The 60,948-nt window shown below is 38.2% G+C and overlaps 6 protein-coding genes and 1 pseudogene across 8 annotated transcripts in view; 3 read left to right on the forward strand and 4 right to left on the reverse strand.

Moving 5' to 3' along the window:
* LOC121742587 (phosphoglycerate kinase, cytosolic) overlaps positions 1–1,470 on the reverse strand; it is a 2,734-nt gene extending 1,264 nt beyond the window's left edge. The window contains exons 1-4 of the mRNA XM_042135773.1: positions 1,367–1,470; positions 1,052–1,261; positions 505–582; positions 153–413 (exon numbers count right to left, since the gene is read on the reverse strand). Coding sequence (XP_041991707.1) covers positions 153–413; positions 505–582; positions 1,052–1,246 — 534 coding nt within the window. The 5' untranslated portion in view covers positions 1,247–1,261; positions 1,367–1,470. The remainder of the gene's footprint in view (positions 1–152; positions 414–504; positions 583–1,051; positions 1,262–1,366) is intronic.
* Positions 1,471–13,660: 12,190 nt separating this feature from the next.
* Positions 13,661–17,036, forward strand: LOC121811668 (probable glycosyltransferase At3g07620). Its single transcript, XM_042212563.1, has 5 exons — positions 13,661–14,010; positions 14,745–15,509; positions 15,588–15,718; positions 15,803–16,151; positions 16,252–17,036. Exons 2-5 carry the CDS (start codon positions 14,802–14,804, stop codon positions 16,909–16,911), a joined length of 1,848 nt encoding a protein of 615 aa, XP_042068497.1. The 5' UTR covers positions 13,661–14,010; positions 14,745–14,801; the 3' UTR covers positions 16,912–17,036.
* A 6,459-nt stretch (positions 17,037–23,495) lies between these two features.
* On the reverse strand, positions 23,496–30,495 carry LOC121741363. 2 transcript variants are annotated; one of them, XM_042134090.1, is made up of 9 exons: positions 30,329–30,495; positions 26,813–29,675; positions 26,653–26,724; positions 26,178–26,330; positions 25,836–25,999; positions 25,506–25,653; positions 25,193–25,315; positions 24,486–24,573; positions 23,496–23,852 (listed from the first exon to the last, which is right to left on the reverse strand). In XM_042134090.1, the coding sequence occupies exons 2-9, from the start codon at positions 29,588–29,590 to the stop codon at positions 23,671–23,673; spliced, it is 3,708 nt and encodes a 1,235-aa protein (XP_041990024.1). In that variant the 5' UTR covers positions 29,591–29,675; positions 30,329–30,495; the 3' UTR covers positions 23,496–23,670. The 2 variants fall into 2 exon arrangements, with proteins under 2 accessions (XP_041990024.1, XP_041990025.1); XM_042134091.1 differs by having other exon boundaries at positions 30,210–30,495.
* Positions 30,496–32,742: 2,247 nt separating this feature from the next.
* LOC121810673 lies at positions 32,743–33,858 on the forward strand. The gene is made up of 4 exons (XM_042211424.1): positions 32,743–32,810; positions 32,869–33,016; positions 33,085–33,310; positions 33,692–33,858. Exons 1-4 carry the CDS (start codon positions 32,743–32,745, stop codon positions 33,856–33,858), a joined length of 609 nt encoding a protein of 202 aa, XP_042067358.1.
* Positions 33,859–43,000: 9,142 nt separating this feature from the next.
* On the reverse strand, positions 43,001–43,828 carry LOC121810674 (zinc finger MYM-type protein 1-like). Its single transcript, XM_042211425.1, has one exon. It carries the CDS (start codon positions 43,826–43,828, stop codon positions 43,001–43,003), a length of 828 nt encoding a protein of 275 aa, XP_042067359.1.
* A 5,347-nt stretch (positions 43,829–49,175) lies between these two features.
* Positions 49,176–52,365, forward strand: LOC121741599 (annotated as a pseudogene).
* A 1,809-nt stretch (positions 52,366–54,174) lies between these two features.
* Positions 54,175–60,200, reverse strand: LOC121741598 (putative cyclin-B3-1). Of its 2 annotated transcripts, none has more exons than XM_042134436.1 (25): positions 60,079–60,200; positions 59,833–59,987; positions 59,631–59,688; positions 59,486–59,543; positions 59,354–59,411; positions 59,199–59,247; positions 59,030–59,123; positions 58,693–58,728; positions 58,484–58,538; positions 58,199–58,250; positions 58,024–58,111; positions 57,857–57,886; positions 57,705–57,762; positions 57,565–57,613; positions 57,380–57,473; positions 56,672–56,729; positions 56,009–56,272; positions 55,808–55,930; positions 55,630–55,719; positions 55,385–55,546; positions 55,242–55,301; positions 55,046–55,144; positions 54,789–54,967; positions 54,541–54,714; positions 54,175–54,444 (listed from the first exon to the last, which is right to left on the reverse strand). In XM_042134436.1, the coding sequence occupies exons 2-24, from the start codon at positions 59,845–59,847 to the stop codon at positions 54,576–54,578; spliced, it is 1,968 nt and encodes a 655-aa protein (XP_041990370.1). In that variant the 5' UTR covers positions 59,848–59,987; positions 60,079–60,200; the 3' UTR covers positions 54,175–54,444; positions 54,541–54,575. The 2 variants fall into 2 exon arrangements, with proteins under 2 accessions (XP_041990370.1, XP_041990369.1); XM_042134435.1 differs by having other exon boundaries at positions 59,486–59,546.
* Between the last annotated feature and the right edge of the window lie 748 nt (positions 60,201–60,948).

The raw sequence follows: 60,948 nt of genomic DNA on the forward strand, positions 1-60,948 counted from the left end.
ATTGAAAACTTGAAACCAACAGCGTTTTTATCATGCAGTAGCTTTAAAAAGTAGTACTACAACATAGACTATGCGGGATTGGTTTATTCTTTTGCGAAGCAGAAAAGGATAATATGGTGTTTAGCAGCGCAACGAAAGATTAGTCAGCTGACCTTCTGCATAAGGAATCCAGCAACAGATGGCTTCAAGTACTTGGTAACTCCCTCTGTTGAGGCATGAGCTCTGTGTGCAGTTCCAAATGCATCATTAACATACAAATCTGCAAGAGAAGCAAGCTTTTTTGCAAACTCGGGATCATTTTTCTCCTCTTCCTTGTAAAACCTAACATTCTCCAGGAGAAGAACACCACCATCCGGCAATTCAGCTACCAGCTTCTGAACTTCTTCACCAATACAGTCATTAGCCATCTTGACCTGCCAACACAAAATAACTCAGATAAGCAAAACACTTGGCCGACAAAGTAACATAGATCAACATTGAAAAGGTGATTGCTGTACTCAGAACCTGGATTCCAAGAAGCTCAGATAGTCTGGGAACGAGAGGCTTTAAACTGTATTTTGGTGTGACACCTTTTGGACGGCCCTGAAAAACCAACAGATTTTTTAATAACTAAACAAGGTAACACATCATACATGGCAGTTGATTTAATACTAAGATCACAACATCAAGCTCACATAATTAATTTAGTTCGCAGTAAAGATACCTTGGATACTAGCGCACAAAAACAAGTAGATATAAACATATATCCAAACGAATTGAAGAACAAATTTATCTAACACAGCCCTAGTATTGAGCACTCATAACTACCTAACTTATCCCTTCAACCTAGAAAGCACAATTAATTAAGCAAGCAATACGCACACTCCAAAGCATTACCAACATCAAATCATCATGTTTAGAAATTTATAGAAATGTAAACACCCGGTCATACTACAAATTAATTCAAATAAACGCAGAAAAGAAGAAACCTCTAGCAGAATATGTATAAAACAAATACGAATGCTTCCAGTTTAATCCAGGATTTAGTAATATATGAAAAATGAATACGTACAAGGTGAGAAGTGAGGATGATTTTAGCACCATATCCCGTTAAATACTTGATGGTAGGGACAGCGGCTCTGATCCTGGTATCATCGGTAATGTTGAAGTTATCATCCAACGGCACGTTCAGATCCGCTCTCACCAGAACTTTCTTGCTCTTTAGATCGGCTTCCTTCAGCGTACCCACACTCTTCTTCGTCGCCATTTTCAGATCAAAATCCTGAACAAAAACCAGCCGAACAAAGAAGAATCAGGTAACATTATAAACATATAGATCCGAAGCGAATGTGGATATATGGGCGAAGATAAGAGAGATCGAGCATACGTTGATAAAATCGATGAATGTATCGATGCAGAGAGATCAGTCACCAGTTGGATGAATCGAGTGGGGTTGGTAGTTTTATAATGTAAAGTTGAGGGAAAATCGGGTTTATGGGGGAGTTTACACTAAATATTACGTAAATGTACCCATTTTGTTATCTATTCCACAAATGGGAAAAACGCCAACCACATTGGCGTTTTTATTAGTAAATACGCCAACGTCATTGGCGTGTTTTAAGGTAAATACGCCAACGATGATGGCGTTTTATACTTGTGCCGTATTTTGGGTGTATGCTCTCGGATTGTAATTACGATTAAACACGCCAACTTGGTTGGCGTGTATAAATAAAAAAACGCATTTGTAAATGGCGTGTTTTCTTTGTTGAAACGCCGAACATATTGACGTTTTGTAAAAGACGCCAACCGGAGTGGCGTATTTACTTAATCATGAAAAACGCCATTCTGAGTGGCGTGTTTAATCAGACTGATATACCAGGCGTTCCTCCCCCAAATCGCGAAAACCTCACAACACACAGCCTTCGCGATTTCTCCAGCTGCGCGCCTTCTCTCCGTGATTTCGGCCTACATTCATCAATCGGTGCTATTCTCCCCCAAATTCATCTATTTTATTCGGTTAGTATGCTTACCTTTTACATAATTATAGTAATTGGTGGATAGCTAGGGTTTGTAATGGGTTGTGAATTGAGTAGAAATATTATGCATTTTGGATTGGTTGAATGATATTATTGTTGATTATTATGTTGGATTGTGTTGGGTTTAAGTTAATTTGTGTATAAATTTGATTATAAGCCTAAACCCTAGGGTTTTTATAGCTAAAAAATTGGGCAAATTGTTTTGATTTATGTGGGTTTTGGTTGATTAGTTTAGATTGTTAAATTTGTTTAGGTTAGGCAAAATTGAAATTGGTAGGTTGGGCGAATTGTTAATTGAAATTGTTAATTTTGTGTAGGTGAATTGGTTTATGATTTTGAATGTGCAATGTTGTGTAACTTGCTTATTTGATGTTGGTGTTCAATTTTGTGATATTGGATTAAATTGTATCTAATTATTGAAATGGTTTATGGTTGGTTATTGTTGAATTTGGTTTATGAAATTGGATTAAATGTTATGGTTGGTTATTGTTGAATTTGAATTATGTAGGTAAATTATGGCATCATCTTCAACCTCTCGTCGTCGGCTTGCATGTGGTCCTGCGGATCCATCTGTATTATATTTTCAGAGACAACACGTCTCTAACAACATATGGGCAGGAGTTCCATCCGAAGATGTACGCTGCCGACGATTTGAAGGAAAAATTTGGGATGTTCCCATCCAGCAACATGTCTTGACAATAGTGGACCAGATGGGGTTTGGGGGTATGTTAAGGTGTGGTAAACCAAAAGAAATTGACCACCATCTTATCACAGCTCTGATTGAACGTTGGAGGCCAGAGACTCACACGTTTCACTTTCCAGTCGGTGAAGCGACTGTGACACTGGAAGACGTGGAGGTCTTATGGGGCCTGAAAGTTGATGGAGAGGCTCTGACAACTTACATCCCCCCGACGGACGCGGGATATTGGACGGACAGGTGTATGGATTTTCTAGGATTCATACCGGAAGCATCCGAGTTGAAGGAAATGGCTTTTAAGCAGACGAGCTTATCGCGCCAATTGAGGATTGAGCTGTCTAATGACCACGAACACTACATATATGCTCAGCGGGCTCGTATCTATTGTCTGCTATTACTTGGTGGTCTGATGATCCCCAACGCCACCGGAAATAAAATTCCGTTCTTCTACCTACACTTTTTCATGGATATAGAACGGTGTTCTACATATAGCTGGGGTGGGGCGACGCTTGCTTGCTTGTACCACAATTTGTGTGAAGCGGCCGTTGGTCAGAGGACGGATGTAGGGGGAGCCTTAACTCTATTACAACTTTGGGCTTGGGAGAGAATCCCAAATATTAGACCGAGGATGCTAGATCCCGTGCATACAGACTATCTACCATGTGCAAGCGCGTAAGTTGTTCATTAATTGCGTTTTTAAACTTAATGTTCATCAATTTTCGTGTTCTTCGCTCATAATTTAAATTTTTTAGATGGAATGGCCCGGCGTCATATGTAAAAGCACCCGGACATTGTGTTGAAAATTTCCGAGATCAGTTCTCCATGATGCATCCTAATTAGGTACTTCATATATTTATAAAATGTTTTTGGTTTTTTGTTTTTTGTTTTTATGGAAATTATTTTGAAAAATTTGTATCACATGTAGTTTATTTGGAGGCCTTATCTCCACCGGGAGTTGCCGGAAAGTTGTGATGCCGGTCGTCCTATATGGATGTCGATCACAACGCTTATTTGTTGGAATCTGGCTGAGCCACACCTGCCACACCGAGTGTTGCGCCAATTCGGGATTGTCCAACCGTATATCCCGGATCTCCCCCGGTTCCACGGTTCTGATTTTTTGAAACAGGATCGCCGTGGAAAAGCTGGTCGGAATTGGGTTCAATGGCACGCCAATTATATACAGGAGTGGGACAACAGACACTTTACGATATGGACTGATCTGGAGGACAGTACTGAGCCTGTTGCAACGGAAGAATATATGAATTGGTTTCGCCAGATCACTGTGGTGTATTTAACCAAACCCGGCGTGCATGCTGAAGAGGGATTCCACGAAACCGCATCTTCTCATAACTTTACGGTACATTATTTATACTTAACTAAACCCTGATTACTTATTCAAATTCATATTATGATATGTACTTAACTTTGAAAAATTGTAGGTGGAGACGCTTCACAAAATACGTCACTATCTAAGTGGCCGAGCTGCGACAGGACATTTCTGTCCGGATATGGAAACCATTTCGAGGATGGTTGAAGAAGGACTGCAGATATCCGGGGAGCCTCAGCTGATGGACTACCCTCCTTCGCAGCGCTCTGCAATGGACGTGGACGTACCCATAAGGCAAAAGGCAAAACGACGAACCAAGCAGAAAACCGTCCGCGGAGAGTCGTCATCTCAGTTCGTACACGACTCCGATGACGATTTTGAGGACCCACCTCCACCGAGCTCTGCACTTCGAGGCCGTCATTCTATTAGCCATACCGGTGGTACCGGAGAAGATATTGGCCTCAGTGATGTCCCCGCTTCTCCACCGCGGTCGTCTGTGCAGGAGGATCTTGAGAACGCTGTTGTTCAAGATACTCCTCCCTCAAGGATCCCTAGATCTACATCTACTATTGGGAAGGGGATACGGCGTCTGTTTATGCGGAAACGTCGTGACGATTGAACTAATTTGAACTCTTGATATTACTGTAATTTGATATTGATGTTTTTTCATTTGATTTGAACTCATTGATTTTAAGTCTTTATGATTAAGTATTTGGATGTCTGAATTATTATTTCCTAGTAGAAATGAAAATGAAAACAGGCAAATAAAGAGATATTGGCGTTTTTGTGAATGTAAGTCTTTGTGAAAAACGCCAATGCTATTGGCGTTTTTAAGTTAGTTTATATTTTGCCCGTTTTTTCTACAACGAATGCGGACATTCTGAACAAACACGCCATTCCCGTTGGCGTTTTTAATAAGACGCCATTCCCGTTGGCGTGTTATTTAAAAACGCCAACGCTATTGGCGTTTTTAAGTTAGTTTATATTTTGCCCGTTTTGTCTACGACGAATGCGGACATTCTGAACAAACACGCCATTCCCGTTGGCGTTTTTAATAAGACGCCATTCCCGTTGGCGTGTTATTTAAAAACGCCAACGCCATTGGCGTTTTTAAGTTAGTTTTTTCGTTGCTCGTTTTTTCTACGCCGAAAGCGGACATTCTGAAAAAACACGCCAGTCCCGTTGGCGTGTTTCAGTAATAACACGCCATTCACGTTGGCGTTTTAAAGTGAAAAGACGCCAATTAAGTAGGCGTCTCTTTAAACACGCCACTCACATCGGCGTGTCCTATAAAAAAACGCTCCCACAGTTAAGAGTTTTTAATCATTTCATCATTATTCAATATATAAGTACATACAAATATTACCCTATACATTAGTCCAAATCTTGCTAAATACAGAAATCCAATATTACACAATGCATACGTTCAATTGTCTCGCCTTTTCCGCGTAAAAAAGCTACGGATCCCCTTCCCGATTCTGGCGGTTGAGAGTCTAGACGGAGGAGTCTCTCGCACAACGACATTCTCTAAATCAACCCCAAAATATTCGTCTCGCACAGAAGACCGAGGTGGAGAATGTGGGACATCACTGAGACCGATGTGTTCGCCTGTACCACCAGTGTGGCTGACAGAGTGACGACCTCGAACTGCAGATCTTGGTGGAGGTGGAGGCATAAAATCGTGATCGACATCATCAGTGTGACTGACAGAATGACGACCTCGAACTGCATATCTTGGTGGAGGTGGAGGCAAAGAATCGTCAGCGGCATCATCTATCAACTGAGTATCCATCCTTGGTGGAGGTGGATGCAAAAAATCGTCAGCGGCATCATCTACCAACTGAGTATCCATCCTTGAATGAGCATTCGGGCAGTTGCGCCTGTCGTGACCTGGTTGACGGCAATGTTTACATCGGCGTCGGGCTCGTGGCTGGTCAGCTTCACGGACATCCATCTGATTAGGAATCCTAGTAGTACGGTATCGACCGCGACTTTTAGGCATTAACTGAGCTCGTGAACATTGCAAAGTCCATTCAGGCACGGCCCAATAATCTTGGTGTCTGGGTGGATTAAACACCGTAGAATATTGGTGTACCCAAACACTTGTGCGGTATACGGGATCAACAAGCGACAGCATGTTGTCGTTTCTAAAACGCGCAACTGCCGCTGCATGTGAACATGGAAGTCTCCACATCTGCCACTTTTGACATTTGCAGTGCGAGTCCAAGTACTTTACCTTCCACTTATTAGCGCCCTTTCCACCAATTCGACGCTTTGTTCGAACCACATAATGCCCTGCAATTGTGTTGGGTGCTCTCACATTATGCAATTGACCTTTTGCATCATTTTTGCACACCTTTTCATGCGCCCACGGGGTAAGTGGTGTGGCACACTGTGTTGATGCAATTGACCGGTCATTGAACCATTCTATTGTCCTCCAGAATATCATATCAATGCAAGCTTTAATTGGGAGTTGTCTTGCGCCTCTCAACACATTGTTGTAAGATTCCACCATATTAGTGGAAACCTCACCCCATCTTTTGTGTTTGTCATACGCCAGATTCCATTTTTCTAACTCCACGGCATCAAGGTACTGCAAAGCCTCGTTGTTGACGTTTCGAAGTAAACGACGTCTGATCTTAAACTTGCGCTTCTTGGTAGCAATACCAATTTTCCAAACAAGTCTTTTGACCATGATACCTTTGTGATTCTGCAAAACATTCTTTCTAACATGTACCAAGCAAAATCTGTGATGACCCACATTGGGTTCTTCTTTCCATATGGGAGAATTCATTGCATCTATGATTCCCACATGCCTATCAGATATGACACATATTTCATGCTTTGCTACATGAAGTCTAATGCGTTCCATAAACCAATTCCAACTTTCTTTGGTTTCCTCATCAACAATGGCATATGCAACAGGCAAACATTTCTTATTAGCATCAAATCCAACGGCAATAAGAATTTTACCTCGACATCGTCCACGTAGATGAGTTCCATCGACCGTTAAAACTGGTTTGCATAGTTGAAAAGCCTCCACAGCTGGTCCAAAAGCCCAGAATACGTACTTGAATACCTTGTTCATACCATTGCTTAATATGTCATCGTGCATCCATTCCACAATTGTGCCAGGATTTTGTCTTTGCACTTCATTCAAATAAGCTGGTAAAACTTTGAACGACCACTCCCATCCACCGTATACAAGCTCAATCGCTGTCCTCCGAGCATACCATGCTTTCTTGTAACTAACTTTGACATGAAATCTATTTTCAATATCCGCCACAATTGCTTTTACCTTGTAGCAAGGATCGTTTTCTATCTGATGGCGAACACTCAACGCTATCATACCCGACGAAAGATTAGCGTGGCCATTATAGTTACGATCCCCCATGCAAGTATGAGCAGTGCTGAACACTCTAATTTGCCAGTGTTCATCATGCTTCCTCAGTGTTGCTCGGCACTCCCACAAACATGGCGGTAAGGACTTATCTTTCGGATTTCCCTGTGGCCACTTACAAACTGCATGCCATCTCTTTCCTTTACTTTCAACAACTGTATATTGTCGGATTTTTTCCAAATGCCAATGAGTCACAGCTGCCTTCAATTCCAACTTCGTTCTAAATTTAGTATGCAAACCGACATTGGTAGGATCCTTTTCACTCCAATAATGCACACTGGGATCATCACGCTCAAAGTTTTTGGGATCAAAACTATCATATGGACCTGGTAAGGTGCGAAAGTAGTTGATTCCAGGCTGTGGGAACTGTGGAACTACTCTTCCTCCAACTGCCCTTCCACCAACTGATGTTTCTCCAACTGCTGTTTCTCCAAGTGGAATGGATGGTCTTGAAGCAACAAATTGTTCATCATCCGACGGATCACCATCTGAGTCTGTACTAACCGTGTCGGAATCTTCAGAATTATAAGGTGATTGTGGATCAAGAAAGTCGGCTTTATCAGGACCTATTATGTCCTCCACCACATCACAATTGTCACGATCCCCTAAATGCACGCCTCCAGCTTCAAAATCTTGTGTTGCAGCTAAATATGGTTCTTCGGCTCTCGTAGACGTACCAACATCAAAATCTTGTGTTGCAGCAAAATATGGTTCTTGGGCTCTCGTTGACGTACCAGCATCATAACTTATGATATGATGACTATGATGTTGAGTAATTGCCGAATACTCAACATATAATTCAATTACACCTCCAATAACCATACTCTCACTAAACATTAGTTGCATGCATACTTCTTCTAGTTGAACACCTATAAACGTGACTCCGGATCCAAAGCATATAGTACGTTTCCATATTATTTGAATATTGTTTTCATATATGCTTATCCCCATCCTTTCACAAATTTTTTCCACAAGGTCATCGTACGAAATTGTTTCATCCAACATAATGAATCCTTTAGCAAAAGGAGGATCATACGAAATAACTGCTCCGGGAATTATCTTTCCACCCCAATATAAATTGACACACCACGTCATACTATCTGCAATAATGTAAAACACAAATAAATATGTATTATTTTTACATTCATCATTATGTAGAGTCAGCCAAAAAATTGACAAAATAATTCTATTAAATACACTACAATATGTATTATCATAACAATCCATAAAATATACTATAACATATAATAGCATAACAATTGGTCAAAATATTTCCATTAAAATATATACTATCATAATAATCCATCAAAATATTAGTGTACCCATAATAATTGGTCAAACTATTATATTAATTACACTACAATATATATTATCACAACAATCAATCAAATATTGGAAGACTAATGTTTAGAAGAATGAGTCTAAAATTTGATATACTAACCGATTAGAAGGACTAATGGTTGAAAGAATTAGCCAAATTCAAAATATCCACGCTTAAATCCACCACCGGGTCGACCCGAGCGAAAGGTTTTTATGCGTTTGGGAAGGGTTTTCGCGTTTTGGGGAGGGAAAGTGTTTAGGGTCGCGATGTTGGGGGAGATCTGATAAGGATATGGTTCAACAGAAACACGCCGCTCACATTGGCGTTTTTAAGCATAACACGCCAACCTCAGTGGCGTTTTTATTAATTAAACACGCCAACTACATTGGCGTTTTACCTTAAAACACGCCAACTTCATTGGCGTTTTTTCCCGCCGCTGTATTTGGCGAAAATACACCTCCAATACGACGCGAAGATAAACGCCAATGAGGTTGGCGTTTTTACTAATAGAAACGCCAATGTGGTTGGCGTTTTTCCCATTTTTGGAATAGATAACAAAATGGGTACATTTACGTAATCTTTAGTGTAAAGTGCCCCATAAACCCGATTTTCCCGTAAAGTTGAGGCGTAGGCTAAGAGCATTATGCAATACAGGGCCACAAACTCCTCCTGCCACATCATCAACACAAAAAATCATTCTGCCACATCATAAATAGCCCAGCCATAGCCTAGCCACATCATAAATAGCCCAGCCACATCAATAGCCACATCACTCAAAATTATATAAAACAAATAATTAACAATCACACAAAATACACAATTTAATTTACGAGAAAATTCAATAATATTATTAAAATTTAAAAAGTACATTATTAAAAAAAATTACATAATTAACAAAAAAACTACTGCCGTGCAGTCCTCCGCGCCCATAATTCTTCAATTAAATCATTTTGGAGTCGAATATGAGCCTCCGTTTGGCGCATGTCGGCATGTGCTTGGAGGCGGCCGTCTTCATCGTGAGGTACCCCACTCCGTACGTTGGGGGCGGCCACGCCGTGGCTTGGACCGGCTTCATTATCATCGTTGGCCCAATCAGTCAGTTGTCCACCTTCATCTTCGACAATCATGTTGTGCATGATAATACAGGCGTACATTATATCTGCAATGCAGTCGACATGCCACAAACGCGTTGGCCCCTTAACTGCCGCCCATCGAGACTGGAGCACACCAAATGCGCGCTCCACGTCCTTGCGCGCCGACTCCTGCCGTGCCGCAAAGTAGGCATTCCGCTCATCTGATGCGCATCGGATCGTCTTCACAAAGACGGACCACCTAGGGTATATCCCATCCGCCAAGTAGTAGCCCATATCATGTCGGTTGTCGTTGGCGACAAAACTGATGGCCGGACCGACACCCTGATACTGCTCGTTGAAAAGTGGCGACGAGTTGAGGACGTTGAGGTCGTTGTTCGAACCGGCTATCCCAAAATACGCATGCCAAATCCACAGCCGGTAATCAGCTACGGCCTCGAGGATCATCGTGGGATTCTTTCCCTTGTAGCCGGTAGTGTACATCCCCTTCCAGGCGGCGGGGCAGTTCTTCCACTCCCAATGCATACAATCTATGCTGCCTAACATCCCTGGGAACCCATGCTGTTCCCCGTGCATCCGCAGCATATCCCGGCAGTCATAGGGGGTAGGGCTTCGAAGGTACTGATCACCGAATATTTCAATCACGCCCTGACAGAAATACTTCATACACTCCAGGGCAGTTGTCTCACCGATGTGGAGGTACTCGTCCCACATGTCTGTAGTGCCTCCGTAGGCCAACTGCCGGATTGCCGCAATGCACTTTTGAATAGGAGTGTGGCCGGGTCTGCCAGACGCATCATGCCTAAAGCGGAAATACAGATATCGTTGCTCCAATCCGTTAACAATACGCATAAACAGGGACCTGCGCATCCTAAAACGACGCCTGAAAAGGTTGGCGTTGAACCGCGGCTCCTGTGCGAAGTAGTCTTCGTATAGGCGCTGATGTGCAGCTACGTGATCACGATCAATCACCGCTCGGCGGTGTACCACTGGTCGAGGTCGAGGTACCGCCGGCTGCAAGGCCCTTTGCATCCATTGATCAATCTCACGGTTCGTATAGGCCTCTAGCGCTTCGTTCATTATACGCTCGTACTCCTCAGCATCCCCACCACTCCCACCACTACCACCGGCGTTACTCATTTCTAGGTGTTGATCTTGTACAGAAATTAAGATAGAGAGAGTACTCGTTAATACAAGTGGTGCGAATGAAAATGACGGGCAAGTCGCGTATATATAGTGTTTCGGAAACAAAAAAAAATTAAAAATTCGCGCTAGGCGGTGCGCTAGGCGATCCGGACGCTGCAATAGCGCCTAGCGGATCGCTTAGCGCACCGCCTAGCGCCACGGAACCGCTGAGCGCTAGGCGATTTTTTTTCGTGAAAATCGCTGGACGGCTGCAATAGACCGCCTAGAGCACCGCCTAGCGCCGGCGCTCGGCTAGGCGGTGCGTTAGGCTCTATTGTGGATGCTCTAATGTAGCAGGAGGAGTTGTGGCTAGCCTTCATTGGAGATACTCTTATAAAGTAGCGTTCAATTCATTAACCCAGGTCAGCCATAAAATTTCAAACGCCGCCGCCTGAAATGAAAATATCGAGGCGCGTTGTGTCCACAAAGCCGATCTCTCTATCCCTTCGCCGCTGTGGAGAACGGCTCCTCCCCTGCTGTTTCCATCTACTTGCAGCAAACCTCCGACGCCTTCAACCGCCTCGTCCAGTACCACTCCAAGACCAAGAACACCATCACTTTCGACTCCGTCACAGAAATCGAAAACGAGATTATCAACGATGTCGAATCTGATGGACACGCTACAGCAGCCGCCAAGTCGAAGAAGACAGAAAACAGCGGCAGCAAAAAGAGCAAAATTGATTCTTAACATGTTTGTACTACACTACTACTAATTACGGAGTATGTAGCAAAGATTTGTTGTGGCTGTTGTCATTCATTCACATTATAGCATAGCATTTGAATCATCAAGATTGCTTCTTTTTTTTTTGTCTTTTCTCTTTATAGTATTCAATGGAGTGAGTTTTATGAAACAAATGGTGTTCAAACAAGTTTGTAACAGCCAGACTTGTATCAACAAGTTAGATATGGAAATACTTATATTTTCAATCTGAACAAGAGCTGCTGCTACCAAATTTGGTGTTTTACTTTTAAGTAAGTAATAATGGGTAATAATAAGGCTCAATTTGATGGAGTTGCCACTAAATTCTCTATGCAAAATAAGAGTTTGCAAGATGATGTATCTAATGACTCTCTAGTCTCTACATTGCCTCTCCATCTGTGCTTTCACCTTCGTCATGTTCCAATCTTATACTAATGCTTCTTGGATTATGATATAGCGTAATACTAGTTTCTTTATTTGTTACTATAACACACTAAAAAAAGGATGTAGTTTTATAGAAATGGAATGTGACTCGCATCAATTTGATTTTATGATGCTCTAATGATAATGGTATGAAAATGTTGATGTATTACTGTGTAGCTAATTTCGTTTTTGTTGCACATAAATAAGGTTTTTACCATCTTTTGGGACATTGCGAGATCTGTCTAGTTTTCTTTACATGATCATGTTTAGGAATTGATACAAACAGTGTGTGTTGGGGGGAAATTGGATCTCTATCTCCTAGTAGGAGTCACTCAGAAGAGCATTGTCTCTCGTTCGAGGTTTGGGCGATGGGGAGGCTTGTCAAGTGGCGTCGCCTTTGTCCAAGTCGTCTCCAAACAGTCAGAACTACCCTCCACAAGGGGGACCTGTTGTCTTCCTAGCTGGGCTCCTTGGACTATGTTTTGTTGTTGGTCTTGGCGCCTTGCTTTGTAAACTTAGAGGATATGGGAGATTGAAAGGGAAAAATTTTCTTTGTTATGGACAATAATTGACATAACTTTTTACCTTAATGTTATATGATGTCTTAGAATGAATATAAATTATAATACTTCTTCCCTCAAAAAATTTAAATTTTTGTTAGAATGCTTCAAAGTTATAAAGGGCCTCCTACTGAATTCATTTATAAACTCTCCAAAAAGTCTTGGGAATTGGGATGCTAGAAGTGTTAGGACTTGTTTTGAGCCTAGCTCCACAATACCTTATTAATGAAACTCCAAAAAGTAATATATTAAAATTAAAATTGGATCTTGTACTTTGTGAAGCATCATATTTGGCGTAGAGTTATGTGCAAATTTAGACTTTTTTCACATGATAGTTCAACTTCAAGATGAAGGAATCATGTGAACAGAGTGTCAAGAATATCACAAGTAGATATCTGTGGTCCACAACCACTTTGTTTATACTTTGTTTTTAGAAATAAATACTATCCTAGAGAAGAAATAACCGTAATTAGATAATGGTGACCCATATTCTATTTTTTTTGTAAATAGGTATATAAAAAAGGTGCATTATTTGATAGCAACATCACAATAAAAAAATGTTTTTATTTAAGTAGTATATGATTTTCTATATATTTAGTGGCATTTTGTTTAGAAAGGGACACCTTAGCAAGAAATGTAAAATTAACAGATTCAAAACAGGGAAATAGAGGCTGACACACCCCCTCTAATATGATAGGATGTTTATTAATTACTACAAGGAACACATTTAGTTATTTATTTAATTCCTTATGGATGTGTACGCATTGTTATTAATTAGGGCTAACACAGCAATAAAAATTGAATCTTGGTATTATTCTTTAATTGATGGAGAAAAAGCTGCAGCTGGTAAGGTAGAATTTTTTTTTGTTAAATACTTAAATTCCAACTAAAGAACAAACGCCACTCTTTTCTGCAATAATAAAATGCAAGAGGGAGTTTTTCTTTTTAATATCAGTACTTTTTTAACAGACAAAAAATCTTAATTCTTCAAATTCCATTACTGCACATGCATTTGTGTATAGCTTTGAACTGGAGATTAATAAAGAATTGTTTTATTAATTCTTCTGCAATTAATGCTGTTGAATGAAAACCACTGAGCTTCAAATTGTTTTATTAATTCTTCCGCAATCATTTCTTACTCCTATTTTTACTTCCTTTTTAGCCAACTTCTTCTGTTCATGATTTTCTTTTTTCATGGCGGCCATTCAGAATACAACACTAAAACTGCAGCATTGCTTGTACCTCAGCTCGAATTCTTGAATCTTGATGTTCTATAACCTTTGTTTTATGAGTAAGCCTCTTTTTCATTCTTTCTTTCTTTTTCTTCTGCAAGCTTAGTGTTCTGTTAAATATTAATTCTTTTTCAATTTAAATTTTCTTGAAGTTGTTGTTCTTTTCTTCTGCAAGCTAAGTGTTTTGTTGTAAAATAATTCTTCTTTTATTTCGGAAATTTCTTGAATTTGCTGTTCTTTTTTTCTGCAAGTTAGTGTTTTGTTAGAAATGAATTCTTTTTTTTTTTAATTTGGGAATTTCTTGAATTTGTTGTTCCTTTTTTAATTACTCTGTTTGTTAGAGGAGAGGTAGATGGTTTCCTAGTAGGAAACATGGATTTTGTGTGTTTGGTATCTGAATTTATGTTAGACCACCAAATCAATAACTGCAATTGTTTGCCCATTTTTTCATTTCTTTTTTGGGGTCTTGGGTTTTTGATATTAGTGTTTCAATTGAGCTATTAATTTCATGTGTTTGCTTTGATTACTGCTTCCTACACATCAAAATCCAATCTTGTTTCCCACTAGGTTAGATTAACTGCAGTTCTTTGTTTATTTCCCTCTTTTTTAGTTCAATAGCTTTGTTGTTTGAGTACAGAATCTCAAATTGTATAAAATTATCTTCAAAAGTAGAATGCTTTAGTTATGAAATAGCATATGCTTGAACTATCTACAAAGAGGCTTAATCTCATTTATTTTTCTTAGTCTACTATGCAACTAGAATGAAACAAATGGCTTAAACCCAATTTCGCAGATTCAGCAGCAGAACTCGACTGCTCCAGTTGTTGGTTGTTTCAGCAACGTCGTTGTGATGGAAACTCGAAGGCTGCTGTGGTTTATGGCTTTTGCCTTTTCACTGGTTTTATTGGTTCAGTACATTGAACTCCCATATGGCTATGTTATATCATCTTTATTGTCAACTGGCAAAGCCAGAGTAGCAACAGCAGACAGTTTCTTGGCTAATGGGATGGGGGATCCAGTTAATCGGACAGTTTCTGGTGGTCCAGATGCTTCTAGTGTGTCTCAGAATGTAACAGAGGTGGTGGGTGAGAAAAAGAAGCCAGACACAAGCAAGCGCTCTAGTGATGCTTTTGGTGGTGATGAGCGTGTAGTTGAGCGCTCGTCTGGAGATTTTCTGGAGATGAACCTCTCCAACAAGAGTTTGGCTGCGGAAACAGGTAGTAATCAGCACAAGCACGAGCTGCCAATGTCGAGTGACACTTCTTCGAGAAACTCATCAATAGATAGCCTTCAAGGTGCAGATGCAGCTCCTCCGTCCATCAAAGATGATGACAGAGCTCCCCTGGTTTCAAGTCCACTCTATTCACCCTCCAACGCCTCGTCTCCAGTAAGAGAGAGGCCTAGTTTGACACACAGTCAGCTTTCAACTGAAGTCAGCAATTCAGCCATCAGAAGGGCTCCTAAGTCGACAAGGATCAAGGGAGCGCCCACTGTGGTCGTGCCAATATCTAAGATGAATAATCTTCTGAGCCAGAGCCGTGTTTCGTATCATTCTATGGTTTGTGTGGATTTAACTGGAATTTATGGCGTATATTGGTTAATTGCTGCTTCTTACTAGTGGTTTTTGCCATTTTAGAAAGCTAGGTGGCCTTCAAAAGCAGACGATGAATTGCTGAATGCGAAGAGACTGATTGTGAGCGCAGACTCTGTGGCGAAGAACCCTCGTGTCGACGTTAGCATCTACAGAAACTTCTCTGCATTTGCAAGGTATAATAAAGCAAGTTAGTTGTATGTGATTGATCTTCAATGTTCTTAACTATTCAAGAATGCTGATCTGATCCTTGTATGCAGGAGCTACGAATTGATGGAGAAGACTCTAAAGATTTACATATACAGCGAAGGAGAAAGGCCCATTTTCCATGAACCCGAGCTCAATGGGATATATGCTTCCGAAGGATGGTTCATGAAGCAGCTGCAAGAAAACAAGCATTTTGTCACCAAGAACGGTGACAAAGCCCATCTCTTTTACTTGCCCTTCAGCTCACACGTGCTGCAGGAGGTTCTCTACGTGCCTGACTCCCACAGTCGCAAGAACTTAGTCCGTTACCTGAGTAGCTACCTCAAGAACATCACGACCACACACCGTTTCTGGGACAGAACCAATGGGACTGACCATTTCCTCGTTGCCTGCCATGATTGGGTACATCTCCTGATCTCAATAGTCTTTACACTATGTAGTTGAATCGTTTCTCCAATTTTGTACATGACTCCCTAAATTGTCTTCTGTTGTTTTTGCTCAGGCACCTGCAGAGACGGGGCGGATTATGAACAACTGCATCAGAGCTCTATGCAACGCGAATGCCAAGGGAGGGTTCCAGTTCGGAAAAGACATATCCCTACCTGAAACGTACGTACGAGATGCCAAGAGCCCTCTCAAGAGCCTCGGAGGGAAACCACCCTCCCAACGCCACATCCTAGCCTTCTTTGCAGGGAAAATGCACGGCTATCTCCGCCCCATTTTGCTCGACCACTGGGAGAACAAGGACCCCGACATGAAGATCTCCGGCAAGCTGCAGAAGGGGAAGGATCAGACCTACATCCAATACATGAAGAGCAGCAAATACTGCATCAGCGCCAAGGGATACGAGCCCTACACCCCCCGTGTTGTTGAGGCCATCTTTTACGAGTGCGTGCCAGTGATCTTATCAGACAACTACATCCCCCCTTTCTTCGAGACGCTCAACTGGGAGTCCTTCGCGGTGTTTATACTAGAGAAGGACATTCCCAAGTTGAAGAAGATCCTTGCATCCATCCCAGAAAAGAGGTATGTTGAGATGCAGCAAAGGGTGAGGTTGGTGCAGAAGCATTTTCTCTGGCATGATAAGCCTGTGAAGTTTGATATTTTTCATATGATACTTCACTCGTTGTGGTATACTAGGGTTGTGAACATAGGTGCTTAGGTCAAGGTTTAGCCGCACGAGGCCCCGGGTGAAGAGATGTACATATACATAGCATGTTCTACAAATATTCATTTCATGCTTCCTTCTTGATTTCTTGAATAAGTTTCTTTTACTCTAGTTTTTTAGTCGAGGAGTCTAACTGTTATGTACTTCATCCGTCTCATTATAAGCGACCTATTTGATTTGGGCATGCCAAATCCGCTAGATATCAGCTGCTGGGCCGTCATATCTTAATACTTAAAAAACTCCTATTATGGAACGGAGAGTAATTTTCTAATACTATGAAAGAATACACAACAAAAAACTCTTATACGAATTGTGGGGATGCCAATTGAGGTGAGACAAAGTAAATGAAAACCGAATATTCGATCCGAACCGAACCTAAATTTAATAGGCGGTTTGTTTTTTTTTTGTTTTTCTGTTCGGTTCGATTTAAACTTTGGCTAATATTGATTTTTCGGTTCGGCTCGAATAAAAAAACCGAACAACCAATTTATTTTTAACATTACATTAATAATAAATCATATAATACCTCCATCCACAAAAAATAGATCAGTTTTACTATTTTGGGCCGTCTACTAAAAATATATCAATTTCTAAATATGGAAACTTGTAAACATTTAAATACTACTCCTTCCGTCCCGACTAAGATGACACATTCCTGGTCAGCACGAGATTTTAGGAGTTATTGGTTAAAGTGTTTAATTGGAGAGATAAAATGTGAGTGTAGATATTAAAATAGAGAGAGAAAGAAAGATGAATATTTTAATAAGAGTGAGAAAAAGTGGTTGAATGTATTAATTGGAGAGAGAAAGTTTTCAAAAAAAGAAATGTGTCATCTTAGTTGGGACAAACTAAAAAGGAAAACGTGTCATCTTAAGTGGGACGGAGGGAGTAATAATAATGTGGATCGCACAATCCAATAACACTATTTCTCTAATACTTTTTTTTTCGTCTTTCTTATTTTACCAATTGCATATTAAAACGCTTGCAATAAACAATTAAGTCTATTTTTGGTGGACGGAGGTAATATCTAAATATAAACTCTATTTGTGTTATAATAGATGTAATAATATAATGTTTTTATAAAGATGTAATTGTTTGGATACGTTAATTGGTAAATACGATATAATTTTGGTAATATCTATAAAAAGTGGATTTTTGAATTTTTTATTATTTTTTATTTTTTCAGATATATTGTGCAATTTCGGTTTTTTGAGCTCAAATTTTGTAGTTTGGATTTTTGTTTTTCGAATTTTTTTGATGTAACTATGAAATTTTGATTTTTCGGTTTGGATCGGTTTTTATAGTTCAAATTTCAATTTTTCATGTTTGGTTTTTTGGATAATTCGTTTCCGTACGGTATTCATTTTCACAAAATTTCACTTTTTCAGTTTAGCTTGGCCAAAAAAACTGAACGAGAAACAAATTACTCACCACTAATGGTAATCTGGTTGAGATTTATTTTGAAGTTACAAATTTACAATCCTAATCCTATAAAATCTTCATCTTACAAATTTACAATCTTAACCCTAAACCCAATATCCGACCTTGTTTCTAAATAGGGTACCTGGATACCCGATTAGGGTATTGAGTCCCGATTTTTTTTAAAAATGATAGTGCGGGGCAGTAGATACAGCAAGCACTACTTGCTTGGGCATCGGACAAGGCAGCAGCAGTATGAGAGGCAGGGTGGGTGGCGGCCTTGGAGAGGGCATCGGCAGCATGAGAGGCAGATACAATGAACTTGAGAGAGAGCCGAGAGTAGGGTTGTATCTAATTGTGTTTTGGTTTTGGGTTGGGGTACCCTAACCTCGACTCCCTTAAAATTTTTAAATTAAATTAATCATTTATAAAATTTAAATTAATTTTCAGGTAAATAGAAAATACTCGATACCCGAAAATCTACAAATCCTAATACCCAAAAACTAAAATTAATTTTCGAGTATCTGGTATCCATTACCTAACTTTTCGGACTTCAGAGGTATCTGATACCCAATATCGATTTGGGAGAGCCCTACTGAAGAGCGCAGGGCAGATGCCGCTAATAGTGTCCACAATAGGGGGGCCGCGGCGGACTATAGCTGGGCCGGAGGGAGCCGCGGCGAGGGTAGCTGGATGGCAGGGAGCCGCATTTGCGGTGTGGAAAGGGCAACGACGGTCAATTGCTGAGCGCCGAGAGCCGCGGCACCGCCGGACGGTTTTTTTTCCTTAATTTATTTCAATAAATACAACCTATTTCTCTCATTTTTTTTTCACACCATTCCAATCTCCACTCTAAAATTTTACTCAGCTCCACTTTCATAAAATGGATGACGGCAAGTATCAACGCGCGTTGGATGAGGCGTTTGACGCGGTGGTTGAAGAGGTGGAGCGGGAAGTACAAGAGGATGTTGAGCGGGAGACGGCGGTCCCTCGTCTGATCCGTCGGCAGCGGACAATCCGACGTGACCATGTCGGGGCTAACTAGTGGTTGATGAATGACTATTTTGGTGAAAACCACCGTTATCCGCCAGAGTTTTTCCGTTGGCGTTTTAGAATGTCACAATGGCTCTTCCTCCATATATCGACGTCATTGGCAGACGGTACAGGTGCTTCACCCTCTGACATGATGCCAGGGGCTGGATCGGCATGTCGACGTTGCAGAAGTCCACCGCTGCAATTAGGCAGCTTGCCTATGCCGGACCGGCTGACATGTTCGACGAATACCTACATATGGGGAGACGACTAGCCTTAAAGGTTTTAAGGCAGTTTTCTAGGGGCATCAAAGCTATCTTCGGTCCATAGTATCTACGAAAGCCAATCGTCACCGACTGCCAGATACTGCTAAATAAGCACGGGAGGGTGCACAGTTTTCCAGGGATGATGGGCAGCATAGATTGCCTGCACTGGGAATGGAGGAACTGTCTGGTGGCTTGGAAAGGGCAGTTCACTACCGGCTTCAAAAGTAAACCCCCTTCGATGATTCTGGAAGCCGTGGCTGACTACCGGTTGCGGATTTGGCATGCGTATTTCGGTGTTGCAAGATCTCACAACGACATCAACGTTCTGCAGTCGTAGCCTCTCTTCAATGAGCAGTGCCGGGGTGAGGGTCCAAAGATCAGCTTCGTGGGCAACGACACGCAGTACAATAGGGGCTACTATTTGGCAGATGGGATAGACCCTCATTGGCCCGTATTTGTGAAGACGATCCGGCATCCAGTTGGTCCGAAGAAATCCTATTTCGCGCAACGTCAAGAGGGTGCGAGGAAGGATGTTGAGCGAGCTTTTGGTGTGCTCCAAGCACAATGGGGCATTATACGGTGCCCGACACTAATTTGGAACGAAAACGATGTCGCTGGTATCATGTATGCATGTATCATATTGCATAACATGATAATAGATGATGAAGGATCAGCTGCAGAGCGTTGGGAATCAAACGATGGTGCTAGTTCAAGACACGGTGTTGTGACCGCGCCCCTGCAAATGGGTGTACCACGCAGTAATGAATACTTGCTCCAAGCTTTCACCGATATGCGTAGGAAACATGACATATCCAGCTCCTGGCCGATTTGGTTGAAGAGATCTGGGCACGTAGGGAAGCGGGCACATCGTGATATGAGCGGTGGTGTTGTTTTTTAAGTGTGATGTCGATAATTTTCGTTGTATGATTTTCCAATATTTGTAGTACAACGAATATTTGGTTTTTTTCTAATTAAATGATTTTTTTCTAATTATTCTAATCCAATTAAAATATACCAACAATTGATAAAATAATGTGATTTGTGGCTGTGGCGTGGCTGTTTATTGGGTTGGACAAGTTTTTGTGATTGTGGAAGAGTTTTTGTGTCTGTGCCTTGGCGAAATCGTGGTTGTGCCACTCTATTGTGGACTCCATAGAGTCTCCACAGTGGTGCAGAACAGCAACGCCACAGCCACAAAAACTTGTCCAGCCCAGTAACAGCCACGCCACAGCCACAAATCACATTATTTAATCAATTGTTGGTATATTTTAATTGGATTGGAATAAAAATTAATAGACAAAAATAATTAAAAAAACATCATTTACTTAGTATTCAGGAAATACCTGTAGTATTAAAATAAAAGATAAAAGTCTAAAATTCAATTTAATAAATTTAATTTCAAGTCTCTCCCCAAAAATAAGGACTTCGAAAATGCACAAATTTAATACAAATTGTCCACGTTGTCTTCTTCAATCCTCTTACTACCTCCGTCCCACAAAGTTTGTCCCAGTTTGACCTGGCACGGTGATAGGGCTCGTTACAAGCATGGTTTTGTATGGTTTATTACACTAACATGGCTGATAATGTGCGAAAAGAGTGGTGAATTTGAGTGTGCAGGGGCTGTAAAGTGTAGAAGCGGCAAGTGCAGGAACAACTTGATCAACTAGGGAAAGGAGTAAAAAATGGCCAGAAATGAAGCTAAATTGATCAAGTGCGTACAAACAGTGAAGCATGCCCAGCCGACAAGTTGATCAAGTGGAGTTTACCACATAAAGTGATGAGTCAGAGGAAATAGAAGAAAAGATGTCATCTCAAGGGCATAAATGTCAAGATAGGATGGGCTTACCCTAGGGATTTGGGCCCAACATCATCCTATAAATATGGAGAGAGTGCACACAAGAAGGGAGTTCGACACCATTATCACCTTCAGTCACCTCATTTTCCACCTTATTTTCATAGCATGGAGCAAGAAGTTAGCAGTCAGAGTCGCCGTTTCCACCTCTACTTTCATCTCTTCTTCCTCGCCAAGGAAGTAGGGACCTGGATCTGCCTAGAAGTCTTTGTAGTTTGAGTTTTTCTTACACCCCGATGGGTCAAAACAATTTTCATTCTATTTTCAGTTCATCGCTTCCGTAGCTTAGTTATTTTTAATATTTTTTCTTCTAGTGGCTACTCTAGTTATCTTTCCATTGTTGATCGCTCTATAAATACTTGTTCGGAATTCTGTTTTAGTTACGTTTATTGAAGATATTTTACGAAATGAAGTTTTTGATGCAAGTTGTGTTGGATCTGATGTTCTCTATTTTGATTGCTTTCGTTAGTTTTAGTTCTGCTTTGTTTATGTTTTCTCGTAGGTAGATTTACATTTTAGTTCGTCAACTTGCATGAGAATAGGTTAGATACTTAGATCTGTTTTTCTTTGCGTCGATTTCATATGGATATGTGTTTAATTTGTCCGATTTCTGTTTTTATGTTTGTTGCTCTGTTTAGATCTGCTTTCGTTGTTTTCATTTAGCTACTTAGCGAAGAAGGTAGTAGTTTGTTAAAATTACAGTCTTTGTCACATTTTCGATGTTTACAGCTTTTTAGGTAGTGCGTTCATTTTGTGTCAGTGGTCCCAAGTTACTTTTACGTTCTTAGCTTAGTTGATCAAGTTACATGTTCCCTAGTTATGAGTAGTCTAGCCTAGATTGATCAGTTTAGTTTAGTCAGTTGATCAGTTCCCTTTTCCTTAGTTTAAACTTAACTCACTAAAAAGCGTGGCCGCAGCCAATCTCCCAAATGTCTCAAACCCAACTCCACTCGCCTCCGTCTCTGTGGGATTCGACTCTTACTTCCCTTTACTAGTCTATAGTATTGTGGGTTAAGGTCTTGAAGGTCCTAAGTCTCTCCGTTTGCGTACCAATGACCAGATAGTAGCCAGCTTGATCCATTGCTTGTCAAGCCTGATCAAGTGCGTGAACTCTATGTGCTTTTAATCTGTATTGTGAACTCTGAGTGCTTAAGCGACACTCTTCACACGGGTTTTAAGAAATTGTTTGACTTTGTATTAAATGGAGGTGTGTAGTGGAATAAGGGTCTCATATTGGGAGAAATAGAGGGGTGTAGTGGAATAAGGGTCCCACATTGGGAGAAATGGAGGGGGTGTATTTAATGTCTTTTTTTGGTAGATTCCAAATGTGACAAACTTTGTCAGACTGACCGAAATGGTAAAATGAGACAAACTTTGTGGGACGGAGGGAGTAACGTTTTCTTCAATTCTTGTTAATTTTTAAAATTAAATTAGTTATTGCAACTCTACTGAAGAATAGGAGAGAGAAGGCTCTGCATTGCTTCAAAATGGCTTCAATTTCTCTGCACGCAGCTCACTCCTTCCCTTCTACTCCACACACAAACCCCAAAACCAACACTCTCTCACAATCTCACAAATCACCTCCAGTTTCCTCCAACGAAGCTCCAACTTCACCAAAACACCATAATCAAAACACTTAAGAAAATTTTAAAAAAAATCAAAAAATAATCCAGCGGCGCGCCGCTGGCGTTCTGCAATAGACCGCCGCAGAACTGCCGGAAGACCGCCCCCTGCCCTGTCCACGCCGCAAACGCAGCTGAGCCCCCCGCCCCGGCGCCCCTCGTCCAGCAGTGGACCGCCGCGACTCCCCCACTGTGGACACTCTAATGAGGCAAATCTTGAGTTCCAGTGTGGAAAGCCAGAGGGTATCACGTGATCGGCATCAATATCCACGTGACCACGTCCACATATTTCGTTTTACCTGCTGTTGTAATTGTAAATCGTAAAGCTATTTCGTTGTCATTTTTTTTCAATTCATTTTTTGCCCTGTCTTGTCTTTCAGTAATCAGTTGAAAATCAAATGAGAAACCCACATTAAGGAAAATAAATGAACTTTGTTCATAATACAGGAGTAATATATAATGTTCTATAAACTCGGTATATGTATATGTTGATCAACGTGCTATATTGTCTACAATTGAGTCAACTAATTGTTGTGACCATTAAAGAACATACCAAAACCCCCTAGGAAGCTGCCGCCTTCCGTGGCTGGGCTGCAGCCGACATTACACGCAAGCGGCTAGCGATCTCAGTAAATGATGGCCTCATCACTGGATTCGGAGCCCAACACTGTTCCATTAGTAGTTTCCATTCTGAATCGCAATAGCTTGGAATTGTCGGCCTAAGTGTGTTGTTCACAATGCCTCCTGCATATGGAATACAAGTTTTGAATGTTTGCAAAATTAAAAAACATCTACTGCATTTTGCCTTTGGCTAAAGAGGATGCATGATTTAGCTACTATGTGGCATATTTCATAAATCCCGCTGAATTCTTCAGAATTTGTGCAAGAAAATTACAGCTGAAATAAGCAGAAACTTCTCATATTGGAAGATCAAGTCAAGAGCCATAGCAAGATGACACCAGGAGAAGATAAAAATATAATTTTAACTCACCCTAAAATCTAAAACCTGGTTAATGGAATACAAGATTTTTATCACTCATTTAGTCTTGTAATCCATGCAGCAGTTACAAGACAATATTAAGCCCTCGACACTGGAAATAAAAATTATTGGCAAGTGATCCTTAGAGAGTTTTTTGGATGGCTTTCAAAATCCATCCTACTCTTTTGCCTAAAACACAGCACAGGCACATTTTGCAATTTCCTCATGTTATTTTCCAAGAAGCCATTCTCAATTTCGCAAAATAAATATTCCATTCATTTATAGGTACCAAGCTGAATTCCCATGCGTGTACACAGCAATTTAAATTATTTCATGACAGCCATAAATTGCTTCATACCACAACCACAAAAGAATGTATATGAGCTTGTGTTACAAACCTATGATAGCACCGTAATGCATGTTTGCATAAGGTTCCTCTCCAGTGAGTATCTCCCACAAGACAATACCAAATGAAAAGACATCAACCTGCCACGCAAACAACAAAATCCAGAAATTATTAGGACTGATAGCACATAAAAATTTGAGATGCTATGGATCAAATATTATAAATATACTCATATACTCCTTCCGACCCACAAAAATATGCACTCTTTCCTTTTTAGTCTGTCCCACTAGAATATGCACTTTCTAATTTTGAAAAGTCTTTTCTCTCTAATGAAGTGGGACCTATTCTCCACTAACAATACTTTAATTACTTTTTCTCTCTACCTCTCTCTTACTTTACCAATTTTACATTAAAATTTGTGCCGAACCCAAAGTGCATATTCTTTGGGGACGGAGGGAGTACTTAATTAGAACAGTTTTCATTGCTCTCTCTACTTTGCAGAGAATTTTAGAATAGTTAAAAAGTGTTGGTTTTGTAGGAATAAGGCTATAAGCCTAAGAAACTAGCTTATGTAATTCAATGCCAATGAACTAGCTTATGCAAAAGTTCCTCTTAACAGAGGGATGTTTCTAAACCCGAACTGAATGACAAATTATTATAAAAGCATATGAACTCTCTGAATATCATAAATGATTTTCTAGATTTGCTATGCTATGAGGTCTGATTTGTGGAGGTAAATCTGTAGATTACAGGTGTTACCTTCTCAGATACTTTACTGCTGCTACCATTTAGTAGCTCCGGAGCCATCCAAGGCAGAGTTCCCCTAACTCCACCAGAAACCAACGTATTCCGCTTTATTTTTGATAGACCAAAATCAGCCACCTGATAAATTACATAATAATATCAGAATACTGATTGGTGAGTCAGTGACGTCAAATACTGATGACGATGAATGGTAGAGAAGATTCCAAAAGGGTAACTCTGGAAATATAATACTTAATGAGGAATGATGAAAGCTAGCAAAGATATCAATAATCTATGCAAAAGAAGAATAGGTTCCCATGTAGATGACCTTGCATATTGGTCTTGAAGGATCTTTCAAGTTGACAAGCAAATTGTCACACTTCAGATCAAAGTGCACTATATTCTTTGAGTGCAAATATTCCATCCCAAAAGCTGCATCCATGGCAATTATAAGTCGTTTCCGGCGATCAAGGTGTCTGAAAAGGTATTTAATAAACATTGAGTGAATGAAAGCTATCGCAAAAGTGGAATGAATGCATAATTCCACATTAATATTTTGATGCCAATGCTTTAAGTCAACATAATAATATAAACATAGAATGAGTAATAGGCTCCTGATTGACTTGAATAGTTGCAACAGCTCAGTTGAAAGTAATACCTATCTTTACGGAGTAAAACATGTCGCAAAGATCCATCAACCATAAATTCTGCTACAGTAGCCAATGTACCCCCTGGTCCATCTTGTACAACACCATAAAATGCTACCACATTTGGGTGGTGAAGCTTTGAAAGAATATCTGCTTCCCTCCAAAATTCATTGGTCTGAAAGTGTTGAGTTATTTAATAACAATGCCAGCAAGGCCTAATATACATTTGTGATAAAAATAACTTAAATAAAAATTATAGAACAGTTCAAGAGAAACAAATAATGTTTCACACCTTTAAGAATATATTGAAAGGACAGAGAATTTTTTTGTGACAGGAACTTTAAATCATGTACCAGTCGCTCTTGCTCTGATTGTCTCCCGGTGAAGCAGCTTTTCTTTATGCGCTTGATTGCTACATCTGAACCCCTCCATTTTCCATGATATACAGTTCCAAATGTGCCAGAACCAAGTTCCCTCAGTTCTTCTAGATCTGCATCTTGTATAATCTGCAAATCATCCATCACATAGTTACAGATTCATAATTAGTGATTACAGACAACTTAGCCAAAAAGTTACACTGATATTCAACAAATTCATTATTCTTTATTCCAATTAATTTCGTGATTGAAAATGAAGATAAGAAATTGTAAATTAGCAAATATTCAATGTTGAATACTTTAACAGATACCAAAGCATATCACTTTCAACAATATACAGAATACAAAATTGTTTTGCAAGATAGCAATAGCATGGGATTGCAACCAATTTAACTTACCATTTCATGCTATTGTTTGAAGAATGGTTATAAGGGCAATAATTAAGACTAACCTGCAATGAGTTGATGTCAAAATCTTCCAAGGACAGTTCTAGAGGAGGCAAGTCAATATGTTCAATCCCATCCTGAAATATTAATAAAGTTACAAAAAGCTCCATTAGAGCAGTATTGAGCATAAAATAATTATTTCTGCATATTCATCAGAAAAGGTACCTCATAGTCGGAATCTGGAATTCTCATATTATCCGTCAAATCACTATACTGAACGCCCTCGTTGACTTTCGCTTGTGGTGCATCATAATTAGAATGAAGATCCATAGAGTGAGGTCGGTCTCCAAGCGGTGAATTTTTCTGATCATGTTTGCCATAATTCTCCTGGAATTCTTGGTGACTAGGAGGAATTCCATCTCTTGTAAGAGGCACAAAGTCATATGCCAAAGGTGCCTCTTCAACCATTGTATTTGCATAGGAATGTATAACATGGTCTTGATCAATGAGAGAGACATCCCTTCCCAAAAACTCATCCCCTGCCAGCCTCTGGAAGAAGGACCAGTGCTGTGGTTCATGGTTTTCCATATTCACGCTCAAACCAGCTCCATCTTTAGGTACATGACCAATATCAGATGAGTTATCAGAAAGAATAGCTTTTGAAAATATATCGGAAAGAAGATTACGAGGGAACCGATCATTGATATCAATAAGTATGTCTCCTTGCTCAGTTCTGGGTATAGCAGCCTTGGATTCTGCGTGAGCTCCTGTGGTTCTCGGAAGTTGAGAATGCTCATGTGCATCATCAGGAATGGCCTGACATCCGACCCCATCAACCCAATGAGCTGTAGGATCTTCAGAATGTTTAGTCGAACCCTCGTGGCTCTCAGCGGGAAGCTTCAAACCAACTTCCACCTCTGTCGGGTCTTGATTTACATGCAAGGAGTCTTTAACATCAAGTGCCTCTACCATTTGAGTTCTATGATGCTCGCTATCAAAGGTTTCAGGCTCGGCAGGATAAGTAGAAATAGATTGCTCGGCAGGAATATCTACATTTCCATTTTGCAATTTTTCAGAAAATCCCGAAACCAAATCCTGCTGGGCACTATCAGTATGAGTGTGATTAACAAGAAATTGGGAACCCCGAGAATCATCAGATTTTGATATTCTGTTAAGTGGGCCGCCCTGCTCTCGAGGAATTTGTTCAGAATAATAGACCCTTTGAGGAGGAATAGAAGACTCAGATTGGCCCAGATCAGTAGGATCAGATTCTGAGTTGACAGATTCGGGAGCTGGATCATTACCAGATGCATTATGCTCATTTCCACTGGATTTAGATAGTTGGGATGTTTTAACATCAAAAGGTTTACAGGCAGCAACGGGTTCTGGGGTCCTCCCTTCAGTAATTTTTGAAGATAAGTCTCTGTTCAGTTTAGGGATCACAACTGTTGAGTCCTCATCTGGAAAATTGACTTCTCTGCCACCATTAATTCTACTTTCCGGTTGAACTGAACCATCAACTCTCAGTTTTGCCTCCTTTTCTTGTATCTGTATGCCTTGTGTGTCTGAGGAACCTGCGGACCTCCCTTCAAGGCCTTTATGTTGAGAAACAGTCCCATAAGAAGATTGAGTCACAGCACTTCCTGAAGGGGCATGATAAGGCGGATACAGATTATAGTCAAACTGAGGAGGTTGATGCTTGTCTTCATGAAGGTGCACGACCTGACCATGACCTAAGTGTGCAATTTCTGAAACATTGGAGGAATTTGGTAGAATGGATTTAGAAGATTCACCAACTGTTGATGGGGCAACATAGCCAGCCATATCTGAGGTATTTATCTGAACATCACTAGAATCCTTACTTTTTTCCCTTTCGACATTAAGAGTGTCCAATTTATTTAAATTGTTTCCAGATGAGCTTGCTAACCCACGAAAGGTAGAGGTTTTCCTAGACACAATGTCCATGCTATTGACAGCAACTACATATTTAAACTCAGAATCACCATCAGTGTTGGCTAGACTGAAATGAGCATCTTCCAAATCTTCAAGAGAGAATAGAAACATCCGAAGCTTTCTTGATTCTTCTCTTCCACCAAGTAAATTGCACTCTTCCATCATGTTCAACAGATCCTCATCACTTGATACAGAGACTAAAGCATCAAGATCCTCCCCAGGGAGCTGATACTTTATGGTGTGTGTCTCATCATAAATTGCAGTTGTTTTCAACCATAAGTTCCGCCATGTAATATCCTTGCTGATCCGGATAATGCGTGTTTCACCACCAACATATCTGAGCTTTCCATCACTGGGGCGAGGCAGTATTTTACCACCAAAACTGCAGAGAACTTTAAGCTTCTGTGATGAACTATCAGATGCCTCGGACGAGACATAAGGCATGCCCTGATTGTTGTAATCTGAATAGACATGTCTTGCTTGCACAGAGCCATGGTTGCCTCTGTTTCCATGTAAAGACACATTCCTCTGCTCAATTTCTGAAGAAGTTTTTACCATTGAAGAAACCATGGGTATATCAGAGCCACTTCCGGATCCAGTATGACTAATGCCTTTCAGGTCCAAGTAACCAGGCACATAACTGGGATCCCCATATACATTTGGAATAAATGGAATCTTAGGATTCACCCGGTCACGCATAAATTCAAGAGAAAACTCCTCACCGGTCTGTATAGAGAAGTTGCATACAGGTTTAGGTTCAGAAAATTGGTTCTCTGGGTGACCTGAAGCACCTGTCCCGTGAACTAGTGATACAGGGCCATGATCTTCATTTCCATGTTCTGATGGATAATGCATGATATTATGATTTTTCAATGGCTCCATATTAAAATTGCTGTATTTCTCCTCTTTTAAATTTAAACCCAATGGTAACAACAGGTGACACCACGGTTCTGTGAATAACTTGTGATAGGCACACAGAAGCACAACAATCCTCACAGCTATGGAAATAATTCGTTTGAATGCAAGTTGGGGGGCACGCAGAAGATACATAAGCCAAATATCCTAAGAACTTCTATTACTCAACACATGATGTAAGAGCACCACCATCATCAATGAGAACCTTGAACCAAACAAACTGGCAACAGAAAGAAACATCACATATTAATGTTGAATCACGCTTCATATTTTCTAGACTTAAAAAACATGGCAGCTCTAGACGTGGAAGGTGTTTGCTAGCTGCACAACTACAAATTACGTAATTTTAGAGTTTGCTTCAAAAGAAACTAGATATCACACTTCTTCCCAGTTAAGTCGGAAATGATGGGATTAACAAACCATTCGGATATTGCTAATTGTTCACCCTTTCACGGAACTGAAAAGAAAGTCAAAGCATCAGTAAAATTTGATCTTATGTACAACAGATTTATATTATAAATGGCATATCTTAGGAAATAAGCAGCTGGTAAATTATAAATAAAAGTAAAAAAGAAACGGAGGGTGAGCAGCTAGCAATCTCCTAAAATCTTTCAAGTGAGGAATACCACCAACCATTTCCAATTCCATCAACCCTACCCCATGCAAAGTTCAACAAATAACAGCTAAAATATCACTAAATTATAGTCCTGGAGCGAGAAATTACTGTCCGTGTATAAACAGAATACACTCCCACCTGTCAGAAATCAATACTGGCTTCGGAGTAAGAACCCTAACTTTAGAAAAAACTGGCGACACGAACCAATAAAACAGAAAGTGTGTAAAAGGAGAGCAGAATCAGTAGAATGAACAAACTTAATCAGTCAGTTGTGTTCCCCAATGCATTATGCGAAGTAGAGCTGTTGACAAAATCCGCCATTGTTGCTAATCCATTTGCAGAGGCAAGCGATGAACAAAGTGTAGAAAAGAGGTAGTGAGATCGGAATAGAATTTATTTCATACTCTACTCTATTTTAATAGATTAAAATAATGCGATTGCATTAATGAAAGTTTGAAAGGAACGTTTTTGCAGCTAACTTATTTGGTTCAGGTTGACTCTCCTTAAAATAATTGGACAATTGCCGCGCCATACCTTTGCCCATCACTCCACAATCCACGTACCGATGTACTAGTATTTCATTTTTTTCTCCATTTTTGTCGCCTACGGAATGTCAATCGGGCCGGTTCATCGGATTTCAGGTCATCCCTATTCGAGTTGCGGGTTAATCGGGTGTGGATTAATCGGATTCTGATTTCTTTCGGATTATAAAAATTCAACCCTAACCCTAAAAGCTCATGTTTCGGGCTAGCACAACGGGTTAATCGGGTTACTACCAATAAGATTGACATGCGATCAATCCAATAAATAATAATAAAAATTAGTTATATTCATAAAATGTAAAATATTTAATTATGATAAATTTAAAATATATGCTTAAACTCAATCATAAACATGATCAAATACAGATATTTCATGAAATTTTAATGCGTGTTTTAGAAATTTAAATATTTTTCAGTAAATTAGAAGTTTTTAATTTATTTATCAATTATTATATTAATAAAAATTCAATATATAATTTGTATATTTAATATAAAATTAAAAGTTATTTTTTAGTTATCTATATTATAAAATTAATCAATGAAGTGTCGAATTAGGAGTAAAAAATAGAATTATAGAAATTTTATCGCGTTTTCGGCCAGCCCATCGGGTTTTCGGGTCTGACCCTAACGGGTTGCGAGTTAATCATGTGCGGGCTAATCGGGTTTTAATTTTATCAGGCTAGAAATTTTCAGCCGTAACCCTATAAATTTGGCGGGCTATTCGGGCCAGCCCACATGTTGCGGGCTACACTGACATCCCTACCTACGGAGTTGAAATATTATTACAGATAATCTAACCGGGTTTGTATCGTGATGTCTTTAAAATATGTTGTGGTTGTTCGTAATTATGTTTAAGTAATACTATTCCCTCTGCTTTATAGTAGTTGGGTCATTTTTTCCAATTTCGAGACATTCCATTTTAGTAGAGTCATTTCCCTATTTAGCAAAAATTCACATTTTTCCCTCATTTACTTTTATCTCTCTATTTTTCTCTCTTTCCTACTTCATTATCTCTTCACTTAATATATTTAATACTTCGTATCTCATTTTAATCTCCGCATTAAAAAAAAAGTAACTCTACTACTATGGAACGGATGAAGTATTTGTTTTATTTACAATTAGTTTGGTAGAGGGGCCAGGCTGGGTTTGACAAGTTAATCCTCCTTTATCCGGGCATTTGGTAGGTTGGACAACAGTCACCCCGACCCGGGAGTGAACCCATGTCACCCGCCTCTTTTATCTTGATTTTGTGGAAAATAGCGGGTTAAGTGACCGGGACAATTTTCAGGGTTTATGATCCCACTTTGGAATATGGGCCGTCCTACACATCACAAATTCCTCCACCACCCTTTTGCATTATCTAAAACTAAGACATACCAAAATTGTTGCCCAAATTCTGAAAGGTGCTTCTTCTCTCTTCATTTCGCAGTTAGGTTTCCTCACCACACCAGAGACCAAAATTGCCCTAGTAATCCACATATCTAAACGACGAGGTCGGTCAAGGAGTCCGAATCTGAAACTCTATTGCTCAAGGTGTAGCGAAGGTACTATTTCTATCTGCATCTCAATGTCAATTTTTACGGTTAGATTCACTCAAATCTATGGCCTGAATTGTGCTTGGGTACTTTTGGTTCTGTTCGAAATCGAAACCCAATGTGTATTCCTCTTTTCGAATCGAAATTGGGCAATTACCCAATTGTTTAGATTTGTTGAATTGGATTTTGTTAGTAAATTAGTAAATTAGTCAATTACATCGTAAATCAGATGTCCTGCTCATTTGTCAAAATACCCAAATTGTTGTTCGATTTACCTATAATTTGTTATTTCCTTAACTCGTTGTGCTGAGCACCATCCTACTCCGTCTGTGCAGTTATTCTGGGATTATTATGGCAAGTAGAAAGGCAGTGAATGAAATGATTATTCAGATTATGTCTGATATCATTCGGGACCATCAGTTCGACATCATCTGTGTTATCCTCATCTACCTCCGAAGCATTAGCCGGGGACGACGTTTCACTACTATCGCTATTAGATCCAGATATTCATATATCCGGCGGATACCTGAACAGGTTTGACGGCTGAACCGACTTACTGGTGTCACTGATGTGGCTTGTCTTGAAAATTTGAGAATGGATACAAACGCCTTTGGGAGGTTGTGTATTATGCTTCAGCAGACTGGTGACGTTGTGGATGGTCGGTATGTCACCGTGGAGGAACAAGTAGCAATTTTTCTATCAATTTTGGCGCATCACAAGATGGTTCGAGCATTGGAGGTCAGGGTATACTGTTTCCAAGTATGTCCATGTTGTCTTGAGGGCTGTGATTAAGCTTCATCGTAGATTCTGGGTGGTGCCCGATGCTGTGGGTGACGACTGTGAGGATCACAGATGGAAATGGTTCAAGGTTGATTTGCTTTTTCAAATGTTCTCTGTGGTTTCTAGTAAGATATGACAAATGTTTGCTTTGTGCAGGGGTGTCTGGGAGCCCTTAATGGCACGTACATCAACGTGCAAGTTCCTAATGCTGACAAGCCTCGCTACCGCTCACGAAAGGGTCGGATTTGCACTAATACCCTAGCCGCTTGTGATCGTAGTACGAGATTCGTTTACATTCTCGCCGGTTGGGAAGGCTCCGCTGGGGATGCTCGTGTCCTAAGGGATGCCGTTAATCGTGAGTATGGCTTCAAAGTTCCACGAGGTGTGAAATTAAAGTTATGAATTTACAATATCCCCTGCATATTATAGAATCCGAAAATGACTTAATGTTGGTCAATCTTTTGTAGGAAATTATTATCTTTGTGATAATGGGTATACAAATTGTGAAGGATTCCTAACACCCTATAAAAGTGTCATATACCATCTCAAAGAATGGGGCCCGACAAGTGGAGCCCCATAGAATCCACGTGAAATCTTCAATATGAGACACACACGGGCTCGCAATGTCATCGAACGGGCATATGCCGTTTTGAAAATGCAATGGGGGATACTTAGGAGTGCTCTTACTACCCGGTGAAAACACAAACGCAACTCATTTTAGCATGTTTTCTTCTACATAACTATGCTAGAACAACAATGCCAGTGGATCCCCTCGACGCCCTCGCCGACGTATATGACGAAGACTTAGTCGCGGAGGCGGACGACCCCAATGTCCCTGGAGAGTATATAGATTCTGTGGAGCCCTCCAATGCGTGGACACAAATGCGAGACAACTTAGCGGGTTCTATGTGGGATGAAGTATTTACATAAATATATTCAAACACTGAACCATCTTGGAAATTAGTGGACAATATGCTAACCTCTGTCGGTTGCTCTAACTGTGCAGTATGCGAATCACCCTAAGGGGTGGGAAATTATACCGAAATACCGTAATACCGGACTTACCGTACCGGAAAAATACCGAAAATACCGATTTTTCGGTATACCGCAGTTTCTGGTACGGTATGATACCGTACCGCAGTGTTTCGGTACGGTAACGGTATCATTTTTTCTATACCTTGGTATACCGCGGTATACCGAATCCACGGTATTTCGGTATACCACGGTATACCGAAACTTCGGTATATACCGAATCCACGGTATACCGGTATACCGTGGTATATCGAATATTCGGTATACCGTGGTATACCAGTATACCGTGGTATACCGGTATATATATATAAAACTATCATTTTATGATGCAAACGTATCATTTTATCATCCAAAAAATCTAAAACTATCATTATTAAACAAAAGTATCATTTTATCATTTGAAACTATCATTTTATGATGCAAAAGTATCATTTTATCATCCAAAAAATCTAAAACTATCATTATTAAACAAAAGTATCATTTTATCATTTGAAACTATCATTTTATCCCTTCAAACTATCATTTTATGATGCAAAAGTATCATTTTATCATCCAAAAAATCTAAAACTATCATTATTAAACAAAAGTATCATTTTATCATTTGAAACTATCATTTTATCCCCTCAAACTATCATTTTATGATGCAAATGTATCATTTTATCATCCAAAAAATCTAATCTATCATTTTAAAACAAAAGTATCATTTTATCATTTGAAACTATCATTTTATGATGCAAATGTATCATTTTATCATCCAAAAAATCTAAACTATCATTTTAAAACAAAAGTATCATTTTATCATTTGAAACTATCATTTTATCCCCTCAAACTATCATTTTATGATGCAAATGTATCATTTTATCATCCAAAAAATCTAAACTATCATTTTAAAACAAAAGTATCATTTTATCATTTGAAACTATCATTTTATCCCCTCAAACTATTATTTTATGATGCAAAAGTATCATTTTATCATTTGAAACTATCATTTTATCCCCTCAAACTATCATTTTATGATGCAAAAGTATCATTTATCATCCAAAAAATCTAAACTATCATTTTAAAACAAAAGTATCATTTTATCATTTGAAACTATCATTTTATCCCCTCAAACTATCATTTTATGATGCAAAAGTATCATTTTATCATCCAAAAAATCTAAAACTATCTTAATTAAACAAAAGTATCATTTTATCATTTGAAACTATCATTTTATCCCTTCAAACTATCATTTTATGATGTAAAAGTATCATTTTATCATCCAAAAAATCTAAACTATCATTTTAAAACAAAAGTATCATTTTATCATTTGAAACTATCATTTTATGATGCAAAAGTATCATTTTATCATCCAAAAAATCTAAACTATCATTTTAAAACAAAAGTATCATATTATCATTTGAAACTATCATTTTATCCCCTCAAACTATCATTTTATGATGCAAAAGAATCATTTTATCATCCAAAAAATCCAAAACTATCATTATTAAACAAAAGTATCATTTTATCATTTGAAACTATCATTTTATCCCCTCAAACTATCATTTTTTGATGCAAAAGTATCATTTTATCATCCAAAAAATCTAAACTATCATTTTAAAACAAAAGTATCATTTTATCATTTGAAACTATCATTTTATCCCCTCAAACTATCATTTTATGATGCAAAAGTATCATTCTATCATCCAAAAAATCTAAAACTATCATTATTAACAAAAGTATCATTTTATCATTTGAAACTATCATTTATATCCCCTCAAACTATCATTTTATGATGCAAAAGTATCATTTTATCATCCAAAAATCTAAAACTATCATTATTAAACAAAAGTATCATTTTATCATTTGAAACTATCATTTTATGATGCAAAAGTATCATTTTATCATCCTAAAAATCTAAAACTATCATTAGTAAATGAACAAATCAAGAAACAAATTATTATTACTATTGTTGAATCTTTATTTCGGTATTCCGGTATACCGTACCGTACCGCTATTACGGTATACCGTAATAACGGTATGGTAACCGGTATAAAAAAATATCATACCGAATTTCCGGTATACCGAAAATTCGGTACGGTATCGATATTGAATTTTTTCATACCGTACTTTCCGGTACGGTATGCGGTATGGCACGGTCGGTACGGTATACCGTACCGACCCACCCCTAATCACCCTATCTGATTTGGACAAGCCACTGTCATCGGAACCACATCACGGGCCAACGACTTGTCACCAGAAGCTGCTACTATGGTGCCACCTTTTGCGTAGCCGTCGATATTCCATGTTTTCGTTAATTAAAACATGGAATTGTAATATTTGAACGCATTATTCGCGTCATCATTGACAGTTATTAGGGTGGGAAGGCCGAACTTGATTAGGTTGGGAATGACTTTCTGGATTTTGATTTATATTATATTAATCATCGTCTACTATGGTGAAAATAGCCTTACACATGCAAATTAAAAAACGTTATATACCAAACACACTAGGATTAATATGTGCATAATGCCATTACATAAGATTTGATAATATGTGCATAATTCCATGTTTCTATTGAAACATGAATCCAAAAGTGCACTACAGTAAAATCGATTAGTCTTTTGCCACGACAAAATATTGATTAATATGTGCATAGATCCATGTTCCTATTGAAACATGAAGACAAAAGTGCACTACTTCAGTCATGCAACATCGGCGATTCTACTTAAGGCCAACGTGGTCAAGGGCGACGGATATCACCTCGTGGATTTGGGCTATTGGACGCTTGTGTTGATCCACCAGGGGATGACTTTGGGCTAGGGACATGGAGGTGGACAGGCAATGAACGCGGAGGTTGCATCTTCATGATGGCTTTCCTCCGAGGGCCTGGCATGTAAAAGACAGTAGGCGGCTTGTTGGAGGACTCTCGGTCAGAGGACTCGACCTCATCGTCGAACAGTTTGCGCTTCACCTTTTCGCCGATCATAGTCGCGGTGAGTTAACCTCCTGTGAAAAGGAGAGTCCACCGCAGTGAGGTCTATCACTTCGCAGCGGGGGATGGTAGTGTCGGATAGCACGATGACATCTTTTGGGACAACGACATTTAATTCTTCGGAGCCCTCTTGTTTCACATCTAGTGGGCCGAAAACTGTGGTGAGTCTGCGGTATTCCGGCTCATCCTCATGGTAGTAGGCGGAGGATAACAGGTTCTCCTACACGGCACACATGCACGTTTAGTTTACTTCAAAATTGAAAAGTGTTAAAATGGACGGGCCATTACCTTCATAACCTTTCCCCACACGCTGTCCGCAGCATCGACAACCTTCAGGTTGGGATACCACCATACTCCAGGGGTGGATACAAGCACATGAAAGGTCTCGTACCGTGATGCGAGGAAGTGCACCCTACCCTGCAGCTCATCAACGCTGAACTTGATAGCAGTGACGGCCTCTACTTTTGCGCGTGCAACGACGAGAGCCTTGTCAGGTAGGCCAGAATGAATTTCACCTTGCTCTTCCTTCACCCGCACAAATTCGGATAAGAGCTGATTGTCTAATTCTGCTGACAACTTCCCTTTGAAGAAAAAGATTGCTTGTGGCGGAATGTCCATAGTTGACTTAGAGATATGAGGAATTTACTAGGTGAGATGAATGTGAGTTGAGGCAGGCAGTATTTATCTTTATCACTAGTATCAAAGTGGACTATTGGTGACTTAACGCTCATTTATTATTTTGATTGTCAAATATCTACTAACCCTTGAAATGCGTTGAGGAGCTCCATTTATTAGCAGCTCTGCCCAGAACAGAGGTGTCAATCCAAGTCGGCGGAGTGCATTTATGCGGGTAGATGGTGGCAATTAATAGCCGGAGTGCATTTGATGCTATTGGCAGGTGAATCAAATGTTTTTGAGGAAATAAATTTCTCATTACATACTCAACACAACCTCAAATCAGAGATCCTTATCTCCTCACTCTAGCTACTAAGGCTGCTTCGGGTCACAACCCCCCCTTTGTCAAGATCTACCACTCTCAAGCGCACGCCTAAAGTCTTGTAAGAAATATGCGTACCAGTTTACTCCGACCTCTATATCATCAAGTTTAAGCCTAACCATAATCATCAGATCGTTAATTTTTTGTGTACATTGCAGTGGATTCCTCCTCAATGGGTTCAGTTGTATGGACGGGATCTGCCTCCTCAATGCTTCCTTGTGATGCCCCACGGTGGGAAATGAGATGTGCGGTTGGTTAAAGTTGAAAACGGATGCTATTTCCAGGCAGGCTGGTCTTCATTCGCGGTTGCAAACAATGTCAACAATGGGGATATTCTTGTCTTCACCCACGTCGGAGCTGGTGTTTTCCAAGTAATCCGGGCTGCCGCATTGACTGGTTTCCCTCCCATCTATGATTATGATGGTATGTATTGATTTATACACTAGTATCCGTATGTGCAATCTCATATAATGCAGGGGCGTTGTGGCCCGTGTCGGAGGCTGACCTAATCCCGGACCTGGATACAAGCGATGACTACGAGTCGTCGGAGACAGACTCTGTTGCCTCTAGCGATAACGACGACGGCATATTGCATATAAAATCCTTAGCCATCGAAGAACACCCATCATTCACAGTTACTTTCACTGAAACAACAATTAATAAGACATTGGTTAGATCTCCACCGCCTAGTCCTTTTCTTTGTGTTTTACCAACTAATGCCGATTTCATTTGCACTCTTTGAAGGAGATACCCCTCAGCTTCTGGAGAAAATTCATTCGTGAGAGTGCTATAGAAGGTGAGACTTATTTCACAGTTTGTGGAGGTACTTGGGAAATGAGGCTCGCAAAGCACAAAGGACATATTCGGGCGAAGCGTGGTTGGAGCCACTTCAAGCAAGTTAACCGGCTCAAGAAAGGGATGACATGTTGCTTTTATCTAGTGGACACGGAGGAGGTGCACTTCTATGTAACAATCCATCCAAAACTACTGTCCGTAAATGAGAAGGTAATACACACTGATCAAACTGGTTAATGACTTGCATTTTATTGTCGTCGTGTGCTAATTTTACTTGCTGCACATTTGTACAATGTTGCTCATTTTGATCTGTTAACCTACCTTTTGGCTATGTAGAACTACTAAGACTATTCGGTTACTTAATTGTGTTAATTGTTGTTGTTTGCATGCATTTATTCCTATAGGTTGTATGTAGGTAGTACTCAACCTTGACATATTTGTGGTCCGCATATTGTTTGGAGTATTCTTCTGGAAATATCATCAAGTAAGCTAACCATAATCCACTAGTAGTGGCCTACAATGCATACCATATTCACATTACAAAAAAAAGAACACACTATAATGTGTCTATTGCCTGCGGCCTAATTAGTTAGACAAAAGACTACTTAGTTCGACAAAAGACTACTTAGTTCGACAAAAGACTAGATCATACCCAACCACAACCCCATCACAAACCATGACCATGCCATACTAGTTGCTAGTGTAATGCTCAAGCGCATGCCACACATAGGGTTGACGTGCTCCCTCCGGCAGACTCATGAAGTAGTCGAGCCGCTCAACCCTCGCAAGTATAGCGTCGGAGGCAATGAAAACTTGAGACATGGTGAGCCCTGGAATAAGACCCATCATCTGGAAAACCTCCTTCTTCACCTTTGTCATGTCAAACTCATACCCGATGCGATGCGATCCGACAGACAGTCAAGCCTTGCATTTGTGTCCTCGTGCAGTTTTCCTAAGACGTCGATGAGACCATCAAGTGCATCACCCCTTTTACGCTTCCTTGCTCCACGACGCTCGCTATCCACTGCGTTGCTATAGACACTATCGGTCTGCTCGTCAGGGGCCCACGGTCATTCAAACCCACTCCGTCGTAGACATCTTCTCCTTCCGGTTGGCTTGCATCCGCGCCGGGGTTGTTGGAATCACGGGATCCAGAGGCACAAAGTTCATTCGCACGGTCAGTATCTTGTGCGCTGTTGCCGGTAGCCCGATCCTTCCCGAACACCATCTTCCAGTCAGCATAATACGGCCACGACTTGTAACGAAGAAAACGAGCACCACTGTCAGCCTGAGACAATCAAACAAAGCCATTCAGTGGGGAAACCGATGATACAATGCTCACTCATGAAACCTAATATACTGAATTGATAAACATTTGCTAGTAAAATAATAAACTGGTAATGATAAAACTTCATACAACCTTGATTATTTCACTCCAAACATGCTCGTCACAGTCGATCTTGAAGTCGTCGTGGTTGTTGAACCCAACACCACTTCTTTCCAGTATTGAGGACACAGCAGAGTAAAACTTTTTCCAAGTGTGAAGCTTCGAGGAAATATGGGGGCTAACCCTCAAATCAGTGTTGGGAAACTCGCGGCGCATGGATTCTTCCAACTTGAAGAGATACCCAGATCTGAATCCGTTGTCGGCCTTCCATCTAGTAGCAACCAACTCTTTCAGAGACGCTATGAAGTGCATCTCCTCCCTGTCACTCCATGCCCTCCGAGAGCGGTCACCGTGGCCTTGACCGTGAGAGGACCGCCCTCTTCCCATAGCTGAAAATCGGCGAAAACATGACTAAAATAAATTCAACATTAAATCAATTTATGTGCGGATGTATTCAAACTAGACATACCTTGATTGTTGCCTCCTCCTCCACGCCTGATCTCATTGCGCCTTGAATCCCCCATTCAATGAGCTTGAACTTCAATTAATGTGGTTGGTGTAATTGAATACGAATGGTTCTCTGCTATTTAACAATGAAAGATCCAATTAGGGCAATCAAATTTTCATTTCCCGCTAGCGTATTTGCAGAATTTTAGTTTGGCGCCTTCTGTGAAAGAATGGCGAGGGATTATTATTATTTAAAAAAAAATTAACTCCTATAAAAGGGAGGAAATTACAAATAAACTCCTATACTATAGATAGGAAGAAATTACAACTGATGTCGAGAAGGCTCGAACTTGGCACCTCATGCAATTTTAGTTTGGGGAAATGAAGGGTTTCTAGAAGGTGCAAAATTGATATTACAACAAATTAATGGGGAGAAAATTGGGGAAATAATTTAAATCCCAAAGTAGGGGAGGGGCTACCAAACGTGAGCCATGATAGGATTTTGAGTAATAAAGGCTACCAAAAAGGTGACGGGATTTGATTATATCAATGCTTAATCCACTTTCAATATCCATTTTACAATCATAACATGTTTACTCATGTCCCCTCTACCAAACGGGCCCTAAAGATAATGCATGATTTGGGTTATGTATTACACTAGTTAAAGATTAGGGGGAGGTTAGGTCAGGCCTATCAATTCGTATTCGGGATCATTAATGATTACTGAAGACTTTGGAACGCAAAAAAGTGTGTACGTGGTGCTTACTACTCAAGTAAATGATTAACCAACTAAATTCAATCAAAGTTTATACATAAAATTAAATTAATGGTTTATTTTAGCCATAACACATTCTGGATTAGCGGGTGCAATTATTCTCATTTTAAAAGGAGAAGAAGTTTGGGTCTGAAAGCCAAGTTTATTATTCCCATCCACAGTTTTAAAAAGCAAATTCTGATAACTTAGATTAAAGAATTCAGTTTGATTCGATTAGACTATTTCCACCGTTGATTGTCATCGAAACTACAACTTGAAATAAAAAGTATACACATAAAATGTGAAGTGGGTAGCAACCTGAGTTTGGATCCTGTGATGTGGTTGATAGCATATGAAATGTTGTTACACAACCAATTAATTTATAATAAAAAATTAATATTTTAAAAATATAATTTAAGAATAAAATAATTGTGTATGGAACAACATCCCTAGACAGCACAACAGGAATCCAAACCCGTAGCAACCCCTCACATTTGAAAAGAAAACAAAATAAAGTGTTATCTATTTTTTCTTAAAAAAATGAGTCTTTCTGATATACTTCCTCCGTCCCCAAAAAATATACACTTTGAGTTCGACACTGGTTTTAATGTAAAATTGGTAAAGTAAGAGAGGGGTAGAGAGAAAAAGTAATTAAAGTATTGTTAGTGAAGAATGAGTCCCACTTCATTAGATAGAAAAGACTTTTCAAAATTAGATAGTGCATATTTTTATGGGATGAACTAAAAAGGAAAGAGTGCATATTCTTGTGGGACGGAGGGAGTAAAAAGTGAGTCACGATCATATCGAACTACTTATTTACCTTATTTTACTGTTGCGGTAACCGGGCATTTGACATGATTGAGCATATGGCCTTGTTAATGAATTATGGCCCCGCTTGATGGCTTTTAAATAATGTACGAGTAATATATGAGGGTGTTCGATTTGCAAGATTGTATCCCGAGATTAAACGTGTAGTGTATTTGGTTCATGAGATAACTCAATCCTAGATGGATAATCATGTGATAATTAGTCATAGCTAACCCACTATAACTAAAATAATCTCGCATCTCAATTCTAAATTATATCTTTGTATTATTTTATCTAGGAAACTGACACGTGAACTAAATGTAGGTACATGTATTGTTTTTTTTAGGTTATGTTCCGGCTATAGCTTTATGATTCATTTCCAACCACTGCAAAATAACAAATAAAGGTTTGAGAAAAGTTTAATCAACCAAGTATTTTTGGCCGATAATTAGTAGCTTCATAGATGATTCTACGCTGCTCTTCATCCATTTAAAGTTTCCTCTCCCACACGCTTAAAGGGGTTTCATACTCCTATCATATTACCATATGCAGTGGCGGATCCAGGAATTTATATTCGGAGGTGCGAGTCATATGGTAAATCATTATATAACATACCAAAAATAAAAACTAATACTAAAAGTAATATATTTTGAAATATACAAATTTTAGAGTCATACATTTCAAAATACAAAAATAAACTACATTATATCCAATTTATTTTTCGACGAGTCTTCGTTTCTTCAAAACGAGTCACTATATCATCATCGGATACTTGTAGAAACACATCTTTCTCAATGAAAGTGACCAAACAATCGTTCAAATATTGATCACCCATTCTATTTCTCAACTTATTCTTCACAAACGTCATTCCAGAAAATTTCAAGGGGCATTTTCCAAAGTCATTTTTGAAATAACTTCATTATGTGCCTTCAACCATTTTAAAAGTTCAAGAAAATTTCCCCTATTAAGGGAATCTTCACCTTCCCTGTGACCACGAAATGCCATGCCTTGTCCCAATAGGTAACGTAAACAAGAAATTGAAGCCTTCAAGCGAACATTATATTCGTTGTTAATCACATCACTAACATTATCTAAAGAAACCAAAATCGATTTCTTTTTGCCATCCCTCAAGTTCACATATTTCTCATAAGCAATATTATTAGCACTTCTAACTCCACCAATATGTTTTATAAATCGTTCCGGCTTATTCCACGACTTAAATCCTTTATTCACAAATGCATCACCCCCCGCATGTCCAACTTCATTCTTGAACAAGTAGCGTACAAAACAAAATGCAGCATCTTCATCCATACTATATTCAAGCCAATCCCATTTATCAAACCATGAAACCATAAACCGACGACACGAACCTCCAACTTCGTTTTGAGGAAAAGAAAAAGTTCTTGGCTGACAAGGTTTTCTAAGAATATACGCCCTCCTAATTGTATCTCTCTCATTTGGAGGATATTTCATTATATCGGTTCTTCTAATAGGATCATGATGAAGTTTTTCGATATCATAAATCAATTCTTCCTCATGTAATGGCACACTAGCATTTGAAGGAGATACAATACCAATTGAATTTGAAGCCGGAGAGCTTGAAGGTGGAGAGCTTGAAAGTGGAGTGCTTGAAGCCGGAGAGCTTGACGGTGGAGAGCTTGAAAGTGGAGTGCTTGAACTATCATGATTTTTTCTCCTTTTGGACATAAATTGTCGAAGATCGAATTGTTTTCTCATCACTTTTTATTTTATTTCCTGCACACGATGTCATTACAAAATTTGTCAAAATAAATATTGACCATTCAATTCTAATGTTGTGCATTCACAGCAATTATAACTAGACATAAAAAACAACTTATCATAGAAGTCAGAAGATCAAAATTTAAAATTTAAACACAATAATTTAGAATCTAAAACAACAATTAAGTTATTTAAAATTAAATACTTGTGCATTTAATACTCTATAATCCCTAAAATAATACATAATTGAGAATTTCTCATCCACAAATAATTGGAAGCACGGTTGTTTTCAATTCACCCCAATTCCAAGACAATAAGAGAGAGTCATAAAGTGTAAAACATTATTCTATTTTGCACAAGCGGCCAAAATCCCTAAATTATTTATTGAACTAAACTTTTACACCTAAATTCCTAATCACTCACCTTTTCAACAAAGAACAAAGTGTATGATGAAAATTGAGGCGGCAAGTCACGGAAGAAGGCAAGAAACCGAAGTTGGAGAGCGGTAGTCGGCAGCGGAAGAAGGCAAGAAGCAGAAGCAGTCGGCGGTTTTCAATTGGGGATGGCAATAGGTTTGTTATTTTTATTGTGTTCTGTAAAAAATGCTTTGAATTAAAATTGAGTTTTACCACTTTTTGATGTATTAAATGTATTTTATTTCTTTTCCAGTATTTATTGGAGGAATAGCCAAATATGGATTAGGGGGACATTAGTTTTTGGCCGCGTAGTTTTTGGAGTAGCCAAATAGGGGGACATTATACATATATTTAATATAAACTCAGAATTTGTATTTAAATATATAATACTACTAAAATAAAAAAATTTTGGGGTACACTCGTACCCCTTTGTCCCTACTCCCTCCGCCACTGACCATATGCCAAGTTAGGTTGAAAAAGTAAAATACGAAAAATAAAAGATAATAAAAGCTTTATGGCTAAATTCTATTAAGCTTGAATTGTTTGATACATAGTCCATGAGTATTTATAAAATTCTAGATATAAATACTCCTAAGAATTATATTATTGGAACTCTACATTATAAATGCTATCCTCTTTCAAACATACTTGGGACTTACATATTCTCTTTCCCACTAGTTAAAACGAAACACACCAATTTTTATTAAGAAAACAATATTTTACTACACAATTATTTTACAATATTGTTATATGTAGAGACTAAAAAAGGTGTGGGGCCGTGTGGGTTATAAAGAAATAATGAATTATAGGTGTATGAATTTGTATTTTTATTTAAGACTCAAGTACAATTTTGATCTCTTACATTTATCATAAAATTTATTTTAATTCCATGCATTAAGTTTATGACCTTTTGGTCCCTAACATATTATTTAGTATCTTTTGGTCCCAAACAAGGTCATAAACTTAATGTATAGAATCCGAAAAGAATTTTATGAAAAATGAGGGAACCAAAATTGGTATTTAGTATTAGATTATAATTAAGTTATTAAATTGGTCAAACATTTTGATTGTTAATGTTAACAGAAAATGGTTATTTTGGACCAAAATAATATGTGTGGGACCAAAATGTACCAAAATAATATGTTGTTAGGGACCAAAAGATCATAAACTTAATATGAGACTAAAAAGTATTTTAAGGCTAATGGAATGGCCAAAATTGGAATGAAAGTTGAGTAGCAGTAGAATGAATGATTAAGAAAAAGTATATACATTTTGATCTCCAGGTACGTGTCGCAAGGCATGAACACAATAGGACATGTGTTGTTACATTACAATTTACACCTGTATTATGTCTCACTGCACTCTCAGTGTCACTTGTATATATGAGTAGTATTGAGGAGAAGATGCACACACACACACACACTGAGGAAAAGCAATATGGGGAAAATTGGGAGCGGAAGAGGTTGTGCATGGGCTATTCTTATGCTGGTGCTGGTGCGGTTGTTGTTGGCAAGTGGTAAGTTGAAGTGTATGTAATGTATTGTATATGCGTTTTGAAATGTAAAATAATAGCAATAGAGGATCCGATTACTTTTAGTTGGCAGAAATGGCATCCGCATCGGAATCAGTGGTGGAGCAGAAGAGGAGTTGTGAATCGCAGAGCCATCGGTTCAAGGGCACATGCCTAAGCAACAAAAACTGCGGGTCCGTGTGCAACACAGAGGGCTTGTGCCGCGGCTTCCGCAAGCGCTGTTTCTGCACCAGACCCTGTTGAATCAGTATCCATCTAAATAAGCATAGCCTCTCCTAAATCCTAATCCTCTCATCTTCACTTGTATCACCAGCCAACTCATCTCTTTTATTGCTATCTTTATTTATAATGCCAAACTATTTCCGACTCCACTCTCACATCACCTACATTGTTCAATCTATTTTAAGTATTTTGAAACTTAGCCTTTCCTATAAAACACATTATTCTCTTATACCCAGTTCGTTTTTTCAAAAAGGTGGTATTAAAAAAATGTGACATATAATTGAAACGGTAGCAAATTTGACTTCATTTGTTTTGTGTGTTTCGAAATGTGGCCCAACATGGCAACCCGGACCTTGTGGTGGCGTCAACATGCTCTAGTTCACTCACATTGTGCCACGTGGTAGAAGTGTTTCCTTGAAAGAAAAGGGAAAAAAAAAAGATCGAAAAATATCTAAACGCGATTATGTCTTTATCCGGAAGTAGTTTATAATGATAATCTATTTTATCCGGTACCAGAAATATGCATAACGCTATATTATCATAGACACATATAACACAATTTCTAGTAAAGCTAAAGACAGTCTATGTGATTATGTAAAGGGAGAGTTGTAGAATTGCAAAATGATTTTGAGTGTTGGTAAGCAGTACTACAAAATATTGACCTACATATTAATGTTTTTTTATTCATATTTGTCAAAATCCAATAGTATTTGTTTTTTTTGTGAATCGACAAACGAATTAAAAATAATTTAAAGTTCGGGTTGTTGGATGTTTTCCAAGAACTTTAATTACAAGAAGGTTAAAAACTCCCCTAAACAGATTATAACTTGAATACTTTGCTACCTTTTAAGCTTTAAAGTACTAATAGTATGAAAATTACAAATTATTTAAAGTATCATAATTTAGATGATAATTGTCCCTTTTATGAATGCCAATGATGTAATGCACTTAAGTTGAATGGTAGATAAGAATTAAGATAAAGATACGTTAGAGCATCCACAACGGTGGCTCCGCGCCGCTGGCACGGACGCTACCCGCCGCCGCTGCTCGATGCATCGAGCAGCGCCGTGCCAGCGAGCAGCTGACGTGGCGCGCTGGGATTCGTCAACGGCATGGCCGTTGTGTTTAAATTTTTTTTTAATTAAAAAAATCGGTTTTTAATTAAAAAAACCGATAAAAAATAAATAAATAAAAATTTCACTTCCCAAAAAATATATCCGTTTATAACCGTTTTTTTCCACTTTTTAAATTTTTTTTTCATTTTTTACCCAAAAAATACACACTTTCATCTATAAATACCCCCAATTTCACTCCCAAAAATTCACATCAAACTACACAATTCTCATATTCATTCTCTCATATCCATTTCATCTTCAATCTCTCATATCCATTTTCATCTTCATTCTCTCATACCCTACAACATCACTATGTCCGGCCAAGACGATAACCCTACGGGCTCCCACGGTTGGAACCCCGAATGGTTCGGTTCACAACCGTTTCCTAGTCCGGAAACGGACTATTCGGCCCCTCCTCTCACCCAAGATTCGGGCGTTCCGGGTGGCTACCGGCCATACCCGGTCGACGAGCAAGGTGCCTCCGATGGGCGATACGGGTGGACACCGGAGCCTAGGCCTCCTGTCCCTTCCCAAACTCCGACTCCTCCATCTCGCGCCGGTGTCCGCACAAAGTACTCACCGGCGGAGATGGATAGATTGTTCAAGGCGTACTTGGAAATCTCCGAAAAACAATTGGGGTTGGTGCCGCCGGATGCGTAGTCTTCCTCGGGTAATATTAGCCAATAATCATGTAATTTTAATTTTTAGGAGTTTAATTATGTAATTTTAATTTTTATGAGTTTAATTATGTAATTTTTAATTTTTAAGATTTTAATTATGTCTTTGTTATTTATTTGTAATTTGTAATATTTATTTTGATTTTTTAATGAATTTTAGTATTATAGAAATGTTTTTGTATAATTGAATTTTAAATTAATTGTGTTCGTCCTTGCGGAAGAGCACAGCTGTTGGTGTTGTGCTCTTGCCAGAGAGCAGGCAGAAAAAGTATGGTAGGGCCCACAATCGTGCCGCTGGCAAGAGCACGGTTGTGGATGCTCTTAGCCCCTCAAAAAAGAAAAGAAAAGAAAAGAAAAGAAAAGATTACCGTGCATGCTCTTAGCCCCTCAAAAAAGAAAAGAAAAGAAAAGAAAAGATAGAGACATGATAGATTTAAATAGGAAAAAAGACAAGTAGATTATATTAAAAGACATTCATACCCTTTCAGGTTTCATGGCAAAAAATTTCAAAAAAAAGATTTTACTATTTTAGAGATTCAAGCACATAAATGCAAACCTTAATTTTTATGAACCAAATTTGAATACAACTCTATTAGTTATTGTAATTTGTAAACTTAATGGCTAGACAAGTCAAGAGGCAACAAATCAATAATGTTTTTCAATATACCAAATCAATACTACTACTATCAAAATACACAATTTGTGATTTTAATATTTAAACGTACGACAAAATTATTGCTGACATTATATACCATGCACACAAAACATAGAATATCACTATTATTTTTCGAAAAGAATGAATTCCTTAGAATGCCCTAAAATACTTTATTAACTTGATTATCACTTTTCTAAAGTGGAGTACTATTTAAGTAGTACTAGGGGTGTTCGGTTGTCAAGATTAAATCTCATGATTAAATATGTATCATGTTTGGTTCATAAGATTGAACCCTTCAACTTAATCGTAGATGGATAGTCTCATGATAATTAGTCATAGCCTCCCCCTCCAACTAAAATAATCCCACAACTTAATCCTAGATGGATAGTCTCATGATATTAGTCCTGACAACTGAACGCCACCCTAGCAGATAAAGCCATATGACCCCGAACCAAAAGAGAAAGGGGCTAGGTAGGCCGTTTCTTCTAGTAGTTCCCTTGTTAAACAATGCAAATTAACTCAAATAAAATCAATCAATTATAAATCTAACAAAGTCGATGAATTTTTAATATATTAACAAATTCAATTTTTTTAGTTGGGAGGAGTAACGTATTAATTTAAACCGAGTAAATCGTCAAAAATAATGAAGTCATCAAATTGAGTACACGTATTCTAATACAATTCGGAAACTAAACAAGGCCGTAGTACGTATATATATATCCCAACTTCCCATTATTGTCTCAGTAGAGATTCAAATCGCGAGTAGTTTCTCTGTACCCACATTGCATCCAAACCATTTCAAATTCCACCCAAAATAGAAAACCTAAATTAAACCTCACAGAATGGAGAGTGCCAGCGGCGCCGCCGTTGTGAGCGAAAGCCGCAGAGAGTTGTTGAGCGCCGATACGATCCAGCCGTCGTGGAGGCTCAACTTGGATGCGTTCCGCTTGCCTGAGCGCGAGTCCGACAATCGCCACTCCGCTTTCAACATCCGGCGTCTCTTCAGGACCAAAAGTATGTTTCTGCATTTACTTGTGCATATTCTTAATATATCGCCTATTTCCTGATTTTTCCGCGGAGAATATTAGGGAACTGTGTCAAAAGTAAACAAATAGGTGATCCGTATGAATCATGTATAAATAAACACTCCTTTTCCCCTGATGCACGCGGTAGATACAAAAATATGTTATAGAATATGAATAATTCCGGATCCTATTCTCCTTTTTTTTGTTTTTTTCTTTCCAGTCCTGTCTCCTTCCAAATTTTTTAATTAAGCTTTGAATATGTCCTTTTGTTATGTGCTCCTTCAGATGATAATTTGATCTGATTTCTCTGACTAAGGTTCAATTGTTGGAGTCTGTCTTTTGCAGAAACAATTCTCTGGTTGTAATTTAACGGCAGCCACAATAAACTCTATATAGTACGTTTTTATTAACGGAAAAGAAAGACGATTTGTTCGATGATTCCGGATCAGAAAACGTAATTGTACACGATCGATGTTTCTGTATATATCAATACATCATGCGTGTGTGATGATGGTGGCGGCGGTTTAGATGATTTGGTTGTTGGTGGATGTTTGTGAAGTTAGATATTTATTGATGTTGGTGGTGGATTTATTTTAGCAATTTAATATATTCTTCACGCATTACTAAAATAAAGTATTATGGTCATCTATAATATATTGATAATAGTACTACATATTTTACCACAAGTAACTTGTGGTAGTTAATAATTATCACTAGATTTTAGTCAGGTCAAAATAGTTTATTAGGTAGTTTGATATTTATTCGCATATTTCAGATTTTGTTTATTGACGTTTGTTATATACATCCGCTGGCTGCCTACATAGATATAGGATAATTTGGCCTTGCCTTAAAAGAAATAGGGCAGTATTTTCTTGAATTTAAAAATAGATATGCAAACACAATAAAATGTTTTATGAGTGCCTAATTATGTATTAAATTGGCGCTTTGTTTCTTAATCTTGTTAGCTTGTCCGGGTTTAATTAATTTCCTCACAAGGGTTTACTGTGAGATCAATGTAAATATCTGATCAATTTTTTCCTGCAGGAAAACAACGAAAAGTTGCTGAGTATTACAAACAGCAGGAAAGACTTCTGGAAGGATTCAATGAAATGGAGACAATCCATGTATCTGGTGCTTTAGCAGATGCTCTTACTGAGGTTCTTCACCTCTCTTAACCTGTCTTACTCAGAAGAAAACGCACATGATACTTTTAAAAGTGAAGCAGAAATAACCACAATAATACTTGTGAATCAGAACTCATCCCTGTATCACTCATAATTCAGTTTATTCTGATGCTTGCTGCTTTGACTAATACTGCTATTTTTCCCTTTTTATTCTTTTTATAATCTATGTCATCTTTGATCGGCGAGTGTTTCATCTCTATGCTCTGCTTGAAGATTGTGTTAAAGCATCCTTGTTTTATGGCTTATTCTGCTCTTATATCTTTCCAGGATCAACTGAAACAGGTTGCACAGAGTGAGAGGCTAGCTGTTAACATATCTAACATTGTCAATCTGATCCTTTTCATTGCAAAAGTGTATGCTTCACTTGAGAGCAGATCTTTAGCTGTCATTGCATCAACCATGGATTCTTTCCTTGACCTCTTATCTGGGCTGATCTTGTGGTTTACATCGCATGCTATGAAAAATCCAAACCAGTATCATTATCCAATTGGAAAGAAAAGGATGCAACCAGTGGTAAGATTTGGCATCTGCTTCATAGTAACATACTTGTTATAGGGCATATTAGCTAACAAGATGAGCTGTTTTACAAAGATATGACTCCTTTAATTGAGTGTGTCTTTTACAGGGCATCATTGTTTTTGCTTCTGTCATGGCAACACTGGGATTGCAAATTATACTGGAGTCTGTTCGGCAACTCATATCAAAGATATTTCATCTTTAAAGAATTGTATTAGCTCTAGTTCTCTAAATTGGTTTACGCCAACAATTTTTATTCTCGTGGAACAGACTGGCCCTGAGATGAACCATAACCAAGAGATGTGGATGATAGGCATCATGGTATCTGTAACTGTAGTGAAGTTTGCACTTATGGTTTATTGCCGCCGATTTAAGAATGAGATTGTGAGTGCCTATGCTCAAGATCATTTCTTTGATGTCATCACCAACTCTGTCGGATTAGCCACTGCTGTTTTGGCGGTCCGTTTCTACTGGTGGATAGATCCTACAGGAGCCATGATTGTGAGTACACTCAATTAGCATTTAATTTCCAATGCAGGCAAAAACATCCATTCTGTCATTATGCATGCCGTAGTTGGAATCAGATTCATGGTTATTAGGCTTTATATATGTTCTAAGTTGCCAATGCTATTCTATTTGACTATATGTTTCATCAGATTGCACTCTACACAATCAACACTTGGAGTAGGACTGTGTTTGAAAACGTGGGGTCGCTAATTGGAAGAACAGCACCTCCAGATTTCCTCACGAAATTGACTTATCTGATATGGAATCATCATGAGGAAATCCAGCACATTGACACAGTAAGGGCATACACATTACTTTGTGGAGGTCGACATTGTGCTGCCGCAAACTATGATGCTGGGCGAAGCACATAATATTGGCGAAACGCTACAAGAAAAGCTGGAGCAACTGTGTGAGGTGGAGAGAGCATTTGTTCACATTGACTTTGAGTTCACTCATAGACCGGAGCACAAGACCAAAGTCTGAGCAGCTAATACTTTAAAACCCTCAGCCTTTGAGTTAACTATACTTTAGTATTCGTTAAGGTGTTAAAACTTGTTTTTGTCTATTAATTCATCAAGTTTATAGTATAGCGCTTCTACATTTTCTTCCCTTGCCGGATTTGATGGAAAAATAAATTATGAAGATAAAAATTTCTTTATACTATGCCCCATTTTGATGAGGGGTAGTGAATAAAAAATTGTTTTTCCTAGTATCACTAACTACTGAGTATAAGTTGTCAGATTAAGAATCTTGGCTTAATGGCTTTCAATCCTGACAATTCGTGTTGCTGCAAACTACGAAATCTTTACACCTAGATTTGTAATGATAAACGGTTGTAATTTTCAAGTTTTTAGAGCATCCACCGTCCATGCTCTCCGGATCCGCTTTTACTCATTTTTTACACACTCCTCTTCCGCAAGATCACAACACCCACATTTATACTCTTTCTGCAAGAACATGCTCAAGGGTCCAACCATTCTATTATTCGAAATATGCATTAAAAATGGAGATATTATTATAAATTACTAAAAAGTTAAAAATTATATAATTAAAATCATAAAAATTAAAAATTACATAATTAAAATCCAAAAACTTGAGGTTGAGAGAGTTGTTTGGTGTAGTGTGATTTTTTGTGTTGAAATGGAGATATTTATAGATAAAAGTGTGAATTTTGGGATAAAAATAATGAATAAACAAAATTAAAAGTGTGGAAAAAATGGATATATTTTATTGAGAAGTGGGAAAAAAATTATTTATTAAATCTGAAATTTTCAATTTTTTGGATTTTTTTAAAAAATGATAAACCAACGGCTAATTAGAGCATGTCACGTCGGCTGCATGTGCTCTTGCCGTTGGCATGGCGGTGCGGTTGCTATCAAGCACGTCCGTGCCGAAGGCAAGAGTGCAGCGGTGAACACGGATGTGCTCTTGCCGTTGGCAAGAGTTTCGATGCGAATGCTCTTATGGTAATTTATTGAATAAATTACACTAAATTTATACACACGAATGCCAAGGCTTTCCTCCGATTCCTACGACAAACTAACCAATTTGATTACAAAACCAAAAAAAAATTGGTTTTAAAAATGTTGAAATTAACAATCTTCCATTAACACGGTAATAACATCTGGATCCTAAATTATTTAGCATGCACATCAAATGTCAACAACTTATAGTTGACATTATATGTGTTGTATAGTTGACATGAATTGTATATGTAGTTGACATTATATGTGTGTAGTTGACATGAATTGCACATATGGTTGACATTATATGTTTAGTTGACATGAATTGTATCTGTAGTTGACAAAAAAATTTTAAAAAATAAAAAAAATAAAAAAAGTATTTATTGAATAAAATGTACCATGAAATTACCATTCTACCTTTTCATAATTAATTAATCTAAAAATATTTTCCATGTGGCAAATTCTGAACCACTCATTTAATAAAAATGAGTAGCTGATAATGCATCTCAATTCTCAATTAGGCTAAAAAATCTAATTGATCACAACCCATTACTAGTATAAATTACTCCATCCCATAAAATAGTGTAATTTTTTCTATTATGAAATATTTCACATAATAATGCACGTCTTTTATTTAACTTTCCATTTTAACAAAAAATTAATAATATACTAGTAGAGTATAATTTTCAATTATGAAAAGATAATTAGATAAACATGTCACCCCATTGCTAAAGTAAAAAAAATCAAAATTATTCCACCCTGCGGAAGGGTATTGTTGTAAATTGCATGCTGATGACCCTGGCTACCGTCAACTCTCGAAAGAATCGGCGAGCCAATTGGAATGAAAAGAGGATCTCCATATATGCGTTGCATATAGCGACTATGTTCTGGAATTTAACATTTTTCCATCAACATAAAAACAGAGATGATGAAGTCGTCATCTTTTTTCTAATTTCAACACAAGAATAATAGCCCCATACTTTTTGTGATATTCATGGTATGTTAGCAACGGTACATCCCACCAACAACTATTGTGGTGTTCGGTTTGCAATATTATATCCGGGATTAAATTTGTAATGTGTTTGGTTCATGAGATTCAACGCCACAACTCAATCCTAGATGAATTATCATGAAATAATTAGTCATAGCTAATCCACTATGACTAAAATAATCTCACAACTCAATCCTAAATTGTATTTCTATTATTTTATGTTGGAAATCGAACACCACCTATGTTTACATAATACATACACACTGTTGTGATACAACTTCCTGCATGAAAGAAAACAACCCGACTCAACATTATTATTTGGGACAATAATCTTAGCAAGCAATTAAGGGAGAGGTTAAGTAAGAGAAAAGACATACATCGCGGTCGAGCAGGGAGAGAGGCATATCATCTATCATGAAGGAAGCCTGTCCAGAGGCTTTATAGTTGCAGAAACCTTGGAGCGGTCGAGCTTTGCATATTTCTCAGAAGTGACCTTCAACACAGATGTTTTGGCTGCTTTGTGAAACTTGAGTATCATCTCCGCACAACCCCTGCACAATTCCAAACTCTTAAGATAAGAGAAAGCCTAATAATTTAAATCCCCTCAATATCCAACAGAGTCTACCTGATTTGGGATTCTTCATAACGTGTATGTTTCGTTAGTAGTGGAGTCCATCGCGGACTCAATCCCATTGTGCATCGTGCAACAAAGATTGCAGATGCACAGAGCATTGAGGGCTTGTAGTTCAAGGCTTCATATTCGACTAAGCATAGCTCAATGAGGTAAAAAGCAAATCGTTCAAGCTGGCGCACAAATAGAAAGTGATGGTTAGTTACTCTACTTGATTGAAGAAACACTATTGCACAAATCTTACTGTATACCTTTGTGTCAGATTGAGCTGCCTTGAGAAATCTGAGCATGAAAACGTAGGCAGTTGGTTGGTTAAGACGGAACTTCAATTTCTTCAAAATTGTCTTTTCCTGTAACTCACAAGTTGGTACAAATTTAATATACTATATTTGTAAATAGAAAATAATGTTGTTCAAGCAATCAATAAAGAGAGCTGCCTGCACTCACCATTTTTAGCATTTGATCCTTAGTATATGACTCTGCTGAGATGCTTATTAAGTCAGTAACCTGTGGTTACCAAGAAATCGTGAGATAAGTTTTCTACTTAATGAGAGTTTTACAGTCTGAGATTGAATGCATGAAAATATTACCCGGGGATGCCAAAAGTCTTCATATTTGGATGCTAACAGGAGAGCAGTAAGGCCCACTAACTGCATTTCGCTCTTCTTAATGCAGTCGATGGAGAGGTATCGATCTAAGAGGGTAACAGTGAGGAAAAGTGTTTCCTCCATCAACTCAAACCTTTGATGAACCTGCAACCAAATGGTTGTGAGAGGGAAACCAGAAGGTGCAGAAACCACTAAAAGACAAGCAATGATGTTGATAAGAATGAGACCTCGATAAGCCAATTGATTAATATACCACGCATTTGTGGTGCAATATCTTTTTGTGTTTCCAAGTAGGTCTTCAGGGAAGGATTCTGTGCCTGCAAAAGGTTTCAGAGAACGACTTTATAAGAAATGCAAAAAAGTTATAAACTAGTAAAATGATGAAAAAGTAGGATTGTGGTCCACCTCCATAACCCAATAGTATTCGTATATATCATCAACGTAATCAGAAACTTCAAGATGGTTATGATCATCATATATATCTGGTAGAGTTTCCAGGGGTGTAACTTTACTACATTCTTTAAGCAACTGCAAAAGTGACCATCATCAACTATCAAGTTGGCAAGCAAATTTTAGAGGTATTGATTACATGGATACTAAAAAAACCTTTGATCTGGACATCAGTGACGAAATAAATGAATTCCTGCGATCAGATCTTCTCCTTTGAACACTAGTGCTAGAAATATCCTCCTCATGGACAGGTTCAACTTGGGATACAACAGAAGGAATGTTTTTGGATACAGAAACCTTGTCCTCCTTTCTCTTGGATAAATCTCCTAGTCGAGAAGTCACTTTCTTTACAGTGGTTATCTGGATTGGTTTCAAATTTCTTCGAGTGCTGAGAGCTGTAATTGTTCTTTCTCCAGTCAGCTGGAATTTCAGTAACAGAAAATTTTCTCAGTAAATCTGTAATACTATGCAGGAACTTCTTAAAACTCCAACCAGAAACTAACTACATGTTTTTCATTTCATTGTAGCATTGATATAAATGTATTTTGCTTTTGAATTTTTAAATAGAGGAATAAACACATATCCATATATTTCAGTATCATACTATCATAATCAGAAGTTGTTTAAGAGACCATAAATATAGCTGTCATCATTATTATCCATTCTCAGGTTAGTTTATTTTGAGTAAAAAAATACTATATGTAAGAAGAAAATGAATTAATTGAATCTAGCAAGTGACCAATCAAACAAATAACTAGTGTAATAACAACACAAATTTGGAAGCTGAAAAGAAGAAAAACCATATAAGGGTTCACTTACTTTGATAGATTTCCTAGATCTTACTCCGGCTTCCACTTTGGTTTCAGCTCTCGGTGGCCTGAAAACAACACGCCGCATAGAAAAATAAGGCAAAAAAGAAAACAATGCGCATAATGAAAACATAACCAATGTTAAAAACTCACAGACTCTACCTTAGAGAATTTCATTGCTTTAAAGAAAAATCTGTCAGTTGAGTCTAAATACTGACACATTAGGTTTCACGAACATGCTACTATGAAAACCTGACCAGACAAATATAAAAACCAACTCCAAAAACTGTTTTAGAGGAAGTCAAGCATCATATCCCCATTGAAGAACATGAATCACACAAGTCATAAAGACTAGATGAGGGAATGGTTCATATTTAGAGTGCGTATGATTTTTAGAGGCACATTAAAGCATTAAAGTACTGTCAGTCCACAACTGCACATTTTCCACATTAAATCCATTTGTTATATGCTGACAGATATTCTCCTTCTTACTAAGTTTCTTCTCTCTCCCAGACAAGTGTATATATATGTGATGTAGAGATATAACTACAAGGCGGAAGAATCTGGTACATCGGGTAACACCACCAAGAAAAAAAAATACAGCTTCTTCCAAGTGAATAGGCGCCCCCCATAAAATGGGTAGAATTAGTAACTTACTGAATTCAGAAGCTTAAAAATGTCAAAAATAATCTAATTTCTTGTATGACGTATGACGTACATTGATCTGAAGCCATCACTAACTCTACTCCCCCAAGGACGGCGGCTAGGATTGCTCGGTTTTGGTGCAACACTTGCCCTAGAGTTGGTGTTAACTGAATTCACAAAAAGTTTACAAATATTGATTAGTAATACACTCATGAGTCTGTCAAAGAAATACCAAATTAAGCCTGATAGAAAGCTCACCAGGGAATCCGTATTTTACCCTAAAGTTACTTGACCTCTCAGAATTTCCCTGTTGTTGCAACAAAGAAAAGGGACTACATCACACTTGCAGCTTATCAAGTCACAAGACAATATAAAGTCAGATGGTATAACATCAAAACCTTTGTTGTGCCACTTGTTTCTACTCTGCTGGCCTGCTTTATTGCTGGCAATGATTTCCTATTAAACCATCATAAACAACAAAAACAGGAACATAAATACCAGTGAAATCAAATACATTTAAAATGCAATAGAAATTAGTAGGAGCTTAAACCTTGTCAGAATAGTATTTCTAACTGATTTCCTGAAACCAAAAGGAAAGGAAAAAAAACTCCTTAAAAAACATGCATAATAAAAGTAATAGATTTGGAAGATTTGCAAAAAACTAGCAAAGCAACAAAAATTCTGGTTTAAAAAATGGTTAGCAATTTTTGAGTTCACCTTCCAGTAACAGTTGTAGTTAGTGAGTTACGGCTTTGAGCTTTCATCCTTGGCTCACCAGAGATAGTCTTAACATTTTCTTTGACAACTGTTATTCATTAAAAAGGAACACAATGAGATAAACAGATCTTTATCAGTACTTTTTTATGCGGTGACAAGAAATACAGATACTTACGCTTCTTTGAAATCTGATCTGTATCTTTGGTTGAATCTAGAGCTACGATTTCCTGTTTCGCACAAAATCAGACCTTAACTTCTCTTAAAAATATTGGCACAGGAATTGTCACCCAATTCTTGATACTGCTTTAGACCATTTTAGTCTTTCATAACTTGGTTCAATTGAAGTGAAACTCCGGGTTGCTAAAAGCTCAATTTGAGAATTATTAACCATATCCAAATTCATCTATGCATGTAAACTAATCTAATGGGAACAGATTTGTAATGATATTCATTAGCATACCGCAGAAAGTTTGCTTGACAAACTACTGTCCCTCTTTCCCAAATCAACAGCACCACTGCGAGACAGATACCAACAGAAAGCAAATGAATCACACCAATGAATAAACATGTATCAGGACACATTCTAACAAAAAAATAAAAAAATTGTGGATAATCAAAGCAACACAGGGAAAGGTTAATACAGTTTCAAGAGTTGAAAGTTACACTAACCTTTTCTGAAGCAACACCAACTTGTCTTTGCCCTTCCTGTAGAGAGATGGTAATCAGAAATATGAAAATCTTAATTAGATTAGACAGAGGAACTAAATGATCAAATCCCTAAGATTTCTTCTTTCATCTCTTTCTTACTTTATTTGTTCTCTGTTTGAGATAAAAACAATCTAAATCGATGCATTTGACAGATCACTTGAAGATTGTTCAGATATATATTAGGGCAATAGCCATTTAAGTCAGCTTTTCATCATACACTCCTTCAAACAATAATGAGAGAAATCTCCTACATGTAAATAGTAGTATTGTCTGGATGCTGAAAATCTAAACTACTTACCCAGATTTAGAGCTTTTTCCTTGGTCAGTTTTTGAAAAGGTGCAGTTCCCATTGCCAATATCAGACAAAACTTTCCTTTCAACTCTAGAAGTCACTGCGGGATGCACCAATTATTCAGAATACAAACACATGATTACTCGGTATTCTATACAGACTTAGTGAGACTTACAAGATTTAAATGGTTTACTTTTTTCCTTCTTCGAATTCTTAACACCACTCTATAAACAGACAAGAAAGATAAATTCTCAGAATAATCAGTCCATAGTGAAAAATGGAAGCCCCACACATAAAATCAAGAAAAACAATTGAATAAAACAGGCTAACCTTTGAATCATTGGCATTTAGAACATAACCTCCAGTTTTACACGTAGCAGACTGTCTTCTGCATATTAACATATAGATAGAAATTAGAAAACAAAAAACCTTAATCAAAACAGAAAAATAACAGACACTTACTTGGTTCGATTGTTAAGAGTGTCAACTTCCACATAAATCTTGAAATTACTTACTTCTCCTACTTGAGAATGAGGAACATACTGAGTCAGCACTAAATCGAAATTTTGGGGAACATAGCAACTCAATGACTTAAAACAGAAATTACCGGGCTTGCTCATCTTTGGTTTATCTGCCGTTTTCTCTGTAAGAGTATCCAATCTACCCTAAATTGGTAAAAACATCAACAATTAAGTTTCTCTACCGTCAATAAAATCACAAATCAATTAATTAAAAAATGAACTTAACTCCTCACGCCAACGAGAGAGTAAATTTATAATTCTGCGGTGAAACAAAATTAGGAGTGTAACCTTAACAGCCACCATATCTTTCTTCAATCGAACTGCCTCTGCAAATGGAGTGAACGGTTAACTTTTTTCTTCCGATTCTGAACTTCTGGACTCCTCGCAATGTACTTAGGATTCTTCACGATTCTTCCATAAATCTTTGTAGTTTACTTACTCCTCTGTTACAAATATCGAAAGAATCAAAATGTATAAGCTTTGAACATAAATACCTAATCGAATAATTAAAGGATAATGTTGGGCGGGCTTTACCATTTTCTTTGAGATCTCGATTGAGAAGGAAAGTGGATTGATTACTCGTTCGAATATGGCAGAGTCACTGTACCGTTGGAACTTTGAATTCTATTGGTAGTCGACGACCGCCCAATTGTATTGAGAAGCTGTACCCTCTAATTTTTTTTTCTTTATTGAAACAATAAAAAAATAGATACTTGCAATTAAATAGGAGTATATAATTTCCAATCCATCTTTCATTGCCTTTTTCGTTTTACTCTTACTTTATAATTTAGTTTGTTTTATTTTGTAATATTGTACCCCATTTTCTTTTAATTGTGTTATTTTATTTGTTGTATTTCAATATATGAACTATGAAGTCTAGATACTCTTATTTTTTATCATAAATTTTAAATGTTTATAAGATAATTTAAATAACTTTTTATATTTTAAAATGTTTATGAACTAATTATAAAACTTATACTTCCTCCTTCCTAATTAAGTTGAGACTAAACTTTTAAGTACAAATATTAAGAAATTGTGTTGATGGATTGATTAAAAATAAAAAAAAAATATGAGAAATAAATAAAGTAAAAGAGATAAGAGAGAGTAAAATGAGTGATGAAATAAAATAAAAGTGATTAGATGTTTTATTTTTATTAGAAAAAATGACTTATTTAGTTGGGACATTAAAAAAAGAACACGTTTCAACTAAATTCGGCCAGAGGGAGAGGGAGTAGTTATTAAATGTTGGAGAATCAAAGCAATCGGAATATCAAAACGAGCAATGCGAAAGGAAGAATAATGTGCACTTGTTGGAGAGAAAACTAAACTTTTTATTGAATGTGTATTCTTGAGATTACAAACTACTAGAGCTCAAAACTAACTCTAGTTATATCACACTACAAC

This window comes from Salvia splendens, chromosome 7 (genome assembly GCF_004379255.2).
Source record: "Salvia splendens isolate huo1 chromosome 7, SspV2, whole genome shotgun sequence".
Taxonomy (NCBI): Eukaryota; Viridiplantae; Streptophyta; class Magnoliopsida; order Lamiales; family Lamiaceae; genus Salvia; species Salvia splendens.

What these genes read in the sequence shown, in the direction of transcription:
- LOC121811668 (XM_042212563.1), top strand. Translation starts at nt 14,802, where the DNA reads ATGGAAACTCGAAGGCTGCTGTGGTTTATGGCTTTTGCCTTTTCACTG. An exon ending in GTGTTTCGTATCATTCTATG is followed by an intron (nt 15,510 to 15,587) that starts GTTTGTGTGGAT and finishes TTGCCATTTTAG; the next exon opens with AAAGCTAGGTGGCCTTCAAA. An exon ending in AACTTCTCTGCATTTGCAAG is followed by an intron (nt 15,719 to 15,802) that starts GTATAATAAAGC and finishes CCTTGTATGCAG; the next exon opens with GAGCTACGAATTGATGGAGA.
- LOC121741363 (XM_042134090.1), bottom strand. Translation starts at nt 29,590, where the DNA reads ATGTATCTTCTGCGTGCCCCCCAACTTGCATTCAAACGAATTATTTCC. An exon ending in TTGACATCAACTCATTGCAG is followed by an intron (nt 26,331 to 26,652) that starts GTTAGTCTTAAT and finishes GATGATTTGCAG; the next exon opens with ATTATACAAGATGCAGATCT. An exon ending in GCATTACGGTGCTATCATAG is followed by an intron (nt 23,853 to 24,485) that starts GTTTGTAACACA and finishes TTCCATATGCAG; the next exon opens with GAGGCATTGTGAACAACACA.
- LOC121810673 (XM_042211424.1), top strand. Translation starts at nt 32,743, where the DNA reads ATGGATACAAACGCCTTTGGGAGGTTGTGTATTATGCTTCAGCAGACT. An exon ending in GGTGACGTTGTGGATGGTCG is followed by an intron (nt 32,811 to 32,868) that starts GTATGTCACCGT and finishes GCGCATCACAAG; the next exon opens with ATGGTTCGAGCATTGGAGGT. An exon ending in ACAGATGGAAATGGTTCAAG is followed by an intron (nt 33,017 to 33,084) that starts GTTGATTTGCTT and finishes TGCTTTGTGCAG; the next exon opens with GGGTGTCTGGGAGCCCTTAA.
- LOC121810674 (XM_042211425.1), bottom strand. Translation starts at nt 43,828, where the DNA reads ATGTCCAAAAGGAGAAAAAATCATGATAGTTCAAGCACTCCACTTTCA.
- LOC121741598 (XM_042134435.1), bottom strand. An exon ending in TAAATGCCAATGATTCAAAG is followed by an intron (nt 59,248 to 59,353) that starts GTTAGCCTGTTT and finishes GTCTGTTTATAG; the next exon opens with AGTGGTGTTAAGAATTCGAA. An exon ending in CACTGATGTCCAGATCAAAG is followed by an intron (nt 55,931 to 56,008) that starts GTTTTTTTAGTA and finishes TCACTTTTGCAG; the next exon opens with TTGCTTAAAGAATGTAGTAA.